The sequence below is a fragment of the Hemibagrus wyckioides genome, linkage group LG11 (genome assembly GCF_019097595.1).
Source record: "Hemibagrus wyckioides isolate EC202008001 linkage group LG11, SWU_Hwy_1.0, whole genome shotgun sequence".
In the NCBI taxonomy this organism is placed as follows: Eukaryota; Metazoa; Chordata; class Actinopteri; order Siluriformes; family Bagridae; genus Hemibagrus; species Hemibagrus wyckioides.
The window spans coordinates 1,240,745-1,301,692 of NC_080720.1; the positions used below are offsets into that span (position 1 = coordinate 1,240,745).

At 41.5% G+C, this 60,948-nt stretch overlaps 1 protein-coding gene and 2 pseudogenes across 1 annotated transcript; all 3 read left to right on the forward strand.

Annotated features, from left to right (window-relative positions):
• Nucleotides 1-529: 529 nt before the first annotated feature.
• Nucleotides 530-4,484, forward strand: LOC131361414 (serine protease 27-like; annotated as a pseudogene).
• A 7,311-nt stretch (nucleotides 4,485-11,795) lies between these two features.
• Nucleotides 11,796-30,197, forward strand: LOC131361387 (transmembrane protease serine 9-like). The gene is made up of 13 exons (XM_058402452.1): nucleotides 11,796-11,931; nucleotides 12,121-12,141; nucleotides 12,258-12,426; nucleotides 12,515-12,783; nucleotides 13,172-13,317; nucleotides 13,450-13,625; nucleotides 27,899-27,990; nucleotides 28,273-28,293; nucleotides 28,405-28,573; nucleotides 28,667-28,935; nucleotides 29,330-29,475; nucleotides 29,608-29,783; nucleotides 29,907-30,197. Exons 1-13 carry the CDS (start codon nucleotides 11,883-11,885, stop codon nucleotides 29,911-29,913), a joined length of 1,710 nt encoding a protein of 569 aa, XP_058258435.1. The 5' UTR covers nucleotides 11,796-11,882; the 3' UTR covers nucleotides 29,914-30,197.
• A 7,205-nt stretch (nucleotides 30,198-37,402) lies between these two features.
• On the forward strand, nucleotides 37,403-41,714 carry LOC131361388 (serine protease 27-like; annotated as a pseudogene).
• The last annotated feature ends 19,234 nt before the right edge of the window (nucleotides 41,715-60,948 follow it).

Here is a 60,948-nt window from a genome sequence, read left to right on the forward strand (position 1 = left end):
TGTAGACAACAAACATGCCAGGAAATTGCTGTACTTTCCCATGCATGATTTACACATGAGCATCACCAAGACTGAGCTCCTGGGCGCTTTAAGCAAGACCCTTAACTACTGTGTTCTGTATAAGATGTAAATCCTTCTGGATAAAACTGTCTACCAAATTATTCAAGTGTAAATGATACAACAGTCTAAGCAATTAATCTCTACAGGTGATACTCTCCTTCTAACCAAGGGAGAAGGCCCATAGAGAGCCTGGCAAAGTACCATGGTCAGCTGGTGAACTTTAGTCCAAATGGTGTCACTAAACTGACCCTGTTTTGACCCTTGGATTATTTATTTATCTGATTCCGAGTGTCACTCTGCATTTTCAGATTTATCGAATTCAAACTACTTTGACTGGATGCCTAGAAGGTTATGTAATTAGGGCATTCCAGTGATAGAACAGGTTAGACCAGTAACACTGTTAGCTGCAGCAGTACTGGGTAGATATAAAAGAGTGCTGAGAGAGGACAAGGACACTTGCTGACTTGCACAGAGATAGAGAGCTGAATACAAAGATGCTGAGAGTTCAGTGTGTGTTCGTGGCCCTGGTCTTGTATTTAAAAAGTAAGGTATTTGCAATGATCACCCTTAGCTCATGTAACTCATGGTATACAATTACTATGATGTCAACGAAACTGTTGACGAGACAAACAACTGAGCTGCTGCATTAATATTCTTAGTTGTTGTTTTTTTTAATCTCTGCAAATGTGACTGTCAGTGTTTTAGGCCAATTCTATACTGGATGCATAGCTCTGGTGTAAATTTATATTCTATAACAACATTCTTTCTCTCATTTTAGGTTCCCTTTCCCAGCTCAGTGGTAGGTACTTCTCTTAATCACTCTCACTGTTTTCTGGAGGCATTTCTATTCCTCAGTTTTACTCAGTCAGATCCTGATTGTTGACACTAGAATTGTAACTGATATTTTTATTTCAGAATGTGGCAGTGCACCTTTTAATACCCGTATTGTGGGTGGACAGATGGGGTGTGGCCATGGCAGGTTAGTATACAGAGCCCTGTATATAAAAGTCATTTCTGTGAAGGATCCCTCATCAACAAAGACTGGGTTCTGACAGCAGCCAACTGTTTCTCCAGGTACAATTTTATATTCAATTCAATTCAATTCAATTTTATTTGTATAGCGCTTTTAACAAAGAGCATTGTCTCAAGGCAGCTTTACATGAGAAACAACATAAGAAAACAACAAACACATAAACAGACAGACAGTCCTAAATGTTATGCCAAGTGAGCAAACCTGAGGTGACTGAGGCAACTGTGGCAAGGAAAAACTCCCTTAGATGGTATGAGGAAGAAACCTTGAGAGGAACCAGACTCAAAAGGGAACCCATCCTCATTTGGGTGACAATTGTGTGATGCAGATACAGCATGTGTATAGTGTTATGTAAATCAATAAGGAGGTTGTTGTCCACAGCGCTGCTTGAATATCCCAATCCTCACAAGCAGAACCCGGCTGGAGCTGGTCCATCTCCGGATGCCACTGGAGCACAGTCTCTGTATGCCTCGGGATGGGTAGAAGAAGGGAAACAATGGAACAGCATTAGCGTAGCTGCTGTTCATAATATTAGCAGTACTAGATGATAATGTGCTGTGTTAATGTGATGTGTTAAATGTATGCCAGGCTAAAGAGATTTGTCTTTAGTCAACGTTTAAACTGGGAGACTGTGTCTGAGCCCCGAACACTGTCAGGAAGACAGTTATTTTATACATAACACTGTACTAATATTTCTCAGAACTTTAACTGAACAAATGACTAAATACTTTTATTTCTTTTTTTATTTTGTTTTTTATTTTTAATTCCTTCAGCACTGGCAATTCTAGCCTGACTGTGTATTTGGGGAAACAGACTTTAAATGGCTCTAATCCCAATCAAATTTCAAGAGGTGTTAAACAGGTGATCCTTCACCCCAACTACAACAGTGCAACCCAAAACAATGACATTGCCCTTCTGCTTCTGAACTCCTCCGTCACCTTCACAAACTAAATCAGACCAGTGTGCCTCGCAGGTCAAGGCAGCAATTTTCCAATTCACTGGAACCAATTGTTGGATCACAGGTTAGGGTAGCATTGCATCTGGAGGTGAAATACATAGACATGCATGCACACACACACACACACACATGCAGGTCCCTATGCACAAGTAAACATACTCATATTGTACTTATTAGGCAAATCTCAACCACAGATGTGTTTCATTTGCATTATCATATAAGTGTCTCAGTAGTAGCAGAGCTGCATATGGCTTAAGGTTTTTCATCACTGCCCCAAAAGACAAACAATTGTGTAAGGATTCTGAAATGCCTGTAGAGGCTACAACTACTCTAGACCAGGCTTCCTGAGATTAAGGGTTGTGAATAGTTGGTGCTCATAAACCTGAAGCCAGATCTCAAGAAAGCAGAGAAAATGGGTGCATAGTTGGGTTCTAGCAGCCAATCTGGTGTATAATTTGTTACCCTTTTAAGATATGTTTGTATTTGTTTATGTGCAGTGCAACTTCCATATCCTGGTGTGCTGCAGGAGGCAATGGTGCCCACGGTCAATACATATCTTTGTGATTTTCTACTGGGATTTGGATCCATTACCACAAACATGATGTGTGCTGGTTATCTCACAGGAGGCACAGACACCTGCCAGGTACACACAGAGTCACAGATAATAAATAAACATAACATAAATAAATGTCTGAATAATACAATGTAGATCAACCTTATTTTGTGAAAATAATTCATTATGAATTCATTATGGTTCAATCAAAAACATCAAAACTTACGTTACTCTTTTAAAGGGAGATTCTGGAGGTCCATTGGTGACTAAACAGGGTGCGGTCTGGATTCAGGCTGGTATCACTAGCTGGGGTAGGGGCTGTGCTCAGATGAACTCACCTGGTGTGTACATTCGGGTATCTCCATACCAGAACTGGATATCCAGCATCATCAACCAAAATCTGCCTGGCTTTATCACATAAGACATTATTTGGTCATGAACATTAAATATATGTATATACAAAGCAATCTCAGGCCAGGAGTCATTAATTTACAGTAACTCACTAACTCATGTTCTTAATGTGTTCTTGTGTCTTACCAGGTACTAACACAGTGGGACAACATGAGACTCTAATGATGGATCAGGCAACAAGAAAGCATCTTATTTTATCAATGTATATATGTTAACTATACGGGTCTATATTTATATATTTTTTTCATACATGAATCCAAAAAAATTATCAAAACATTGTCATAGTATGTAAGCTTTGTTGTAATAAAGATGACTGTAGAAATAATAATTTTGTATGTACTACATGTACAGGATATTACATATTTTGCAATGTTTTTAATCATTTGATATCACTTGATGTAGCTTAAATATTGAAAACATTCTATAAATAAACATTTTTTCAGGTTAAGTTTAAAATATTTAGTCACATTTCCACAGTCTAAAGCTATCTCAGATCATTAGCTCATCTCATTTAACATGTAATTAGTCATAATATAAACAGCTTGCAAAGCTGTCACATAAAATGTACATTCATGTCATCTACTGCTCATAGTTTTAGCAATAATCTCCCAGAGATATCATCTTTGATTGGATCACCATCTGACCCCACAGATCAGGGTTGTGTCTCCTTGCTGGTGTTGCTTGAACTTTTTTTCATACTTTTCTTTGATCATACTGTTTTATTTGATAGGCTAGAAAAAGTTGTTGTAGTTAAGGGAACAGCCCTCTCCAGCCTCAGGTCTTGTGCTCTATGCATACTAAGGTTATGTTCAGTCTTCCACAAGGTTCAGTTTTAGGCCTGCTGCTAGAAAATGTATTCATAAACATGGTAGTAGATTCCCTTATGCTGATGACACACAGCTATATGTTTCGGCAAAGCCAGATGATAGACACCATCTTAAAATCCATCTTGAATGTCCAACTGTAATGTCTTGCTTTCTGAATATTCCAGGAGGAGCATAAACCAGCTCCAGTTAGTCCAGAATGCAGCAGCTAGAATCCTAACTAGACTTACTGTACAAATGTATGAGTCATGCTCTTAAACGCTGATTAAATCTTTCAATCTGTCTCTGGGCAGTGAACAATGATTAGAATCATTTTGTCCTCCAACAATTCCAAACGTTTGCAGAGTGTCCATGAAATGAACATAGTGCTTGGTCCAACAGAAATAATACAATGTAGTACATTATGTGGCCAGATGTCTGTGGGCATCTGAACACTGAACATCTGAACCAATAATCAAAAAATATCACAGATAGAGTGCATCTACTGTAGTACCCAGATCCATGGGTAATATATTTCATATTCACCATCCTAGTTAAGCTTTCTTGTAATAATGGTGAATGTGCATAATCTGTTTGAATGGTGCTACAAATAACCTGGCTTAGATATCTTTACTGTAATTATCTTCCCGTAATTAATTATAACTATGTACAATTACATAACTTTTACCTGCATAAACATCTTGTTTTCTGAGTCACCGATCTTGTCATTCTCTCTTGATGTTTCTCTCTGGCTTGTTTTGTTAATATTGTATGTATTGTATGTATTGCTTTTGCACATGCTTACAGTTGCAATGAATCATTATGTTGTGACAAACTGGCTTGGTTGTCACTTGAATCATAATGCTGGCAGTACTTCGCAGAGTGAATCTCAGGGAATCCTAAATTTAGGTTTAGAAAAGGAACATTTATGGAGAAAAAGCTTCTTACTAATTAGTAATGTATTTTGACAGGAGCAAGTGCAGAATTCTTCAATTACACTGCAGAATAAGGTACTTGGTGGAAACATAAACTGTGGCAATGGAAAGAAATCAGTCATTAGAAAATAGGAATACTATACTAATACTCGATCAAGGCTAAGTATAACAAACACATCAGATTCCAACACGTACCAGAAACTGGTGAATAAACTGACCGGATGGTGTGCTGAATGAAACACACAAACCAGCTGAATGAAACACACAACCCAGGAAGAATTCGACTAAAATTGCAGGGTTGCCCCATGGTCTGGCAGGGAAATGTCAAAGGTATCTGTGAAAACTATATTTATGTAGGATTAGTTGACTGATATCTTCCTGGAAACATCTTACACAATGAACTACACTATATTGCCAAAAGTATTCGCTCACCTGCCTTGACTCGCATATGAACTTAAGTGACATCCCATTCCTAATCCATAGGGTTCAATATGACGTCGGTCCACCCTTTGCAGCTATAACAGCTTCAACTCTTCTGGGAAGGCTGTCCACAAGGTTTAGGAGTGTGTTTATGGGAATTTTTGACCATTCTTCCAGAAGCGCATTTGTGAGGTCACACACTGATGTTGGACGAGAAGGCCTGGCTCTCAGTCTCCGCTCTAATTCATCCCAAAGGTGTTCTATCGGGTTGAGGTCAGGACTCTGTGCAGGCCAGTCAAGTTCATCCACACCATTCTCTGTCATCCATGTCTTTATGGACCTTGCTTTGGTCACTGGTGCACAGTCATGTTGGAAGAGGAAGGGGCCAGCTCCAAACTGTTCCCACAAAGTTGGGAGCATGGAATTGTCCAAAATGTCTTGGTATGCTGAAGCATTCAGAATTCCTTTCACTGGAACTAAGGGGCCAAGCCCAGCTCCTGAAAAACAACCCCACACCATAATCCCCCCTCCACCAAACTTTACACTTGGCACAATGCAGTCAGACAAGTACCGTTCTCCTGGCAACCGCCAAACCCAGACTCGTCCATCAGATTGCCAGATGGAGAAGCGCGATTCGTCACTCCAGAGAACACGTCTCCACTGCTCTAGAGTCCAGTGGTGGCGTGCTTTACACCATTGCATCTGACGCTTTGCATTGCACTTGGTGATGTATGGCTTGGATGCAGCTGCTCGGCCATGGAAACCCATTCCATGAAGCTCTCTGCGCACTGTTCTTGAGCTAATCTGAAGGCCACATGAAGTTTGGAGGTCTGTAGCGATTGACTCTGCAGAAAGTTGGCGACCTCTTCGCACTATGCGCCTCAGCATCCGCTGACCCTGCTCCGTCAGTTTACGTGGCCTACCACTTCGTGGCTGAGTTGCTGTCGTTCCCAAACACTTCCACGTTCTTATAATACAGCTGACAGTTGACTGTGGAATATTTAGGAGCGAGGAAATTTCACGACTGGATTTGTTGCACAGGTGGCATCCTATCACAGTTCCACGCTGGAATTCACTGAGCTCCTGAGAGCGACCCATTCTTTCACAAATGTTTGTAAAAACAGTCTGCATGCCTAGGTGCTTGATTTTATACACCTGTGGCCATGGAAGTGATTGGAACACCTGATTCTGATTATTTGGATGGGTGAGCGAATACTTTTGGCAATATAGTGTATTTCATCAAACAAAACTTCCTAGTAGTTAAATCTAAAAAAGTATAAATTTCGCTAAAATATATTAAGATCTGCAAGGTCATTCTTTTATGTCTACCCTTTTATATTCTTTAGCATAACAATGTTATTAGACTCATCTATTCCATCATTGGAATGACTTCCTGTTGAGTAAAAAAAAAAAACTAGCAGCATTTACAGTCTACATACATGACCTACAATTATTATCATAATGAGCAGGAAATCAGTGCTAAGATCCTGAACAATGACATAAACATTCCACACCTTATTTTACGTGTAGCACTGTGGTGTTTTTTTTTGTTGTTTGTTTGTTTGTTTGTTTTTTCTCTCTTTTTTTTTTAAAGAAAGTAGTACATTACATGGCCAGAGGTATGTGGGCATCTGAACAATGAACATCTCAACCATTGGGCTTAATCAAAAAATGTAATTCAAAGACTACATCTACTGTAGTATCCAGATTGTCACAGACACGCCAACCTCAGCCGCACCCCTGCGCTCCCAATCACCAGACTTTTAATTACACCACCTGTACTCAATCACAGTGGCTAAAGTTGAAGTTAAAGTGCTCACTTGCAGAGGACAGCGGCGAATATTGATACTGTTTAAGTAAAAGTTGTGAGTCAGTCTAAGTTATCCCAAGTTTCCCCCTCTCGTTTGAGTTCTTTGAGTTCTGCCTATCTGCCTGAGTTTCCTTTTTTTCCTGTATTCAGTCCTGCCATTTGCCTGTCTTTGTTTGAATAAAGAAGAGTGGATCTGCTTTCTGTCTGCGAGAGTGTGTTGTAACACAGATACAGTTTCACTAAAAAAAGCCATTATTTTGAGGGTTGAAAACAAAAGCACTTGATACAGCAACACTTGACATCAGTTGAGTTGTTCCCCTTTTGAGGTTATAAAAGCATGCAGGTTTATTTATACAGTTAGCAAAGTGGGAAGCAGAAGACATCTTTAGATGTCAGCAAGACAATTTCAGCAAAATAACTGAAGCAACAGGGCAAGCAGCAGAAGATCCAGCAGCTCAGGAGGCACAGCTGAGTTGAGACCCAGGAGGCTGTCGAGGTGCAGCAATGTCAGGTAGCGTCCTTGAATTCAGTGTCCCTCTGCCCTGCCGCAAACAAAAAGAGGGAGAACAAATGCATGTTTAGTGCTGTGGAATTGCTTCACCCCACACCACTCTCTGCTCACCTTAGTGAGGATAGATGCAATTCAAGTGTGCTGTTATTAGCTGCCCAAATTTTTCCCTAATGATGCTGCCCCTCCCTGCAAGCATGCACTTCCTTGATGTCCACAACAATAGGTGTGCTAAAACAGCTGTGTCTGTTCAGTACTCGCACGGCAGTAGCGGAGATGTGACATCAGTGCAATCCCTTGGAATTCCCAGGGTAAGCCTCTGCTCAATGTTGAGCCTGGAACAAAATGTCCTGCAGCGAGCAGAACAACAGAGTCACTCTGGCATTGGTATCTTTGGCTTTTGACATCCATTGGAGGGAGGCTTGGTCAGTCAAGGTAAAGGGCTGACCAGCCAAAAAATAAGTTCCTCGATGGCCCACTTAATTATGACAGCCTCCCACTCCACAAAAGTACATTGATAACACTATATCATCTGGGCTCAGGTGCAGTTGTCCCGTCCTGATGAGGTCTGAAAGGGGGGCAGCTATAGAGGAGAAGTTAGGCACACTTTGTGTCTGCACAAAATGTCCTCAGAAAGGCACATGCCTGTTTCTTGGTGGATGGGTGGGGATAGTTACACACAGCCAGGTCCACCAGGCCATCCGCCAGAAAGTAGGGGGTAACTGTCAAAAAAACCAAAAGCTGGTTAAGACTGCCAAAGTCATTGCATAGGTGTAGGCTCCCATCGGGCTTCAGCACAGCCATGATATGTCTGGACCAGGCCAACCATCTCAAGGACTGTGTATAGGCACTGCCATTTTGCCAAGAACTTGCAAGTAGCGTTGGGGAATAGGAGCAGCAGATGAAATTCTCTTGGTTGGGTGGGACCATTGTAGTCCCTTTTCTGGTCTCATTGGGTTGCTTCTATATGTTCCCATACAATAGGGGTAACTTTGAAAATATGTTCTTGCATTTGCTGCTCTTGGGCCACATCAAACAGTCCCTGAGGTCGCTGTTTGAAAAGAAGCTCAAATAGGGTAAAGCCAGTGAATGCTTGTGGAGCTTCTCAGTCTGCAAAGAGGAGGTCCTAGTTCCCCCCAACCTCATCTACCACTCTCTGGAGCATCCTCTTCACCATTTGGTTGAAGCGTTTGACCAGGCCATCTGTCTAAGGATGGTAGATGGATCTCCTCAGGTATTTCACCTGCAACAGACGATGCAGATCAACCATGAGATGGGAGTCAAAAGGCATACCTTGGGCAGTTAAGATATCCTTTGGTACTTCCACATCAGCTTCCAAAGTGGAACCACCTCTGGGTAACCAGTGGCATAGTCAAGGATGATGAAGGATGTACTTGTGATCCCAATCTGACTTCAGCAGAGGCCTGACAAGGTCCATGCCAATCCATTCAAAGTGAACACTTACGACAAGGAGTGGAATAAGGAATTATGATGAGGAGTGGAATAAGCAGCAGGGGAACACAGCCATGGTCTGCCGTTGTCTACGAAGTTGGGCCTGAGGGCCTGTCACACCCTAAGAGCATAGGAACAAGCAAAGGAGGGCCAGGCCAGATTTATCACACTACTGGAGTCCAAAAGGACTGATAAGGGCCGTCCATTGACCTCTAGGGTGAAAGTGGGGGCCATCTTCATCATGATAGAGTGTAGCATGCAGCCGGCTAACCATGTTTTATTGGCTCGGGGTGGTATTGGTAGTTCTGGCTTGGTTGGCATGGGCTTATCGAGTGTAGGGCCTATGGCAGGGCAGTTGTCTGGATGCCTTCCCCAGCATGCTTTCAAGGGCCTCAAACATCTCTTGGCTCCAGGGTCACTGCCTGCTGCTGTAGGCTAGTCTCCAGGCGGTGCTTCAGAATTTGTTCCATACTGGGTGGGTAGGATGTGGGTGTTGTGTTCATGCCCGCATTCTTCACCAGTTGTAGCCACTCAAGCTGTGAGGGCAGAACACACACACCAGTGACAGCACTTTGCAGGTTTATTTACAGTGAGCAAAGCAGGGAAAAAAGATATCAGCAGTCAGCTGGACAATTTTAGCAAAAGAAATTTATAACCATTGTATGGAAAGCAGATCAGACAGCTCAGGAGGTGGCGACAAGGTGATATCCATGAGTCAGGTGAGGCACAGTAGTGTAAGGTAGTGTTATCAACTTTGGTATCCTAGGCTGTTCAGAAAACAAAAAGAGGGAGTACAGACACACATTAGTTCCTTTGCAGCACACCATTTTAGCTCTGTGGAATCGCTATGCTGATGCTGCCCTCTGCTCTCTTTGGTGAGGGTAGATTTAGTTCTGGTGCACTGTGATTGGCTGGCGAAATTTTCCTCCTGTGATGCCGCCCTGCATTGCAAGCACCCTCTTTCTGGCTGTCCACAAAAAAAAAATGACGCTGTCTGTTGAGCACCCACACTGTAGTAGCAGGAGGAGTGGAGAATTGCTGCTGAATGGTGGTTGTGCAGGCCTCACCATCACAGGTGAAAGTGCATAATCAACTTGTTACTTGTAACTTGGTACTACAAGTTACCTGGTCTAGATATCATTCCTTATAATCATCTTCTCTAAATTAATTATGACTACTTACAGTTACATAAATATTAACTGCATGTACCTCTTGTTTCCTAAGTCAGAACTATATTTGACCTAGCATGTTTTTGACACAGTGACACATTTCTAGAACCTCGTCATTTTTGAACCTCGTCATTTGAGGGGTCCTCAAAAGATCAAAAAGTGTTTTTTGTCACATAGAGGTGGTTAAGACAGGAGAAGGTAAAGAAATGTTCATTTACGCTACAGGATAAGATACTTGGTGGAATTATAAAATGTTGTAATGCAAAGCAATCAGTCATTAGAAAACAGGAATATATAGGAATACATACATACATAGGAATACATAGGAATACTACCTCAAGGCTGGGTACGATAATAAGACAGATTTACAACTGGTATCAGAAGCTAGACAATTAAATGGAATGACAAAAGGGCTTAAAACTGGTAGCTAATTATATAAGTGACTAATCACATTAAACTGGTGAAACCGAATAGGGGTCTGAATGAAACACATGACCCAGCTGAATGAAACACACAACCCAGGAAGAGTTTGTCTAAAATTGCAGGGCTGTCCTCTAGTATGGCAGGGAAATGTCCAAGATATCTGTGACACCTGTATTTGTTTAGGATTAGCTGACAGATGTCTTCCTGGAAAAATCTTAGAATGATTTCTATTTTTATCAAACAAAACTTCCTAGTAGCTAAATGGTGACCTTGTCCTCTCTGCACATTCTTTTATGTCTACCCTTTCATATTCTCTAACATAATGTTATTACTCGCATGAAATTCCATCATTGGAATGACCTCTTAATTAAAAAAAAAAACCTTGCAGCATTTACAGTCTATATACATGAAATGCAATTATCATCATGATGAGCAGGAAATCAATGCTAAGATTCTAAACAATGACTGAAACACTTCCACACCTTATTTTAAGTTAAACAGGAGCTTAGCAATGTAGTACTTTTTAAAGGAAATAGAATTTAAATTAGACTTTAAGAATAATATAAAGAAAAAAATCTTTTTATCATGAAAGAGTAATGGATTTACAGTTCCAAAGTAAATGTAAGGCACAGCAACACAAATTAAAATAAATTTTTCTTTAAAACATTTTTTGAAAAATTATGTTCCTAAAATCATATTCGTCAGCATTACAATGGATCCTGTGACGATACCAAGAACTATTTCATAAGAACTAAGTGTAATAACTAGGCAACAAACATGCCAGGAAATTGCTGTACTTTCCTAGGCATGAGTCACATCCCAGCATCATCAAGCTTCAACTGTTTGGCCCTTAAGCACGTCCCTTAACTATTCACTTGTGTCCTGTATAAGATATAAAAACTGCAACCAAATGACTTAAATGTAAATGGGACAACAGTCTGAGCAATTAATCTCACCAGTTGATTCTCTCCACTCTCTCTCACTTTATCATGTGGTTATGCCTTCTATAAAATGGGAGAAGGCTGTCCATAGAGAGCCTGGCAAAGTACCATGATCAACTGGTGATTTGTAGTATGGATGGTACAGTATCACTAAACTGACCCTGTTCAGACCCTAGAATTATGTATTGTTCTGATTTTCAGGGTCACTCTGAATTTTCAGATTTATTAAATTCAGCAATGTAATTTGATTGGATGTCTAGAAGGTTATGTAATTAGGGCATTCCAGTGATAGAACAGGTTAGACCAGTAACACTGTTAGCTGCAGCAGTACTGGGTAGATATAAAAGAGTGCTGAGAGAGGACAAGGACACCTGCAGACTTGCACAGAGATAGAGAGCTGAATACAAAGATGCTGAGACTCCAGTGTGTGTTCGTGGCCCTGGTCTTGTATTTAAAAGGTAAGGTATTTGCAAGGATCACTCTTAGCTCATATAGCTCATGTTATGCAATTACTATTAGGTCAAAATAAACTGTTGAAGAGAAAAACAACTGAACTGCTGCTTGGATATTCGTTGTTTTTTTTTTGTTGTTTGTTTTTTCAAAGTCAACATCGCATTTTCTGACAAATATTCTTTCTCTCATTTTAGGTTCCCTTTGCCAGCTCAGTGGTAGGTACTTCTCTTAATCACTCTCACTGTTTTCTGGAGGCATTTTGATTCATCAGTTTTACTCAGTTAGAACTTGATTGTTGACACTGAAATTGTAACTCATGTTTTTATTTCAGAATGTGGCAGTGCACCTTTTAATACCCGTATTGTGGGTGGACAGAATGCTTCAGCTGGGGCGTGGCCATGGCAGGTTAGTATACAGAGCCCTGTATATAAAGGTCATTTCTGTGGAGGATCCCTCATCAACAAAGACTGGGTTCTGACAGCAGCCCACTGTTTCTCCAGGTACAATTTTATACATAACACTGTACAAATATTTCTCAGAAAATTAACAAATGACTAAATACTTATATTTTTTTCTTAATTCCTTCAGCACTAGCAATTCTGGCCTGACTGTGTATTTGGGGAAACAGACTTTAAATGGCCCTAATCCCAATCAAATTTCAAGAGGTGTTAAACAGGTGATCCTTCACCCCAACTACAACAGTGCAACCCAAAACAATGACATTGCCCTTCTGCTTCTGAACTCCTCCGTCACCTTCACAAACTACATCAGACCAGTGTGTCTTGCAGGTCAAGGCAGCAGTTTTCCAACTGGAACCAGCTGCTGGATCACAGGCTGGGGAAGCATCGCATCTGGAGGTAAAATACATAGACATGCATGCACACACACACATGCAGGTTCCTATGCACAAGTAAACATACTCATATTGTACTTATTAGGCAAATCTCAGCATGTTTCATTTGCATTATCATATAAGTGTCTCAGTAGTAGAAGAGGTGCATTTGGCATATGGTTTTTCATCAGTGCTCAAAAGACAAAAAAGTGTGTAAGGATTCTGAAATGCCTGTAGAGGCTACAACTACTCTAGACCAAGCTCCCTGAGATAAAGGGTTGTGAATAGTTGTTGTTCATGTACCTGAAGCCAGATCTCAAGAAAGAAAATGGGTGCATAGTTGGGTTCTAGCAGTCAATCTGGGGTATAATTTGTTACCTTTCTAAGATATGTTTGTATTTGTTTGTGTGTAGTGCAACTTCCATATCCTGGTGTGCTGCAGGAGGCAATGGTGCCCACTGTCAATACATATCTTTGTGATTTTCTACTGGGATTTGGATCCATTACTACAAACATGATGTGTGCTGGTTATCTCCAAGGAGGCACAGACACCTGCCAGGTACACACAGAGTCACAGATAATAACATGAACAAATATCTGAATAATGTGTAAATAAACCTTAAAGTGTGAACATAATGGAATTTATTATGGTCCAAACAAAAACAGCAGAACTTATGTTACTCTTTTAAAGGGGGATTCTGGAGGTCCATTGGTGACTAAACAGGGTGCGGTCTGGATTCAGGCTGGTATCACTAGCTGGGGTAGGGGCTGTGCTCAGATGAACTCACCTGGTGTGTACACTCGGGTATCTCAGTACCAGAACTGGATATCCAGCATCATCAACCAAAATCTGCCTGGCTTTATCACGTAAGACATTATTTGGTCATGAACATTAAATATATGTATATACAAAGCAATCTCAGGCCAGGAGTCATTGATTTACATAAACTCACTAACTCTTGTTCATAATGTGTTTTTGTGTCTTGCCAGGTACTAACACAATGGGACAACATGAGGCTGTACTGATGGATCAGGCAACAAGAAAGCATCTTATTTTACCAATGTGTATATGTTAACCATATGGGTCTATATTTATTTATTTTTTACAAACATGAATCCAAAAAATCAAAACATTGTCATTGTATATAAGCTTTGTTGTAATAAAGATGACTATAGTGAAAATCCACATTTTGTAATGTGTTTTAATCATTTTTAATGTTTTACTTAATATTTACACAATTAAAGAGTATTTACCAGCATAAACCTCTTGGTTGGTGAGCTATCACTTGATGTAGCTTAAATATTGAAAACATTCTATAAATAAACATTTTTTCAGTTTAAGTCTAAAATATATAGTCACATTTCCACAGTCTGAAGCTATCTCAGATCATTAGCTCACCTCATTTAACATGTATTTAGTCATAATATATGCAGCTTGCCAAACTGCCTCATAAAATGTACATTCACATCATCTACCACTCATAGTTTTAGCAATAATCTCCCAGAGATATCATCTTTGATTGGATCACCATCTGACCCCACAGATCAGGGTTGTGTCTCCTTGCTGGTGTTGTACTTTTCTTTGATCATACTGTTTTACTTGATAGGCTAGAAAATGTCGTTGGAGTTAAGGGAACAGCCCTCTGGAGCCTCAGTCTTATGCTTTACACATACTAAGGTTATGTTTGTTCTTCCACAAGGTTCAGTTTTAGGCCCACTCCTGGAAAATGTATTCATAAACATGGTAGTAGATTCTCTCATCCCTTATGCTGATGACACACAGCTATATGTTTCGGCCAGATGATAGACACCATCTTAAAATCCATCTTGAATTACTGTAATGTCTTGCTTTCTGGATGTTCCAGGAGGAGCAAGATTCAAGATTCAAGAAGCTTTATTGTCATTTTAACCACATATAGCTGACATAGTACATAGTGAATTGAAACAATGTTTCTCCAGGACCTGGTGCTACATAAACATACAATATACTGTAAAGATCAAACATAAGAACAACACAAAGCTACGACCGAAAGTTCGTCCAAGCCACATAAAGTGTAAAGTGTGCAGCTAGGTGCAAACAAAGCAATGACAAGACAATGCAAAAAATAATAAATACAAAAAAGACAACACAAAAACACAGGACACTTAGCACCGAAAAAAAAGAAAAAGAATGTGCAATGAAATGTAAATGAAATGTAATAAAATGAGTTGATGATGAACTTTGGGGCCTGACAACAAGTATTGTGCAAAAATACAATATAGCAGTTGAGGTAGAAATAAACATAAATATAAATATAGCAGCAGATGAAAAACACAGGGGGTGAGGTAGTGCAATAAGTATCGAACAATATAAGTTATGTGTGTGTGTGAGTGTGTTTGTGTCCACACAGGTGAGAGATAGAGAGTGTGGGTGTGTGTATGTGTGTGTGAGAGACAGAAAGTTATGTACAGTTCAGTCCTGAGTCTGTGTGTGTGTGTGTGTGTATGTGTGTATGAGAGAGAGAGTTTTGTACAGTTAAGTCCTGGGTGTTGAGGAGCCTGATGGCTTGAGGAAAGAAACTATTCAACAGTCTGGTTGTGAGGCCCGAATGGTCCGGTACCTCTTTCCAGATGGCAGGAGGGTGAAGAGTGTGTGTGAGGGGTGTGTGGGGTGTGTAAGAGTGTGTGTGAGGGGTGTGTGGGGTGTGTAAGAGTGTGTGTGAGGGGTGTGTGGGGTGTGTAAGAGTGTGTGTGAGGGGTGTGTGGGGTGTGTAAGAGTGTGTGTGAGGGGTGTGTGAGGTCATCCACAATGCTGTTGGCTTTGCAGATGCAGCATGTAGTGTAAATGTCCGTGACAGAGGGGAGAGAGACTCCAATGATCTTCTCAGCTGTCCTGACTATCCGCTGAAGGGTCTTGCGATCTGAGACGGTGCAATTCCCAAACCAGGCAGTGATGCAGCTGCTCAGGACGCTGGTCCCTCTGTAGAACACAGTCAGGATGGGGGGAGGGAGATGGGCTTTCCTCAGCCTCCTCAGGAAGTAAAGGTGCTGCTGGGCTTTCTTGGTGATGGAGCTGGTGTTGAGTGACCAGGTGAAGTTCTCTGCCAGATGAACACCAAGGAATTTGGTGCTCTTGACGATCTCCACAGAGGATCCGTCAATGGACAGCAGAGAATGGTCACCCTGTGCTCTCCTGAAGTCAACAAACATCTCTTTAGTCTTGTTGATGTTCAGAGACAGGTTGGTGGCTCTACACCATGCTGTTAGCTGCTGCACCTCCTCTCTGTAAGCTGACTCGTTGTTCTTGCTGATGAGACCCACCACAGTCATGTCATCGGCAAACTTGATGATGTGGTTGGAGCTGTGCATTGCTTCACAGTTGTGAGTCAGCAGAGTGAACAGCAGTGGACTGAGCACACACCCCTGAGGAGCTCCAGTGCGCAGTGTGGTGGTGCTGGAAATGCTGTTCCCGATCTGGACTGACTGAGGTCTCCCAGTCAGGAAATCCAGGATCCAGTTGCAGAGAGAGGTGTTCATGCCCAGCAGGTTCAGCTTCTCAATCAGCTGCTGAGGGATGATTGTGTTGAATGCTGAACTGAAGTCTATGAACAGCATTCGTACATATGTGTCCTTACAGTCCAGGTGTGTGAGAGCAAGGTGGAGGGTTGTGGTGATGGCATCATCCATGGAACGGTTAGGGCGATACGCAAACTGCAAGGGGTCCAGTGAGGCTGGTAGCTGTGTTTTGATGTGCCTCATGACGAGCCTCTCGAAGCATTTCATCACAACTGGTGTGAGTGCGATGGGACAATAGTCATTGAGGCAGGGAGACTTCTTTGGCACAGGGACGATGGTCGTTGTCTTGAGGCACGTTGGGATGATAGAGCTGCTCAGCAAGATGTTGAAGATGTCAGTGAAGATGTCTGCCAGCTGCTCTGCACACTCCCTGAGCACTCTGCCAGGAATGTTGTCTGGTCCAGCAGACTTCCATGGGTTAACTCTGCTAACCTTGCTGTTGTGTTGTTCTGTGCCTCAAACCGAGCGTAGAAGTCATTCAGTGCGTCTGGGAGGGAGGTGTCACTGTCACAGGCAGGTGAAGTTGTCCTGTAGTTGGTGATCGCCTGGATGCCCTGCCACATGCGCCGGGAGTCTCCGCTGTTCTGGAAGTGGCCGTGGATTCTCTGGGCGTGCGCGTGCTTCGCCTCTCTGATGGCTCAGGACAGTTTGTCCCAAGCTGTTTTTAAGGCCTCCCTGTCCCCTGCTCTGAAGGCAGAGTCTCTCGACTTCAGGAGAGCACGCACTTTTGCAGTCATCCACGGCTTCTGGTTGGAGCATGTGGTGATGGTCTTGGAGACGGTCACGGAATCGATGCACTTCCCGATGTAGCCGGTCACTGATGCCGTGTATTCCTCCAAGTCAATAGAGTCGCCGTTGGTTGCAGCCTCCCTAAACATGTCCCAGTCAGTGCACTCAAAACAGTCCTGAAGAGCTGAGATGGCTCCTGCTGGCCAGGTTTTAACCTGTTTCAGAACCGGTTTAGAGCGTGTGGGAGATAATTTTGTAAATGAGAATATATGTATAAGGTATGTGTGAAATAATCAGGAGGACAGCAGGAGTGAGTTCTCAGGTAAAGGTTTATTCGTTAGGTCGTTTGAGCTTAAGAACAATATAAGGTTTAACACGGCATGTTGGCCTGTCACGGGCCTTGCACACAGGCTGCAAGGGCTTTGAAGAACAAATAGTTGTATCAATGATGTCAGTCTGGCAGGCTTTCTCTGCGGTACCAGGCTTTCCAAACTTGGACCAATCAATGGCAGAGACGCACCCTAGATTGTTATGGTCAATCTTCGCTCCATTGGTACCTTGAGCGGTAGTGAGCTCATCATGAAGTAAACGCAGCGCGTGTTGGATGGCAATGGTGGTACCAGGCGAAATATCTAGAGAACGTACGTGGAAGACAGCGGATAAATCAGAAAATAGTTAATTTAATAGTTAATTTAATAGTTATTTTCTAATAAATAGAAAATAGTGTAAAAGTTAATAAAAGAAAGGGGTGTTGGTCCCTGAAGAACTGAGAACTTACCCATGCTGTCTCCTGAAGAAGAATGAGGTATTGGCGAGAGTGAGGCCAAAGACAATCCCACTGGTGGGGGCGGAAACGCCCAATTTTTAATATAATGATTCAGGAAAGTTTAATTATAATGGTATTCGAAAAGTTGTAAATCCAAAGATAATGGTGTAAAAAAAGAATCTAAAAGGTCAAAAAAGAAAGATGGGTGGGATTGTCTAGGCAAAGAACCAGTGACGTGTTGCATTGGGAAGATAAGGGAAATGTATATAAAGGCTGTAGTTGGAGTTCCCCGGGTAGAGGTTGTTGGGACGTTCATGCGTGAGCATCTCAATTCTTGTATCAGCGCTGATTACAAAATAAAATCTCTTATCTGTATTCATCTAGTCTGCTTGATTGGCTTATTTAGTTTTGAGGCCTTACTAACTATGAGTCTCACTCAGACTGAGCTGTCGGGTCAGTGTGGAGCTGGAGTCAGATTTCAGTAGTGAGTACAGTAGATTTTTATTCCACAAGCGTCTGATGAGTGGTCTGTATGCTGGAATAAACATCACAGAGATGTGGTCTGAGTAGCTGAGGTGGGAGCACGATACGTGCCGGGAATGTTTGTGTAAACAACATCCAGCATGTTCGCCCCCCTCGTAGCAAAGTCCACATGCTGATGGACTTTAGGGAGCACTGTTCTGAGATTTGCATGATTGAAATCTCCGGTGATGATAAACCAGCTCCAGTTAGTCTAGAATGCAGCAGCTAGAGTCCTAACTAGAATCAGAAGACATGAACACTTCACTCCAATCTTGTCCACACTGCACTGGCTCCCAGTCCAATTTCACATTGGGGTGGTGGAAGCTCAAGTTGTTAAGGCTCTGGGTTGTTGACTGGAAGATCAAGCTGATGGGGTTCAAGCTGCCATCATTGGGCCCTTGAGAAAGGTCCCTAACTCACCTTGCTCCAGGGGCACTGCATCATGGTTGACCCTGCACTCTGACCCAAACCCACAGGGATGGGATATGTGAAGAAAGAATTTTACTATGCAGTAATGCATATGTGACAAATAAAGATAATAACATTGTGCACAACACCTTCTGGTCGGTGCTCTATGAGGTGAAAACTTCTGAAAATTCTGGGTGTAATGTGGGACCAGTCAGTGGGATGTGGTCAGCTGGTATCAACAAGGGATCAGGAAGGCTACTTATGCAAGATTCCTAACTCACTAACTGTACAAAATTGTGAGTCATGTTCTTAAATGCTGATTAAATCTTTCAATCTGTCTCTGGGCAGTAAAAAATGATGAGAATCATTTTGTCCTCCAACAATTCCAAAAGTTTGCAGAGTGTCCATGAAATGAACATAGTGCTTGGTCCAACAGAAATAATACAATGTAGTACATTGTATGGCCATATGTCTGTGGGCATCTGAACACTGAATATCTCAACCAATAATCAAAAAAATGTCACAGATAGAGTGCATCTACTGTAGTATCCATGGTTAATATATTTCATATTTCACCAATTTATTTAAGCTTTGTTGTAATAATGGTGAATGTGCATAATCTGCTTGAATGGCACTACAGATAACCTAGATATTATTACTGTAATTGTCTTCCCTTAATTAATTATAACTGCTTACAATTACATAACTATTACCTGCATAAACATCTTGTTTTCTGAGTCATAACTATATATATGTGACCTAGCAGATGTTTGACACAGTGAAACATTTCTATATATTACAATATTTTAAACCAAATTTCTGATGGGTGTAATCATGACTATTATTTTTATAAGTGTTATAGGTAGGCAGAGTCTTTACTAAAATGCTGACAGATGCAACCAATCATGTCCAGGGAGTGGATATACAAACCCCTTGAGACCTGGAAGTGGAAATGGAGAACTGAGTTGAGTTTGAGAGTGTGGTTCGGTTTTTGGATACTGGCAATTGTTTAATTGATTTCTGTTTTTGAGCACTGTGCATGGCTGTTTGCTTTCTTTTGTTTGCTTTCTTCTTTTTCTTTCTTCAGTGTTACTTTTTTGTGATTTGCTGACGATGTTTTTGCTCATGATGTGTTTTTCATTTCTTTTCCTCATCCAGTCAATGCACTACCTGCAGCTGATGCTACACTGGACCAAAGAGTTTGTGAACAGGAAATTATGTCTTGTGACTGTCACGTTTCACCTTCCCCTGTCCTGTTGCCGCAAACACTTCCAGGTCAAAGGCGATCTTAGATCGAGCACTTCCCAGGTCGGCTGCTTACTTCTTAAATGCTTTCACTCTTTTTGCTTTTCATTTAAGGACACTCCCATCATTCTTTCGCCACCAGATGGTCTTAACAGCTTCCCTGTGTTTCTATAAGTCATCCCACCATATTTTTCTCTAGTGCTTTTCCAGTTTTTTTGATCCACGCCAGTTTTCTGGTTTTTGCTGCTCCGATTTCTCCTGTTTGGATATTTTTTCTCTCTCTGGATGTTCTGTGTATATTTGCCCAGTTTGTCATTGCACAAGCATGGATTATACTTCATAAACCATGCTACTTTATCTCCCCTGTATTGTATTGTACTGTACTGTATTGTAAACAACCCATTGCTATCAGGAACTGTGTTGTTTCCCCCTTTTTGCCCTTATTAAACTCCCTTACCTAACTCCTGTCTGCCGTCCTGCATTTGGGTCTGTTCCACTCACACTATTGACAGCGACATAATACACACATGTAGAGGTTTGGTTCTGTTTAGCTTATTAGGCAAGGAGCTGGTCTAATCTGGTCAGATTAGGATGGAGTGCCATGTGGAGCTAGTGTGCTTTGGTTTTATTGTTTTCACTGATTTAGCACTGCACTTGTCCCTCTCTCTGCATGTTCCTGGCTGGCTTGTTTTGTTACTTTTGTATGTATTGTATATATTGCTTTTGCACATGCTTACAGTTGTAAATAAATCATAATGTTATGGCAAGGTGTCTTGGTTGTCACTTGAATCAGAATGCTGGCAGTGTTTGCCACACAAGCCAGGAAGAGTTCGAATAAAATTACAGAGTTGCCCTCTGGTCTGGCAGGGAAATATCAAAGGTATCTATGAAACCTATATTAGTTTAGGATTAGTTGACTGATGTCTTCCTGGAAAATCTTACGCAATGAATTATTTCATCAAACAAAACCTCCTAGAAGCTAAATCAAAAAATAGTATAATTTTTGCTTAAATATATTAAGATCTCGGCATATTAGCATTAAGCAGGTGACCTTGTCCTCTCTGGACATTCTTTTATGTCTACCCTTTTATATTCTCTAGCATTACAATGTTATTAGTCTCATCTATACCATCAATGGAATGACTTCCTGTTGAGTAAAGAAAAAACTAGCAGCATTTACAGTCTACATACATGACCTGCAATTATTATAATGATGAGCAGGAAATCAGTGCTAAGATCCTGAACTATGCCAGAAACATTCCACACCTTATTTTAAATTCAGTAGAAATGTAGCACTGTAGAGGTGTTTTTGTTTGTTTTCTCTCTTTTCTTTAAAGAAAGTAGCATTTTATAGCATTTAACAATTCTAGAAAGAAAAAATTGTGAATGAAATGACATTCCAAAAGGCTTATTCATCAAAATTACAGTGGATCCTACACCAAGAACTATTGACAAACAAACATGCCAGGAACCTGCTGTACTTTCCCAAGCAAGATGGGAATCTGAAAACACATGGACTCTGAAAACATGAAACAATTCTTGTTGTAATGTGGGACCAGTTAGTGGGATGTGGTCAGCTGATATCAACAAGGGATCAGGAAGGCTACTTATGCAAGTTTCTAACATAACTTACTGTACAAACTTATGAATCATGTTCTAATAAGTTTATAAATCTTTCAATCAGACAATCTGTCTCTGAAAACACTGAGAAAACAGTGTTTTCTGAAAAACTCAGAAAACACTGGTGAGAATCACTTTGTGCCCCAACAATTCGAAACATTTTCAAAGTGTCCATGATATGAACATAGTGCCTGCTCCACCCGAACACTGTACATTATATGACCAGAGGTATGTGGGCGGGAAAACACTGAACATCTCAACTATTGGGGTTCATCAGAAAAAGTCATACAAAGGTTGCATCTACTGTAGTGTCCAGCTTTGTTGTCAGAGCAAATATTTGAAAACGAGACACTTATGTTGACAGTTTTTCCAATTAAAAAGCCATTATTTTGAGAGTTGAAAACAAAAGAACTTGATCAGTTGAGTTGTTCCCCTTTTGCTGTTATTAAAGCCCCCACTATCCAGAGAAGCTGTTATTTAGATATTGCACTCTGGATACTTTTGTACAAGAGCTCATTCACTGATGTCCAGCAAGAAGGCCTGGATTAAAATCATTGTTCCAATTCATCCCAGAAGTGTTCAGTGGATTTATATATTTCATATATCACCATTCTATTTAGATTCTATAGATTACATTCTATATAGGACCTCATGCAAGTGGTGGAGATGGTCAGACCAGGTGAAGGTGTCAGAGAAAAAAATAATATAGCCAGCTTTGAATTATATACCTAGCTTTAAAAGTAGCTTAGAAAATAATGTACTCAATGCTCTAAGCTCTGACTTAGCAATATTCTGCCTAAAAGCAGTGTGTATCTATCAAGAATTATTTAGCCATTGATTAAGTAGTTGGCTTTGATTAATACTAGTCTATAATAATCAGGTATAACCTTTATGATAATCATAGTCTCTATAATAATCATGCAGAATTATCAATAGTAGCGTGCTAGCGTAATAACCACACTGAGACTGGAAATAGAAAAGAGAAATTTATTGGAACATTAGGAGTTACAACTCAGTCAGTCAGCCTATCCAGTGGGATCAGTGGGACCGAAGAGTCAGTTGTAGAAGATGGGATCTCAGGTTCCTGAGGAGAAGTTGGAGAGTAATCAGTGGGAGAAATTGGAGGTGAATAGATAGGAGAAGATTGGGGAATATCGTGAATACTGTAAGGCAAAGGCGCAAATCCAGGAGAACGTTGGGGGACATCAGGGGAACAAGGAGGTGAAGAAGAGTCAGAGGAAGAATCATCAGAGGAGATCTCAACAGGGAAGTCCTCAGGTGGTGCGTGTCCAATGCCAGTAGAAGGTCTGAGTAGACTGATCACAGGTTGTGGGGTGAAATTGGGTGTTCTGATCAAGACAGACGGCATCTCTCACGATGTGGTGAGTGAGGTGAGGAGACTCAGGAATAGAGGATTCAGATAGGTGTTCCAGGAAACCAGTAAGTTCAATGGCCAGGCAGTACAGCTGATACTGGCGATAGCATCGCAGAGCACTCCTGGGACCTCTCCGGAAGATAGCGCGGTGGGCTGACTGAGCTAGAAGGAAGAATGGGAAATGGGAAGAGATGAGTGAAGTGCATATTGCGTGACTATGTAATCAACAAGAGAGAGCATGCACTAAGGCAAGAGGAACACAGTGTGGGGAGTAGGCTAGGTTACTGTGACATGACAGTGGTAGGTGGCTAGGGGAGACAATAGCATTGGAATACCAGTAACCCACAGCGATGAAAAGAGGGACGGATATGAGGCAGCATAATGGCAAGGCTTATTTTAAAAAATTAAAAAATAAAACTTAGATCAAGCAGGTAGAGAAAAGTCAGAATGACATATAGGAAGAGATCAGGATACTTACACATTGTTGTGGAGGGCGACGTGCAAGGTCAGGATGATCTGAGGAAGCAACTTGGGAGGTGCCGGTCAAATGAAGTCGATGAGGAAGTGGCGCTTATAAGTAAGCGCTATTTTTTTCTAAAAATTGTTGACTTGGCCTAAAAGGGGAACTGGAGAGGAGGAAAACTGACATCATCGAGGGGAGGATGATATTAATTTAGGGGCGGTAGGGGGACAAATACGAAAATAATGGGAAATGGTAAAACGTATGTAAATTAAGGAAGAAGGGATTAAAGTAGCCATACACTGAATATAATGGGAAATTGCTGGAAATATTTAAATTAGAGAAAAGGAGGCGTCATGGGGCACCTGAGGTATAAGTAGAGGGGAACTTTTCGGGGTTTTCAGACCAGCTGCTCTCTTCAGAAATGCATGTTGTTGACTGCATGGCTGAATAAAGAAACCTGCTTCTTCTCATCTGCTGACTGAGATCTCCTTTATGTTGGCTAAGTTTTTATAGTTTGTTGAGTTCATTGGGTAAGATTATGGAAAGCTAAGAGAAATAGACACAATCTAAAATTCCACCCTGTGATATGTCCACTCGGAGGGAGTTCTGAGTTCCAACAGAGGAGTGTATGACAATGTCCAAACAGGCTGCAGCATATGGATGATGGGGCATTGCACAGTGTCCATGAGACTCTGGAAAATTGCGGGCACCCTGTGCAGCCTGAACAGGAAAATATGGTCTAGGGTGGAGATGAACCGGGCTGTACTGAGCCTCTCCACCAGGTCCCCCAGTGGAAAGCAAGGGGTAACTGTCAAACACCCAAAACTGGTTAAGCCTGCCGAAGTCATTGCATAGGTGTAGGCTCCAATCAGGCTTTGGCACAATCACAATGGGGCTGGACCAGGCAGTTACAGCCAGTAGTTGACTTGGCCAACCCTCTCAAGGACTGTGTATGGGCCCTGCGATTTTTCCAAGAACTTGCAAGTGGAGTTGGGGAATAGGATCAGCACTTTATTGCCTGGATGAAATTCTCTTGATTGGGTGGGACCATTGTAGTCCCTTTGCTGGTCTCATTGGGCTGCTTCCATATGTTTCCATACAATGGGGCTAATTTTGAAAATATGTTTTTGCATTTCCTGCTCTTGGGCCACGTCAAACAGTCCCTGAGGTCGCTGTAGGAAAAGCAGCTTGAATGGGGTGAAGCCAGTGGATGAGCTTTTCAGTCAGTGAAGAGGAGGTCCCAGTACCTCACAGCCTCACCTACCACCCTCTGGAACATCCTCTTCAGCATTTGGTTGAAGCATTTAAACACTCTATCTATCTGAGGATAGTAGAAGGATATCCTCAGGTATTTCACCTGCAACAGACAACGCAGATCATCTATGAGACAGGAGTCGAAAGGCATACCTTGGTTGGTTAAGACGTCTTTTGGTATTTCCACTCAGCTGAAAAAGAGCATCAGCTTCTGAAGAGGGGCTGCCACAGGGTAACAATTGGCATAGTCGAGGATGACAATGATGTCCTCATGATCCCAGTCTGACTTTCGGCAGAAGCCCGAGAATGTCCATGCCAATCCATTCAAAGGGGACACTTTCGATGAGGAATGGAATAAGCAGCACGGAAGCATGGTCGGGGTCTGCCATTGTCTTCTTGGTTGGGCCTGAGGGCTCCTTGTGGGGAAGTCACACTCTAAGAGCAGAGGAACAGGCAAATCTGGGATTGCACCCACTAGGAGTGGCCACTCCCACTCTCAGTTCCAGATGTTTACCTGTGCCGGACCTCACAGATATTGCCATGAACACACAGCACTGGGTCCCTCCTGGCATTTCTGTGTAGTCCATGACAGAGGGCCTGCACTACTGGAGTCTAAAAGGGCTCATATGGGCCATCCATTCCTCTATGGTGACAGTGGGAACCTTCATCGTCATGATAGATTGGAGCACGCTGCTGGCTAACCATGTTTCATTGGCTCAGGGTGGTGTTGGCAGTTCTTGCTCGCTTGGCATGGGCTTGTTGAGTATAGGGCCCATGGCAGGACAGTTGTCTGGATGCCTTCCCCAGCATGCTTTCAAGGGCCTCCAACATCACATGGCTCCTGAGTCACTGCCTGCTGCTGTAGGCTAGTCTCCAGGAGGTGCTTCAGAATTTGTTCCATACTGGGTGGGGAGGATGTGGCTGTTGTGTTCATGCATGCATTCTCCACCAGATACTGCGACTCAAGCTGTGAGGGCAGAACAAAGACACCAGAGCCAGCACTTTTTGAACAGGAAACGTGCAGGATTTTTTTTACAGTGAGCAAAGTGGGAAACAAAAGATGTCTTTAGCAGTCAGCTGGACAATTTCAGCAAAATAAATTTGTAACCATGGTATGGCAAACAGATCAGACAGCTCAGGAGGCAGCAACAAGGTGATATCCATGAGCCTGGTGAGGCACAGCAATGTAAGGTAGTGTCATCGAACTTTGGTATCCTCAGCCTGTTCAGCAAACAAAAAGAGAGATTACAAATGCATGTTAGTTCTTTTGCAGCATACCATTTTAGCACTGTGGAATCGCTATGCTGATGCTGCCCTCTCCTCTCCTCAGTGAAGGTGGATGCAGTTCTGGTGCGCTGTGATTAGCTGGAGAAATTTACCTCCAGTGATGCCACCCTGCATTGCAAGCACCCGCTTTCTGGATGTCCACAACAATGGGGTACTAAAATGACGCTGTCTGTTCAGCTCCCAAACTGTAGTAGCAGGAGGAGTGGAGAATTGCTGCTGAATGGTGGTTGTGCAGGCCTCGCCATCACAAGTGAAAGTCCATAATCAACTTTTATGGTACTACAAGCTACCTGGTCTAGATAACATTCCTATAATCATCATCCCTAATTAATTATAACTACTACAGTATACATAACAAATATTACCTGCATTTACTTCTTGTTTCCTAAGTCAGAACTATATTTGACTTAGCAGATTTTTGACACAGTGACACATTTCTAGAATCTAGTCATTGTTGATCAGGGGTCCTCAACAGAAAAGATCAATATAATAAGTCCACAATTTACTCTACATGAATAGGGTTTTAAAATAAGAGAAGTAGGTACCATCAGGTTTGGAAAAGGAACATGTAAGGAGAAAAAGCTTCATACTAATGAGTGCTGCTTTTTGTCACATAGAGGTGGTGAGGACAGGAGCAGGTGCAAAATTGTTCATTTACACTACAGGATAAGATACCTGGTGGAAACATAAAATGTTGTAATGCAAAGCAAAGCAGTCAATAGAAAACAGGAATACATAGAAACTAGATCACAACTAGTATCAGAAGCTAGACAATTAGATTGTATGACAAAATGGCTTAAAACAGGTAGCTAATTATGTGAGTGACTAATCATATTAAACAGGTGAAGGTATCTGTGAAACCCATATTTATTCAGGATTAGTTGACTGATGTCTTCCTGGAAAAATCTTACACAATGATTTCTATTTTTATCACCCTATATACCCTTTTATATTCTCTAACATAATGTTATTACTCTCATCAAATTCCATCATTGACTTCCTCTTAATTTAAAAAAAATTACAGTCTATATATATGTGAAATGCAATTATCATCATGATGAGCAGGAAATCAGTGCTAAGATCCTAAACACTTCCACACCTTATTTTAAATTCAGTAGAAGCTTGGCACTGTAGTGCTTTTTTAAAGGAAATAGAATTTAAATTAGACTTGAAGAAAATGCTATAAAGAAAAAAATCTTCTTAACATGAAATGGATTTACAGTTCCAGAATAAATGTAAGGCACAGCAACACAACTTAAACTATCATTATCTTTAAGACATTTTTTGAAAAATGACATTCCTAAAGTCATATTCGTTGTGACATTACAATGGATCCTGTGATGATTCCAAGAACAATTGTTTATGATCTAAGTGCAGTACTAGACAGCAAACATGCCAGGAAATTGCTGTACTTTGCTAGGCATGATTCACATCCCAGCATCACCAAGCTTCAACTGTTGGTCCCTTAAGCAAGTCCCTTAACTGCTCAGTTGTGTTCTGTATAAGATATAAAAACTGTCAACCAAATGACTGAAATGTAAATGGGACAACAGTCTGAGCAGTTAATCTCAGCAGTTGATTCTCTCCATTCTCAATGGCTTTATCCTTTGGTTATGTCTTCTAAACCAGGGGAGAAGGCTCTCCATAGAGACCCTGGCAAAGTACCATGATCAGCTGGGGATCTGTAGTACAGATGGTATCACTACACTGACCCTGTCCAGACCCTTCAGGCATTGATCTGATTCAAAGTGTCAATCTACATTTTTTTAATTTATCAAATTCAAACTATGTAATCTGACTGGATGCCTAGAAGGTTATGTAATTAGGGCATTCCAGTGATAGAACAGGTTAGACCAGTAACACTGTTAGCTGCAGCAGTACTGGGTAGATATAAAAGAGTGCTGAGAGAGGACAAGGACACTTGCTGACTTGCACAGAGATAGAGAGCTGAATACAAACATGCTGAGAGTTCAGTGTGTGTTCGTGGCCCTGGTCTTGTATTTAAAAGGTAAGGTATTTGCAAGGATCACTCTTAGCTCATATAGCTCATGTTATGCAATTACTATTAGGTCAAAATAAACTGTTGAAGAGAAAAACAACTGAACTGCTGCTTGGATATTCGTATTCGTATGGATATTGTTTTTATATCAAATTGATCGCTACAAATGTGACTGTCAGTGTTTTAGGCCGATTCTATCCTGGACGCATAGCTCAGGTGTAACTTCTAAATATACTATAACAAAAGAGTCATCACTGTATTTTGTGACACATATTCTTTCTCTCCTTTCAGGTTCCCTTTCCCAGCTCAGTGGTAGGTACTTCTCTTAATCATTCTCACTGTTTGCTGGAGGCATTTCCTCTGTTTTGCTCAGTCAGATCCTGATTGTTGACACTGAAATTGTAACTCATGTTTTTATTTCAGAATGTGGCAGTGCACCTTTTAATACCCGTATTGTGGGTGGACAGAATGCTTCAGCTGGGGCGTGGCCATGGCAGGTTAGTATACAGAGCCCTGTATATAAAGGTCATTTCTGTGGAGGATCCCTCATCAACAAAGACTGGGTTCTGACAGCAGCCCACTGTTTCTCCAGGTACAATTTTATACATAACACCGTACTAATATTTCTCAGAACTTTAACTGAACAAATGAATAAATACTTTTATTTCTTTCTTAATTCCTTCAGCACTGGCAATTCTAGCCTGACTGTGTATTTGGGGAAACAAACTTTAAATGGCCCTAATCCCAATCAAATTGCAAGAGGTGTTCAACAGGTGATCCTTCACCCCAACTACAACAGTGCAACCCAAAACAATGACATTGCCCTTCTGCTTCTGAACTCCTCCCTCACCTTCACAAACTACATCAGACCAGTGTGCCTTGCAGGTCAAGGCAGCAGTTTTCCAACTGGAACCAGTTGCTGGATAACAGGCTGGGGAAGCATCGCATCTGGAGGTAAAATACATAGACATGCATGCACACACACATGCAGGTCCCTATGCACAAGTAAACATACTCATATTGTACTTATTAGGCAAATCTCAACCACAGATGTGTTTCATTTGCATTATCATATAAGTGTCTCAGTAGTAGCAGAGGTGCATATGGCATATGGTTTTTCATCACTGCCCCAAAAGACAAACAATTGTGTAAGGATTCTGAAATGCCTGTAGAGGCTACAACTACTCTAGACCAAGCTCCCTGAGATAAAGGGTTGTGAATAGTTGTTGTTCATGTACCTGAAGCCAGATCTCAAGAAAGAAAATGGGTGCATAGTTGGATTCTAGCAGTCAATCTGGTGTATAATTTGTTACCCTTTTAAGATATGTTTGTATTTGTTTGTGTGTAGTGCAACTTCCATATCCTGGTGTGCTGCAGGAGGCAATGGTGCCCACGGTCAATACATATCTTTGTGATTTTCTACTGGGATTTGGATCCATTACTACAAACATGATGTGTGCTGGTTATCTCCAAGGAGGCACAGACACCTGCCAGGTACACACAGAGTCACAGATAATAACATGAACAAATATCTGAATAATGTGTAAATAAACCTTACAGTGTGAACATAATAGAATTTATTATGGTCAAAAGAAAAACATCAAAACTTATGTTACTCTTTTAAAGGGGGATTCTGGAGGTCCATTGGTGACTAAACAGGGTGCGGTCTGGATTCAGGCTGGTATCACTAGCTGGGGTAGGGGCTGTGCTCAGATGAACTCACCTGGTGTATACACTCGGGTATCTCAGTACCAGAACTGGATATCCAGCATCATCAACCAAAATCTGCCTGGCTTTATCACGTAAGACATTATTTGGTCATGAACATTAAATATATGTATATACAAAGCAATCTCAGGCCAGGAGTCATTGATTTACAGTAACTCACTAACTCTTGTTCATAATGTGTTTTTGTGTCTTGCCAGGTACTAACACAGAGGGACAACATGAGGATGTACTGATGGATCAGGCAACAAGAACACATCTTATTTTACCAGTGTATATATGTTAACTATACAGCTCTGTATTTATTTATTTTTTACAAACATGAATCCAAATTATCAAAACATAGTCATTGTATGTAAGCTTTACTGTAATAAAAATGACTGTAGTGATAATCATTTGTATGTACTACATGTACAAGATATTACATATTTTGTAATGTTTGTAACCATTTTTAATGTTTTATTTAATATTCACACAATTAAAGAGTATTTACCAGCATAAACAGCATGGTTGGTGAGTTATCATTTCATGTATCTTAAATATTGAAAACATTCTATAAATAAACATTTTTTTCAGTTTAAGTCTAAAATATTTAGTCACATTTCCACAGTCTGAAGCTATCTCAGATCATTAGCTCACCTCATTTAACATGTATTTAGTCATAATATATGCAGCTTGCCAAGCTTTCATATAAAATGTACATTCATGTCATCTACTGCTCATAGTTTTAGTTTTAGTTAGAACTCTTGTGGTGCGTTCTGGACTAACTGGAGCTGGTTTATGCTCCTCCTGGAACATCCAGAAAGCAAGATATTACAAAACTTTTGAAAAAACAACTTTTTCTAGCCTGTCAAGTAGAACAGTATGATCAAAGAAAAGTATGTCAGAAGCTGCACTAAGTTCAAGCAACACCAGCAAGGAGACACAACCCTGATCTGTGGGGTCAGATGGTGATCCACTCAAAGATGATATCTCTGAGAGATTAATGCTAAAACTATAAACAGGAGACATGAACGCATCACCCCAGTCTTACCATTGGCTATTGGTAAATCTCCCTGCAGTAGCAGATGTAATTGTATGTTTAACACGGTGAAATGGCAAATTGCGTATCTCATGTCCAAAGTACATTTTAACAGGATAATGGTTTGTCCAACTCCATCTGTTGAAATGTGACTATATTTTCCTCATCTAATCCAAATGTTAGAATAAGTTCCAGGGTGTGACCTCCATTATGAGTGGGTCATATTATGTTCTAATTAACACGTACTGAATCTAAGATGGACACAATTGCTGTTCTGAATCTTGAAATCTGCAAATTCACTAAGGTATTTAAAATATGGCCCTGGAGGTCTGTACATAAGAATTTTTTGGAATTGACCCAGTGAACTTATTTTTTGTGGCTACAAAAGTTAAGTTAGTATAAAGAACTTTAAATGTGTTAAGTTTATGCCTGGATTTTTGTGTGCCGCCTAGCTTATTGTCATGAATAGCTGCAAAACCTCCTCCCCTGCTCGTTAGGTGTGGCTGATGTACAGTATGTAACTATAACCGGGCGGACAAGCTTCATTTAACGCTATATATTCATTTGGTTTAACCAAGATGGGGCTGGACCAGACAAATCACGCCATCCTAGAGCATCCGGCCTACTTCTGCCTCAATAGGTTTTATAGGGATTCCCTACATCTAGCTCATCTGTGCCCAAAGGGGACAATAACATATCTCCTTCTGGATCAGGAGAATTTACTGAGTGAGCTCCTGCATGTAAAATAGGGATATCATAGTCACGGAAGAGAGCAAGAGAAAGGGAAAGACCCGTCTCTTGTTCCGCTTCAGCCAACTCAACCTGTGAACCCCATGATCGAAGCTGTTGCGCTGCCTCAGCGGACAAAACAATCGTCACAAACATTCACAGAGTGCTTCCTGAAGACAAAGGAGCTGGAGTAATGTGACATAGATGCCCTTATATGAACTTGTTGACGTGAACCCTAACCCTTCGTCATGTGTCCTATCTGAGCCATTAAAAGGCATGTGTGCACACAGAGCTTCAGATACAACTTCCTCAATGAAGCATTCCCATAGTGTCAGCCATGACCAGTGGTGGGTAAAGTACACATCTCCTGTATATAAGTGAAAGTTAATGTTACTCCAGTAAAAGTATAAGTCCTCAATTTGAATTTCTACTTGAGCTAAAGGACAAAAGCACTTGTGTCCAAATGTACTTAGGTAAAAAAAGTACTACATTTATCCTAGGTCAAATGTTGTCATTTTTTGTAATTAATTATTCATTTTATTTGAGAAGAGTCTGTCACTCTACTCACACATGTTTGTTAATACAAGTTCTGAGAAAGTATTCTGATACAGATGTCAGTTAACATTATTCTAAATCAAGGAGCCCAAGGGGAACATGGGGCTGTAAAATAACACAACTTGAGATCCATTAGGTTTTCTTGTTAAGATTTATGGTATACTTAAGATAGTAACAAATTATAACCTGATAAAACACATTACCATGTAGCTGTTAAAATGATTCATTTGTGTGTGTGTGTGTGTCAGTGGACACTACACAAGAAAAAGGAGCCTTATATAAAGACAGGGTCTGTAGCTTGTAAATTGTTTCCTACAGAAAGTACTTCAAAATGAAAATATAAACATCACGGCAGAAGAAAATATGAAGTACTACAGCCGGACCGTCGGACTTGGTAACTCATACATAATAGCTAATGTGTGCTGGACACTCCTGTGTCCTGGGAATCAGTTTTAAACAAATGACAAGCGAGGATTTGAGCAGAAGCTCTATAACAGAAACTTGCTGCTCTACAGATTCAGAGGAAAAAGGTTCAAATTCAGCACAGTCAATATTTCAGTATTTAGTAACTAATACTTTGGTGTGTGATGGACAATTACAGTATTTGTGCAATAATCTTATTCTGCTTTACATTAAAAAAAAAACTACGAAAAAGAAATGTTACTTGATGACTGGTCAAATATCAACAATAAAAGTTGACCTATTGGGTTAATGGGTATGTTTTTTAGAAATATGATGTTGAGTTCTTGTAAGATGAAATCATATGTTACTGAGGCAGGCTGAGCAGGTATCTGAGTATGAAAGAGTGTTTCTTGCAGAATCCTGCAGGTAAGGCCACAGGCCATGGGTGTGCAGGTGGCGGGATGGGGTCAGAGTTTGCTTTCATCGTTAACTACAGTATTTCAGGCTGTGACACTGACACTTTTATTGCTCTGCTGAAATGGTTGTGCTCGCTGCATTTATTGAAACCAAAAAGATACGATGGTTCAAAAATAATGCATGTTTTGGTTAGCTTGGTTTGCTTGCTGTTCTGTAATTGGACAACTGCTTTTTTTTATTTTTTTCCCTTTTTGGTTTAATACAGGTAAGGAGAGATGAAGGATAATGTATTGGAGTAGAAAGTATGAAATGTAGTGGAGGGAAAGTAAAAACTAAAATGCAGATACTGGAAAAAGATACTTAAGTACAGTAACAATATACATTTACTTTGGTACTTCCCCCCACTGGCCATGATGCAGCGTCAAGTTCCCTTGAAAGCAAATAGGAATACTCAGTATATCAAGGCTGGGTATGATAAATACATGGGTTTACAACTGGTATCAGAAGCTAGACAACAAAATGGTATGACAAAAGGGCTTACAACAGCTTGCTGATTACGTGAGTGACTTATGCCTAACATAAAACCAGTGAAACCGAATAGGGGGTTGAATGAAATACACAACACAGCTGAATGAAACACACAAACCAGGAAGAGTTTGACTAAAATTGCAGGGTTGCCCTGTGGTCTGGCGGGGAAATGTCTAAGGTATCTGTGACACCTATATTTGGTTAGGATTAGTTGTTAGATTAGACTGATGTCTTCCTGGAAAAATCTTACCCAATGATTTTTAATTTTTAACAAAACTTCCTAGTAGCTAAATGGTCATATTGCCCACCCTGGACATTCTTTATGTCTACCCTTTTATATTCTCTAACATAACAATGTTCTTATCTCATCTATTCCATCATTGGAATGTCTTCCTGTGAAATAAAAAAAAAAACCCTTGCAGCATTTACAGTCTACATACGTGACCTGCAATTATCATCTTGATGAGCAGGAAATCAGTGCTAAGATCCTGAACTATGACAGAAACACATCCACACCTTACCTTTAAATTTAGTAGAAGTGTAGCATTCATTAGCAGAACTACTGTGTAAGAACTAAACAACTAACATGCTGGGAATTTGCTGTAATTTCCCAGTCATGATGCACGTCCCAGCATCACCAAGATCGGATTCTTGGGCCCTTGAGCAAGATCCTTAACTACTCAGTTGTGTCCTGCATAAGATGTAAATTCTTTTAGATAAAATTGTCTACCAAATGACGTAAATGAAAATGGGACAACAGTCTGAGCAGTTAATCTCACCAGTTGATTCCCTCCATTCTCAACTGCTTTATCATGTGGTTATATCTTCTAAACCATGGGAGAAGGCTCTCTACAGAGTACCATTATCAGTTCAAAATCTATAGTAAGAATGCTATCACCAAACTGACCCTGTTTAGACCCTAGGATTATGTATTGATCTGATTCCAAGTGTCACTCTGCCTTCTCAGATTTATCAAATTCAATCTATGTTATTTGATTGGATGTCTAGAAGGTTATGTAATTAGGGCATTCCAGCAATAGAAAAGGTTAGACCAGTAACACTGTTAGTTGTAGCAGTACTGGGTAGATATAAAAGAGTGCTGAGAGAGGACAAGGACACTTGCTGACTTGCACAGAGACAGAGAGCTGAATACAAAGATGCTGATTAAAGATTCAAGAAGCTTTATTGTCATTTCAACCACATATATCTGACGCAGTACATAGTGAAATGAAACACCTTTTCTCCAGGACCTAGTGCTACAGAAACATACAACATAAAGATCAAATACAAAAAACAACACAGAGCTAGGACCGGAGTTTGTCCAAGCCACATGAAGTGCAAAGTGTGCAGCTAGGTGCAAACAGAGCAATGACAAGACAATGAAAAAACAATAAGCAAAAAAAAAAGAGAACACAAAAACACAGGACACTTAGCGCCGAAAAAAGAAAAAGCACATGTGCAATGAAATGTAAATGAAATGTAATAAAATGAGATGATGTACAACTTTGAGACCTGACAACATGTATTGTGCAAAAATACAATAGCAGCAGCTGAGGTAGTGCAAAATAGAAATAAACATAAATATAAATATAGCAGCAGATGTCATAAACACAAGGATTGAGGTAGTGCAATAAGTATTGAACAATATAAGTTATGTGTGTGTGTCCACACAGGTGAGAGAGAGAGTGTGTGTGTGTGTGTGTGTGTCAGAGAGAGACAGAGAGTTTTGTACAGTTCAGTCCTGAGTGTGTGTGTGTGTGTGAGAGAGAGAGAGAGTTTTGTACAGTTCAGTCCTGGGTGTTGAGGAGCCCGATGGCCTGAGGAAAGAAACTGTTACACAGTCTGTTTGTGAGGCCCGAATGCTCCAGTACCTCTTTCCAGATGGCAGAAGGGTGAAGAGTGTGTGAGAGGGGTGTGTGGGGTGTGTAAGAGTGTGTGTGTGGGGTGTGTGTGAGGGGTGTGTGGGGTGTGTAAGAGTGTGTGTGTGGGGTGTGTAAGAGTGTGTGTGAGGGGTGTGTGGGGTGTGTAAGAGTGTGTGTGAGGGGTGTGTGGTGTGTGTAAGAGTGTGTGTGAGGGGTGTGTGGGGTGTGTAAGAGTGTGTGTGAGGGGTGTGTGGGGTCATCCACAATGCTGTTGGCTTTGCGGATGCAGCGTGCGGTGTAAATATCCGTGATAGAGGGGAGAGAGACTCCGATGATCTCAGCTGTCTTTGCTATCCCCTGAAGGGTCTTGTGATCCGAGACGGTGCAGTTCCCAAACAGACAGTGATGCAGCTGCTCAGGATGCTCTCGATGGTCTCTCTGTAGAACACAGTCAGGATGGGGGGAGGGAGATGGGCTTTCCTCAGCCTCCTCAGGAAGTAGAGACACTGCTGGGCTTTCTTGGTGATGAAGCTAGTTTTGAGTGACCAGGTGAAGTTCTCTGCCAGATGAACACCAAGGAATTTGGTGCTCGTGACGATCTCCACAGAGGATCCATCGATGAACATCGGAGAATGGTCACTCTGTGCTCTCCTGAAGTCAACAACCATCTCTTTAGTCTTGTCGACATTCAGAGATCGGTTGTTGGTTCTACACCATGCTGTTAGCCGATGCACGTCCTCTCTGTAAGCTGACTCGTCGTTCTTGCTGATGAGACCCACCCCACGCATGTGCGTGCTTCACTTCTCTGATGGCTCAGGACAGTTTGGCCCTCGTTGTTTATAAGGCTGCCGTGACCATGCTCTGAAGGCAGAGTCTCTCGACCTCTGGACAGCACACACTTTTTCAGTCATCCACAGCTTCTGGTTGGAGCGTATGGTGATGGTCTTGGAGACGGTCACGTCATCAATGTACTTCCCAATGTAGCCGGTCACTGATGCCGTGTACTCCTCCAAGTCAATAGAGTCGCCATTGGTTGCAGCCTCCTAAACATGTCCCAGTCAGTGCACTCAAAACAGTCCTGAAGAGCAGAGATGGCTCCTGCTGGCCAGGTCTTAACCTGTTTCAGAACCGGTTTAGAGCATCTGATGAGTGGTCTGTATGCTGGAATCAACATCACAGAGATGTGGTCTGATTAGCCGAGGTGGGGGCGGGGCTCCGCACGATACGCGCCGGGAATGTTTGTGTAAACAAGATCCAGCGTGTTCGCCCCTCTCGTAGCAAAGTCCACATGCTGATGGAATTTAGGGAGCACTGTTTTGAGATTTGCATGATTGAAATCTCCGGCGATGATAAACAGTTCGTCAGGGTGAGCATTCTGCAGCTCGCTAATATCTCCGTACAGCTCACACAGAGCCTCCTTAGCATTAGCGCTGGGTGGAATGTACACTCCAATAATGAATACGGTGGTGAATTCCCGGGGTAAATAAAAAGGTCTTCATCTAACAGTCATGAACTCCACTAGCGATGAGCAATAATCAGACACAAGCACAGAGTCCTTACACCATTCTGTGTTGATGTAAACAAACACGCCACCACCACGAGCCTTACCGCACAGAGCTGCATTCCTGTCGGCACAAAACACAGTTAGCCTGGCTAGCTGAATGGCGGCGTCCGGAACTCTGTCGCTGAGCCATGTCTCTGTGAAAACAAAGACGCAGCAGTCTCTGTACTCACGCAGTGTAGTTTGCTGGAGTCGGATGTAGTCCAATGTAGTCTAGTGAGCAGACATTTGATAGCAGTATGGAGGGGAGTGCCACTGTCTTTGGTGTCCATGCACTTTGAAATTCAGGCTAAAACAAAGATATAGCACCATTTTGGTTCTGGAGTGGCCGCTGCGTGCTACTGCGGCGCCACCATCTTGGATACATCCTTGTCTTGTATTTAAAAGGGAAGGTATTTGCAATGATCACTCTTAGCTCATATAGCTCATGTTATGCAATTACTAAAACTGTTGAAGAGAAAAACAACTGAACTGCTGCTTGAATATTCGTAGCTGTTTTTTTTTTACCAAATTAATGACTGCAAACATGACTGTCAGTGTTTTAGGCCAATTCTATCCTGAATGCATAGCTCTGGTGTAACTTCTGAATATTCTACAACAACAGAGTCAACATCGCATTTTATGACAAATATTCTTTCTCTCCTTTCAGGTTCCCTTTCCCAGCTCAGTGGTAGGTACTTCTCTTAATCACTCTCACTGTTTGCTGGAGGCATTTCTGTTCCTCAGTTTTACTCAGTCAGATCCTGATTGTTGACACTAGAATTGTAACTGATGTTTTTATTTCAGAATGTGGCAGTGCACCTTTTAATACCCGTATTGTGGGTGGACAGAATGCTTCAGCTGGGGCGTGGCCATGGCAGGTTAGTATACAGAGCCCTGTATATAAAGGTCATTTCTGTGGAGGATCCCTCATTAATAAAGACTGGGTTCTGACAGCAGCCCACTGTTTCTCCAGGTACAATTTTATACATAACACTGTACTAATATTTCTCAGAACTTTAACTGAACAAATGACTAAATATTTTTATTTCTTTCTTAATTCCTTCAGCACTATCACTTCTAGCCTGACTGTGTATTTGGGGAAACAGACTTTAAATGGCTCTAATCCCACTCAAATTGCAAGAGGTGTTAAACAGGTGATCCTTCACCCCAACTACAACAGTGCAAACCAAAACAATGACATTGCCCTTCTGCTTCTGAACTCCTCCGTCACCTTCACAAACTACATCAGACCAGTGTGTCTTGCAGCTCAAAACAGCAATTTTCCAGCTGGAACCAATTGCTGGATCACAGGCTGGGGAAGCATCAAATCTGGAGGTAAAGTACACACACACACACACACACACACACACAGTTACTTGTGCACAAGTAAATATACTCATATTGTCCATATTAGGCAATTCTCAACCACAGAGGTGTTTCATTTGTTTCAGTAGTAGTTGAGGTGCTTAGGACTTTGTTGATGATCAGTGCCCTAAAAGGCAGGAAATTATGTAAGGATTCTGAATTATACCCAATCTGGGGTATAATTTGTTACCATTTTTTTTTTTTTGTGTGTGTGTGTAGTGCAACTGCCATATCCTGGTGTGCTGCAGGAGGCAATGGTGCCCACTAGGGATGCAACCATACAGTTAACCCATGGTTCTATACGTACCGTGGTTTTTAACCACGGTTTTCGGTTCGGTTCGGTTCGGTTCAGATGGCTTGGCAAATTAAAGTTTTTTTTTCCATTATTCTTTGCTTAGCTGACAGGAACAATAAGTATGTTAAGAAAAAAAAAACTGGTTTTAGTTGCAATTCTCTTTATTTTACTTAAATGCAAAAATCAACTTGTACACATTCATAGTGTACAGAAAATAGTGAGATATAAAAATTATATGACTTTATGACTTTATTACAGGAGATGGGTTTGGAGTACGGTGCTCTTTTTTCCCAGTCTGACGTGTAATGAACAGTAAGGATGAGATAACTCTCTGTTACCCGCATGGTCCAACTATCTTATTAGAGCAAGGCTTTGTGCTTTAGCCGATTTTTTTTTTTTTTGCGAATTTTCTCATAGAATTCGGGAAAAGGGCATGTCAATAGTGTGTAACGCGGTTCCAGCACTTTTATAAGTTGCCGAAAACCCACATCACTGATGTGGGTTTTCAGAAAACGGCTGCAAATCTTTACCAATTATTATATTATAATAATATTTTGTGTCTCTCTGAACCATTTGTGTATGAATGCTGGAAGGAATCAGCTAGGGGACTGTTGCTTTTTGGATGCCTGTGTTACCTGCTTTGCCATCCTGCTTCCACACAGTGATATTTCTAGGTGATGAAGCTGCAGATGTGTGGTCATGTTGGAAGTATTTCCATGTCAGTAGCTAACTCGTGTGTGACAGTGCTTGCACACAGTCATTTTTTTGTTTCGCATTTTTGTTTCATTGGCATCATAGTCAACAACAAATCTGAAATGTTCCCACACCACAGATCTGAAAGATGGCACTGCTTCCTCGTATTTCTGTCTCGCGTCACCGCTTGTCTGAACCCAGAGCCTCCCTCCAGGTGGACACCACAGGGTGGTCCTAGAGCCTTCTCCATTTACCAATATAATCCAATAGTTGTGTAGTTCCACTTAGAAATTTGCAGAAAAACAAAGAAATAAAGTACTCCTCCAGGCTTGGATGAGAAAAAGCAACCGGTTTTATTTAGAAAAATATCACAGAAACTGGCACTCAAATACACGGATTCATGAATCGATGCAGTCAAGTACACCCCCTTCACAAATCCCCCAGTATATATACCCTTTAGCCCAGCTGCCTAACCTTGCTGGATTCTATGTTTCTATGGATTGTTTTGACGTTCACCCATTATTCCCCCTGAAAAACAGCCCCACCTTTCTGTGACCTTCATACACTCTATGGGTCACAAGTTTTAATATTGACACATATTGTTCATCTATCTAACTTCTATTAAACCTTATTTAGCCCAAAAGACACATTTATGTCATTATACCCCTTACACTTTTAATTCAACATTCACCCACATGTTCCATGTATTCGTTGTGGTTGTTCCTGTGTAGTTCAAGGTGACTGGCTGACATTTATTAGAAATCTGAGGACCTTACCACTATTTTTATTATCACATTTACATTTACACCATTCTATGTATTCCCACTATTTAGGCCGCGAGCACTATCCTTAATTTACATCAGGTTACCCAAGTAATACTGCTAATAAGGTAAAAATAAAATGGCAAAATAGCTCTGCGTGCAGTTTAGGTTGGGTTACGTTGAGTTTGTTTATTATTGATTTATTTAGGCTAGGAGTAGTCTAAGTAGGAGTAGCAGTCAGTTTACTTTACTTTACTTTAATTTACTTTAATTTACTTTAATTTACTTTAATTTAATTTAATTTAATTTAAATTCCTAAATCCTCTCTATTAAAGTCTGTGCTTTTCCATTACATTTACTCGGTGTGTTGTGTCCCTATGTTTACATTAACATCCGCCACTGCAATAATATTTTGCCGGCACTTCAATAACATCTTCTCCAAATCCTCTCCAGTCTCAGTGCCTATTGTTTAGTTCTTAATTATGTCACAAGGAGTTTTACCAACTTTCCACTTGCTACGGTAAGCTACTTTTTATTTACATAAGATAATAAGAAGCGATATAACACCTGTACATTATATAAGGGTAGTTTTAACTTTAATTTTTCTAAAATAAACACTCTAGTCAGAATTGGGTCAAATAAGACTGTTATGGTGTTCTCGCCCTTAAGCCCAAGGATTCTGAACTTCGTCAACATGTTTTTTCGGTCTCAGTGGAGCCAACACCGTGATATGGTACGATGTGCTAGCCTATGTCCTTGTGATGTTTACGCCAAAGCCAGAAAGTTCGAGAATAATAACCCACTAACGATGATTCAGCCAGTTTTGCTCATCTCTATTTTTATGATTATGATATATATTTTTTTGTCCTATAACTTCTACGTTTAAGTTTATGCTAATTTTATCTATTTATCATAAGCTTACCCACTGACTAATGATTATGGCAGGTGCTTAATAGTGAAAGAATTATTAGATAACCAAATAATCACATAACTATGATTATTATCAAATAATCAATAAATTAGAGACGCTAATTAGACAGGCAACATATCGGTGATTAACAATGAAAGTAAGTACTGATTACCAAATTGAAAATCATCATATGATTAAACATAACTGAATGAATCTAATGATTAACCAATTTATCCCTAATCATTATCAATGATTAAACAATTTATCTAGTCTCTTTGTTCATGTCTTAATGATTAAACCTGACTCGGATCTATCTTAAGGATTAAAAGAAAGTATTCAAAATTATTAAAATTAGAATTAAAAATAGCATTAACCTTTCCTTACTGATTAAAATCAAACGTACTTAATGATTAGGTATAAGACAAGTATAAGTTTCAGAAATTTTCCACACGCTCAATAGGGTTAGATTGAAATCTGACACCAGCATCACAAGCATGGTTACCACCCCTAACTTTAGCGCTCACTGATTGGATACATATCTTTGTGATTTTCTACTGGGATTTGGATCCATTACTACAAACATGATGTGTGCTGGTTATCTCCAGACACCTGCCAGGTACACACAGAGTCACAGATACAACATGAACAAATATCTGAATAATGTGTGAATAAACCTTAAAGTGTGAACATAATAGAATTTATTATGGTCCAAACAAAAACATCAAAACTTATTTTACTCTTTTAAAGGGGGATTCTGGAGGTCCATTGGTGGCTAAACAGGGTGCGGTCTGGATTCAGGCTGGTATCACTAGCTGGGGTAGGGGCTGTGCTCAGATGAACTCACCTGGTGTATACACTCGGGTATCTCCGTACCAGAACTGGATATCCAGCATCATCAACCAAAATCTACCTGGCTTTATCACGTAAGACATTATTTGGTCATGAACATTAAATATATGTATATACAAAGCAATCAAAGAGTATTTACCAGCATAAACCTCTTGGTTGGCAAGTTATCACTTCATGTAGGTTAAATACTATAATATAGTTTTAGCAATAATCTCTCAGAGTTATCATCTTTGATTGGATCACCATCTGACCCCATGAATCAGGGTTGTGTTTTCTTGCTGGTGTTGGTTTAGTTAGTGCAGCTTTTGATACTGTTGATTATACAGGGTGGGGCACAGAAACTTCCTTTTCCTGAAGGCGCATTGTGAAGGATGGTTAGGTTGTAGAAAAGTGGGGATGGGATTTTTTTATGGGGATACCTCAAGGCAGAGGTTTTTAAACATCGCCCCACAAACCTGCTTCAGCGGAAGAATGTTATTCGGCAGGAAATAGCCCGAATTCCAGTGGTCATGTTGGAATGTGTAGAGGGAAACCTCAGAAATCAGTTGCATCAGTGAACGGTGGCCACCACCTTCAAGATATTTTGTTTAAAACAGCATGATTTGAAATTTGAAATTATGTTCTTTCATTATCAAAAAATAAATTTGGTTTATCAGCAACAATTTTTCTTTCATTCGCCTTCAAAAAAAGGAAGTTTTTGCGCCCCACCCTGCGTACTATTCTACTTAAGCTAAAAAATATTCTTAGAGTCCTGTTTATTTTCCCTGTGCATGCTTATGTTTTTGGTGTTCCACAAGGTTCTGTTTTAGGCCCACTGCTTTTCTCCATATATATGCTATCTCTGCCAAAAAATAATATCTAACCATGGTATTAGCTGATTCCACTTATGTACTGATGACACACAGGTATATGTTTCAGCTAAGTTAGATGAGAGGCACCAGCTTATTTAGACTGAAGATTGTGTAAAGGACATTTGACAGTGGATGCTTACTAACTTTTTCCATCCAGTTAGTTGTTAGAAACTTGCATAAGTAGCCTTCCTGGTCCCCTGTTGATACCAGCTGACCACATCCCACTGACTGGTCCCACACTACAACTAGAATTTTCTGATGTTTTCTCTTCCTTAATGACCTCATAGAGCACTCCATACCAACCATGTGTGGTTGTGTACAATGTGGAATTTGACTGGGAGCCAATGCAGTGTGGACAAGATCTTACAGACATTGAAAGATCCGAGCTAAATAGAGACTGCTCATTCCAATTGTTTTATACAGCATCAGTGTGGGTCCTCTAGTCCAGTCTATCGTTTAAGTGTAAACAAAATACTTGTAGTTGTCAACTATTCCAACCTCCTCGCCCATGATGGTTCTGGGCTCAATCAAAGTTTTAGTCCTCCTGAAGTCCACCACCATCTTCTTGGTCTTCATCACATTTAGGAGCAGGTAATTCCTAGTGCACCAGTCCACAAAGTTATCCAGAAGTCCCCTGTACTTGGTACTGGGTGCCTCCACAGAGCAGATCAGACCCAAATGTAGGGATAGCAGACAGTCAGGATAAACAAAGACATACACTGGAAACACTGGGGAGAAAACTCAGCAACAGCAATACAAAACAAAATCCTGAGAAGAGGCACACAATCACGACAAGGACTCAGCAAAAAATAAACCCAACATTACAAGTATAACTAGAATGTTGCATTAACAGAAGAAAATGTGAGTGTGACTGCAAAAAGCACAGCGATATATTGCTTAAACTATTGCAAAGCATCCTCAAATAATATATACAAGCTAAAGTGAAAATGAACTAGTGTGCTTAAATGTCCGGATGGAAACCAGGAAGTGAACCGTGTGAAAAATGCATTTAAAAATTTGGATAAAATAAACTATAATCCTTATCGGCATGAAAAGTAATAGCACATTTAAGCACAACATGAGCAATTATCGCTATTATCATTTAGGACTAGTAGTGCGCCCAGAAAACGGAATAATAACAAATCACCACACTGCATCACACTGCCATCAGCATCACTCTCAAGTTAACCTATTAAGATGAGGTTTACATGCACAGCACCTAGCACTAGCCTCCATTACAAATATACAAGCTATACATGCTTAAACGATTGCAAGACATTCACAAATAATATATACAAGCTATACAAGCTATACAATAATATATACAATATATACAAGTCACAGTTAAAATATGAAGTCAAAACGAAGTAGTGTGTGCACTCTGCTTTAATGTCTGTACGAAAACCAGGAAGTGAACCATAGCTGAAGTTTAATGTAGTATGTAGGTAGTTTAAGGTAGTATGTGTAGTAGTATTTACCAACACCTACCGCTGGCCTCTGTTAAATATGTACACACTATACATGTTTAAACTATTACAATACATTCTCAGATAATAAATACAAGCTAAAGTCACAGTTAAAATATGAAGTCTAAACGAATTAGTGTGTGCGCTCTGCTTAAATGTCTGTACGAAAACCAGGAACTGAACCCTAGCTAAGATTTAAGGTGGTACAGTATGTGGCTGTAAGAGTTAGAATTCAAGCTGTAGGAACAGTTTAAAGACAATACATCCTTAAAAAACAAACCTCTTCACTCACTCTAGCTGACGTCACAGCTAGCCCGTATGGAAACCAGGAAGTAAAGTTTGTGAAAAATGCATTTAAAAATTAATATAAAATAAACTATAATACTTATAGTAAATAAAAGTAATTATAATAAAAGTAATAGCACACTTAAGGACATGAGCAACATTTTAGCGTTGGAACCATGTTTTTAGCTATTACCATTTAGGACTAGTAGCGCACCCAGGAAACCAGAATAATAATAATAACTAGAATGTTGCATTTCCAGAAGAAAATGCGTGTGATTGCGAACAGCAAAGCACTATGTTGCTTAAAGTATTGCAAGACATTGTCAAATAATATATAAATACAAGCTAAACTAATAATATGTGTATATATATATATATATATATATATATATATATATATATATATATATATATATATATATATATATACAACTTTTTATAACATCTTCACTAACTGATAGTGCCACACAACATTCTCATCCCAAACGCTTTTTATATCACTAGTTTTATTTGTTTTTCTGAACACCTGCTTACATCTGGTTAGCCCACTAGCACGCTAACCCACTAGCCCGGCTATCTCGTGTCTGTTTAGATTTTACATTTTCACCAATTATCTTTGTTATTCTACTTCATTTTAACACTATGTCGGTTGTGGGTTTGCCTTTGAGTGTAGGTGAGGATTCCTTCGAGCTGCACTCAGTGGATGCGGAGCTGGAGGCCGTGGAGAAGCAGATCCGCGACCTTCAGGTGAAGCTAGCCCAGCTGCGACAACGGAGAGACGCTCACCTGTCCCAGGTAAATCCGCGGCGTGATACAGTCACTCCCACAACCTCAACACCACTTGTTTCTCTGCCCAGGCCCAGCACAGCTAGGAGGCAGCCCACCCAGGTTTCGTTCACTCCGGCGCTGGGGTACCACTGAGCCTGGATGCAGCAGCAGCGGAAGACACGCGCCTTGCCCCGGCCGAGGACCTCTCCCCCTCCGCCGCCACCTGTCTTCGAGATCTCGACCCGCAACCGCTTCGCTCCTCTCTACGAGGCAGCACACGACGCGGTGATCATCGGAGACTACATCGTCCGGCACGTCCGTGCTACCGCGGCTAAAGGTAAGGTGCACACTCATTGTTTTCCTGGTGCTCGTGTTGTTGATGTCGCTGCACAGGTACCGGCGATCCTCACCAAGAACATCGGAGCCGTGGTCCTCCATGCTGGCATGAACGACATCAGGCTGAGGCACACGGAGATCCTGAAGAAGGACTTCAGGAACCTGGTGGAGAAGGTTCGCACCACATCGCCCCCGACGAGGATTATCGTGTCAGGACCACTTCCCACGTTCCAGCGAGGAATCGAAAGGTTCAGTAGACTTTTCGCATTTAATGAATGGTTACAGTCTTGGTGTCAAGAACAGAATATACCATTTGTTGATAATTGGAATGTTTTCTGGGAGCGTCCTAGGTTCTACCGTTACGATGGCCTTCACCCAAGCAGAGCTGGAGCAGCAGTCCTCTCGGACAACATCTCCAGGACACTGCGCACCATCTGACTGGTAAGTCATTCCTCAGATCACATCTATAATAGCTACTGTTCAAATCACCAGACTAATACAAGCTCACACATAGCTCGTCCTATAGACACTGTGTCTGTTCCCCAATTAGTGAGATTAAAAGATAAATTCGTTAATAACTCTCGAAATTTGTTTGTTTTCAAGATGGCGGCGCGGCAGTAGAACGCAGCAGCCACTCCGGAACCAAGATGGTGCTTTCTTTTTGTTTTAGCGCGAAATTTAAAGTGCATGGACGCCAAAGACAGTGGTGTTCATGTATACGACCGCCAGACGATATTACAGTACAGAAATCATGCACTTACTAACTTGCATGATGAAGTACTCCGCGAACTCGGCTTGCTGCGAAGTCCAGGCCTTCAGTCCTCGGGGTCGCCTGTTGCCGGTGGCCGGGAGAGAGGACGTCGCAAACGGTGTTCGAGAAAGCGGAAGCGCGGTAAACGGGTGGGTGTACATGCTAGGCTAACAACCAACCCTAGCCGGCCGGCACTCCCTTCCATCATCTTGTCCGAATGTCTGCTCACTGGATAATAAACTGGACTACATCCGACTCCAACGAACTACACGGCGTGAGTTCAGAGACTGCTGTGTCCTTGTTTTCATGGAGACGTGGCTCAGCGACAGAGTTCTGGACGCCGCCATTCAGCTAGCCGGGCTAACCGTGTTTTGTGCCGACAGGAATGCAGCTCTGTGCGGTAAGACTCGCGGTGGTGGCGTGTGTGTTTACATCAACACGGAATGGTGTAAGGACTCTGTGCTTGTGTCTAACTACTGCTCATCGGTAGTGGACTTTGTGACTGTTAGATGCAGACCTTTTTATTTAACCCGGGAATTCACCACTACTCTCATTATCGGAGTGTACATTCCCCCCAGCGCTAATGCTAAGGAGGCTCTGTGTGAGCTGTACGGAGATATTAGCGAGCTGCAGAATGCTCATCCCGACGGACTGTTCATCATCGCCGGAGATTTCAATCATGCAAATCTCAGAACAGTGCTCCCTAAATTCCATCAGTATGTGGACTTTCCTACGAGAGGGGCGAACACGCTGGATGTTGTTTATTCAAACATTCCCGGCGCGTATCGTGCGGATCCCCCCCCCACCTCGGCTACTCAGACCACATCTCTGTTATATTGATTCCAGCATACAGACCACTCGTCAGATGCTCTAAACCGGTTCTGAAACAGGTTAAGACCTGGCCAGCAGGAGCCATCTCTGCTCTTCAGGACTGTTTTGAGTGCACTGACTGGGACATGTTTAGGGAGGCTGCAACCAATGGCGACTCTATTGACTTGGAGGGGTACACGGCATCAGTGACCAGCTACATCGGGAAGTGCATCGATGATGTGACTCCAAGACCATCACAACACGCTCCAACCAGAAGCCGTGGATGACTGCGAAAGTGCATGCTCTCCTGAAGTCGAGAGACTCTGCCTTCAGAGCAGGGGACAGGGCAGCCTTAAAAATAGCAATGGCCAAACTGTCCCGAGCCATTAGAGAGGCAAAGCGCGCACACACCCAGAGAATCCACGGCCACTTCCAGAACAGCAGAGACTCCCGGCGCATGTGGCAGGGCATCCAGGCGATCACCAACTACAGGACAGCTTCACCCGGCTGTGACAGTGATGCCTCCCTTCCAGATGCTCTGAACAACTTCTACGCTCAGTTTGAGGCACAGAACAACACAACAGCGAGGAAGACTATTCCTCCTCCTAATGACCCAGTGCTCTGTCTCACCATGGCTGACGTGAGAAGAATTCTATGCAGAGTTAACCCATGGAAGTCTGCTGGACCAGACAACATTCCTGGCAAAGTTCTCAGGGAGTGTTCAGAGCAGCTAGCAGATGTCTTCACTGACATCTTCAACATCTCGCTGAGCAGCTCCATCATCCCTACGTGCCTCAAGACAACGACCATCGTCCCTGTGCCAAAGAAGTCTACGGTTTCCTGCCTCAATGACTACCGTCCCGTCGCACTCACACCAATCGTGATGAAATGCTTCGAGAGGCTCGTCATGAGGCACATCAAGTTACAGCTACCACCCTCACTGGACCCCTTGCAGTTTGCGTATCGTCCTAACCACTCCATGGACGATGCCATCACCACAACCCTCCATCTGGCCCTCACACACCTGGACTGTAAAGACTCCTATGTTCGAATGCTGTTCATAGATTTCAGTTCAGCATTCAACACAATCATCCCTCAGCAGCTGATTGAGAAGCTGAGTCTCCTGGGCCTGAACACCTCTCTCTGCAACTGGATCCTGGATTTCCTGACTGGGAGACCTCAGTCAATCCAGATCGGGAGCAGTGGAGCACTGAGCACTGAGCACTGGAGCTCCTCAGGGCTGTGTGCTCAGTCCATTGCTGTTCACTCTGCTGACTCACGACTGTGCAGCAATGCACAGCTCCAACCACATCGTCAAGTTCGCTGATGACACGACCGTGGTGGGTCTCATCAGCAAGAACAACGAGTCAGCATACAGAGAGGAGGTGCAACATCTAACAGCCTGGTGCAGAGCCAACAACCTCTCCCTGAACGTTGACAAGACCAAAGAGATGGTTGTTGACTTCAGGAGAGCACAGAGTGACCACTCTCCGCTGTCCATCGATGGCTCCTCAGTGGAGATCATCAAGAGCACCAAATTTTTTGGTGTCCATCTGGCGGACAACTTCACCTGGTCACTCAACACCAGCTCCATCACCAAGAAAGCCCAGCAGCACCTCTACTTCCTGAGGAGGCTGAGGAAAGCCCATCTCCCTTCCCCCATCCTGACTGTGTTCTACAGAGGGACCATCGAGAGCATCCTGAGCAGCTGCATCACTGCCTGGTTTGGGAACTGCACCGTCTCGGATCGCAAGACCCTTCAGCGGATAGTGACAACAGCTGAAAAGATCATCGGAGTCTCTCTCCCCTCTATCACGGACATTTACACCGCATGCTGCATCCGCAAAGCCAACAGCATTGTGGCTGACCCCACACACCCCTCACACACACTCTTCACCCTCCTGCCTTCTGGAAAGAGGTACCAGAGCATTCGGGCCCTCACAAACAGACTGTGTAACAGTTTCTTTCCTCAAGCCATCAGGTTCCTCAACACCCGGGACTGAACTGTTCTACATTCTAAACACACACTCTCACTCTGGACTGAACTGTTCTACACTCTCTCACACACACACACACTCTCACTCAGGACTGAACTGTTCTACACTCTCTCACACACACACGCACACACACACTCTCACTCAGGTCTGAACTGTATATCAACTCTCTGTCTCTCTCACACACAGATACACACATACTCTCTCTTGACTGTGTGAACACACACACACACAATTTATATTGTTCATACTTATTGCACTACCTCTACCTGTCATCCGCTGCTATAGTTATATTTGTTTATTCTGTTTGCACTACCTCAACCGCTGCTGTGTATTTTTGCACAATTTTTTTTTTGCACAATACTTTTTTTTTTTTATATATATCATTTCACTTTATCTTATCTTATTTCACTTACATTCCAGTACACATGTTCTTTTCTTTCTTTTCGGCGCTAAGTGTCAAGATTCAAGATTCAAGATTCAAGAGGATTCAAGAAGCTTTTATTGTCATTTCAACCACATACAGCTGGCGCAGTACATAGTGAAATGAAACAACGTTTCTCCAGGACCTGGTGCTACATAAACATACAACAACAAGTTCAATACAAAACAACAAACAACACCACAGAGCTAGGACAGAAGTTTGTCTTAGCCACGTAAAGGGCACAGTGTGCAGCTAGGTGCAAACAGAGCATAGACAAGACAGTGCAAAAAAGACAATAAATACAATGAAGACAACACAAAAGAACACAGGACACTTAGCGCTGAAAGGAAATAAAAGAACGTGTACTGGAATGTAAGTGAAATAAAAATAGATAAAGTGAAATGATGTAGAAAAATGTATTGTACAAAAATATTGTGCAAAAATACACAGCAGCGGTTGAGGTAGTGCAAATAGAATAAACATAAATATAACTATAGCAGCGGATGACAGGTAGAGGTAGTGCAGTAAGTAATGAACAGTACAAATTATGTGTGTGTGTGTGTGTGTGTCCACACAGTCAAGAGAGAGTGTGTGTATCTGTGTGTGAGAGACAGAGAGTTAGTATACAGTTCAGTCCTGAGTGAGAGTGTGTGTGTGTGTGAGAGAGTGTAGAACAGTTCAGTCCTGAGTGAGAGTGTGTGTGTGTGTGAGAGAGTGTAGAACAGTTCAGTCCTGAGTGAGAGTGTGTGTGTGTGTGTGTGTGAGAGAGTGTAGAACAGTTCAGTCCTGAGTGAGAGTGTGTGTGTGTGAGAGAGTGTAGAACAGTTCAGTCCTGAGTGAGAGTGTGTGTGTGTGTGTGTGTGTGAGAGAGTGTAGAACAGTTCAGTCCTGAGTGAGAGTGTGTGTGAGAGTGTAGAACAGTTCAGTCCCGGGTGTTGAGGAGCCTAATGGCTTGAGGAAAGAAACTGTTACACAGTCTGGTTGTGAGGGCCCGAATGCTCCGGTACCTCTTTCCAGATGGCAGGAGGGTGAAGAGTGTGTGTGAGGGGTGTGTGGGGTGTGTAAGAGTGTGTGTGAGGGGTGTGTGGGGTGTGTAAGAGTGTGTGTGAGGGGTGTGTGGGGTGTGTAAGAGTGTGTGTGAGGGGTGTGTGGGGTCAGCCACAATGCTGATGGCTTTGCGGATGCAGCGTGCGGTGTAAATGTCTGTGATAGAGGGGAGAGAGACTCCGATGATCTTCTCAGCTGTCCTCACTATCCGCTGAAGGGTCTTGCAATCTGAGACGGTGCAGTTTCCAAACCAGGCAGTGATGCTGCTGCTCAGGACGCTCTCGATGGTCCCTCTGTAGAACACAGACAGGATGGGGGGAGGGAGATGGGCTTTACTCAGCCTCCTCAGGAAGTAGAGGCGCTGCTGGGCTTTCTTGGTGATGGAGCTGGTGTTGAGTGACCAGGTGAAGTTCTCCGCCAGATGGACACCAAGGAATTTGATGCTCTTGACGATCTCCACAGAGGAGCCATCGATGGACAGCGGAGAATGGTCACACTGTGCTCTCCTGAAGTCAACTACCATCTCTTTGGTCTTGTCGACGTTCAGGGAGAGGTTGTTGGCTCTGCACCAGGCTGTTAGATGTTGCACCTCCTCTCTGTATGCTGACTCGTCGTTCTTGCTGATGAGACCCACCACGGTCGTGTCATCAGCGAACTTGACGATGTGGTTGGAGCTGTGCATTGCTGCACAGTCGTGAGTCAGCAGAGTGAACAGCAATGGACTGAGCACACAGCCCTGAGGTGCTCCAGTGCTCAGTGTGGTGGTGCTGGAGATACTGTTCCCGATCCGGACTGATAAAGGTCTCCCAGTCAGGAAATCCAGGATCCAGTTGCAGAGAGAGGTGTTCAGGCCCAGGAGACTCAGCTTCTTAATCAGCTGCTGAGGGATGATTGTGTTGAATGCTGAACTGAAATCTATGAACAGCATTCGAACATAGGAGTCTTTGAAGTCCAGGTGTGTGAGGGCCAGATGGAGGGTTGTGGTGATGGCGTCTTCCATGGAACGGTTAGGACGATACGCAAACTGCAAGGGGTCCAGCAAGAGTGGTAGCTGTGACTTGATGTGCCTCATGACGAGCCTCTCGAAGCATTTCATCACGATTGGTGTGAGTGCAACGGGACGGTAGTCATTGAGGCAGGAAACCGTGGACTTCTTTGGCACAGGGACGATGGTCGTTGTCTTGAGGCACGTAGGGATGATGGAGCTGCTCAGCGAGATATTGAAGATGTCAGTGAAGACATCTGCTAGCTGCTCCGCACACTCCCTGAGAACTCTGCCAGGAATGTCCTGTGTTATTTTGTGTTGTCTTTCTTGTATGTATTGTCTTTTGCACTGTCTTGTCTATGTTCTGTTTACACCTAGCTGCACACTGTGCACTTTACGTGGCTAATGACAATCTTCTGTCCTAGCTCTGTGGTGTTGTTTTTATGTTGAACTTTGTTGTTGTATGTTTATGTAGCACCAGGTCCTGGAGAAACGTTGTTTCATTTCACTATGTACTGCATCAGCTATATGTGGTTGAAATGACAATAAAGCTTCTTGAATCTTGAATCTTGAATCTTGAATAAGCTAATCACAATTAATCCTGAAAAAGACCAAATAGGTAAAGAAAAACAATTTCTTAAGTTTAAGTCTTAAGTTAAGAACATTAGATCCCTTGCACCGAAAGCACTTATTATTAATGAAATGATCTCAGATTATAGTTTCGACGCACCCTGTCTTACTGAAACCTGGCTTAGACCAAATGAATATATTGGCCTAAATGAGTCTACTCCGTCAGGATATTCATATAAACATGAGCCCCGTCAGACAGGTCGTGGTGGTGGTGTTGCAACGATCTATAATAATTCTCTTACCATTACTCAGAAAACAGGACCCAGGTTTAACTCATTTGAAGTGGTTGTCCTTAATGTTGCACTCTCAGACAGGAATAAAAAATCCCTACTATCTCTTGCCCTGGCCACCGTGTACAGACCCCCAGGGCCCTACAGTGTTTTTCTTAATGAGTTTTCACATTTACTCTCATATCTTCTGACTTGTAGGAGACTTTAACATTCATGTAGATGATGCTAATGATGCGTTAGGACTCGCATTTATAGATTTACTAAATTCCTTTGGGGTTAAACAAAACATTAATAGACCAACCCATCGTTTTAATCATACACTAGACTTAGTTATATCACATGGGACTGATGTTTCTGATATAACCGTTCTACCTCAAAGCGATGACATCACAGACCATCACCTCTTAATGTACACTCTACCTGTAGAATATATTAGACACGTCTTTCCATGTCATAAACTTGGTAGAATTATAACCTCGACCACTAAAGACAGATTTACAAACAATCTGCCAGATCTGTCTCAACTTCTTACTAGACCCCGAAATGCAGATGCACTAGATGAAGTAACCAACAGCATAGGCAATATTTTTACCAGCACACTAGACACTGTTGCCCCCATCAGACTAAAAAAGGTCAGAGATAAAACACCTGCACCATGGTACAATAGTCATACTCACACCCTCAAGAGACCCCGTAACCTCAAGCGAAAGTAGAGAAAAACCAAATTAGAAGTTTTTAGAATTGCGTATAAAGATAGTCTGGCCAATTATAGACAGGCTCTAAAAGCTGCTAGGGCTGACCATCTGAGCAATCTGATTGAAATAAACCAGAACAATCCCAGATTCTTATTTAGTACAGTAGCTAAACTAACAAAGCATCATATTTCTGGAGAGAGTATTTCAGCACAGTTTAGTAGTGAGGACTTTATGAATTTCTTCACTAAAAAAATTGATAGTATCAGGAACAAAATATTGGATGTTCAACCTTTGACAGCATCTGGTGATCCAGACCAGCCTATAGCTCCACATTTAAAGCTACAATGCTTTACCAGCATAGGGCAGGAAGAGCTAGTTAAACTTATCACCATAGCTAAGCCAACAACGTGTTTGTTGGATCCAATTCCAACTAGATTGCTGAAAGAAGTGATACATGCAGCTGGAGAGCCTCTTCTTAATATTATTAACTCTTCGTTATTTCTAGGTCATGTCCCAAAATCTCTTAAGTTAGCAGTTATTAAGCCTCTTCTTAAGAAACCGAAACTGGACCCTGATGAAATATCAAATTACAGACCGATTTCAAACCTTCCGTTTATATCTAAAATATTAGAAAAGGTGTCAGCTCAATTATGCTCCTTCCTACAGGAAAACGATATCCTTGAAGAATTTCAGTCAGGTTTTAGGCCCCATCATAGTACAGAAACTGCACTAGTTAAAATCACTAATGACTTGCTTTTAGCTTCGGACCAAGGCTGCATCTCCATTTTAGTCCTGCTTGATCTTAGTGCTGCATTCCACACTATAGATCATAATATCCTCATAGATCACTTACAAAATCGCACAGGTATGCAGGGACAGGCATTAAAATGGTTTAGATCCTACCTGTCTGAGCCATACCACTTTGTAGATTTCAATGGAGAACTGTCCAGTGTAGTGCCAGTGAAATACGGGGTCCCACAAGGGTCAGTTTTAGGACCTCTGCTTTTCTCAGTATACATGCTTCCATTGGGTAACATCATTAGAAGGCATGGGATTAGTTTCCATTTTTATGCCGATGATACCCAGATATATATCTCATCAAAACCAGATAAATATCTAATTTGTCTAGATTAACTGAGTGTGTTAAAGATATTAGAGATTTGATGACTGATAATTTCCTATTATTAAATTCTGACAAGACGGAGATATTACTTATTGCCCCAAAAACTAGTACATAGAAGTTCTCACAATTCAGCTTGCACCTAGAAGGATGCACTGTTACCACTAGCTCAACAGTGAAAGACCTGGGTTTAATATTAGACAGCAACTTATCCTTTGAAAATCAAATTTCTAATATTATGAAAACAGCCTTCTTCCATCTTAGAAATGCCAAGCTTAGGAACATTTTATCTGTATCTGATGCAGAAAAACTAGTTCATGCACTCCTGACCTCCAAGCTACAGTTAGTCCAGAATGCAGCCACCAGAGTTCTTACCAGGTCAAGAAAATATGATCATATAACCACAATATTATCATCCCTGCACTGGCTACCTGTTAAACTTAGAATTGACTATAAATTAGCACTACTTACGTTCAAGGCTCTAAATGGTTTAGCTCCCACGTATCTAGCCAGTCTTCTAACACGTTACAAACTCTTTAAGATCATAAAATTCCGGACTTCTAGTAGTTTCCAGAATATCAAAGTCCACAAAAGGGGGTAGAGTGTTTTTGTATTTAGCTCCTAAACTTTGGAATAGTCTTCCTGACAGTGTTTGGGGCTCAGACACAGTCTCCCAGTTTAAACATAGACTAAAAACTTATCTCTTTAGCCTGGCATACATTTAACATAACCTTGTGCTCCAGTACATCTGATTAAATGCACATTATCATTTAGTACTGCTAATATTATGAACAGCAGCTACGCTAATGCTGTTCCATTGTTTCCCTTCTTCTACCCATCCCGAGGCATACAGAGACTGTGCCGGCTCTAGGGGCATCCGGAGATGGACCAGCTCCAGCTGGGTTATGCTTTGTGAGGATTGGGGTATTCAAAGCAGCACTGTGGACAACAACCTCCTTATTGATTTACATAACATTCTACACATGCTGTATCGGCATCACACAATTGTCGCCCAAATGAGGATGGGTTCCCTTTTTAGTCTGGTTCCTCTCAAGGTTTCTTCTTCATACCATCTAAGGGAGTTTTTCCTTGCCACAGTCGCCTCAGTCACCTCAGGCTTGCTCACTTGGGATAACATCTAGGACTGTCTGTCTGTTTATATGTTTGTTGTTTTCTTATGTTGTTTCTCATGTAAAGCTGCTTTGAGACAATGCTCTTTGTTAAAAGCGCTATACAAATAAAATTGAATTGAATTGAATTGAATTGAATTGAATTGAATTGAATTGAATTGAATTGAAGTGTTCACTGAACGGAATGGCATGGACCTTGTCAGGCCTCTGCTGAAGTCAGACTGGGATCACGAGTACATCCTCATCATCCTTGACTATGCTGGTAGTTACCCTGAGGCAGTCCCACTTTGGAAGCTGATGTGGAAGTACCAAAGGATATCATAACTGACCAAGGTATGCCTTTCGACTCCTATCTCATGGTTGATCTGCTTTGTCTGTTGCAGATGAAATACCTGAGGAGATCCGTCGACCATCCCTAGATAAATGGCCTGGTCAAATGCTTCAACCAAATAGTGAAGAGGATGCTCCAGAGAGTGGTAGATGAGGCTGGGGGGAACTAGGACCTCCTCTTCACCAACTGAGAAGCTCCACAAGCATCCACTGGCTTCACCTCATTTGAGCTTCTTTTCAAACAGCGACCTCAGGGACTGTTTGACGTGGCCCATGAGCAGGAAATGCAGGAACATATTTGCAAAGTTACCCCTATTGTAAGGGAACATATAGAAGCAGCCCAATAAGACCAGCAAAGGGACAACAATGGTCCCACCCAACCAAGAGAATTTCATCTACTGCTCCTATTCCCCAACCCTACTTGCAAGTTCTTGGCAAAATTGCAGGGCCTATACACAGTCATTGAGAGGATTGGCCTGGTCCAGCCACCTCGTGGTTGTGCCAAAGGCCAATGGGAGCCTACACCTATCCAATGGCTTTGGCAGCCTTAACCAGCTTCTGTTTGACAGTTACCCCCCTACAGGAATGTGCCTTTCTGAGAACACTTTGTGCAGACACAAAGTGTGCCTAACTTCTCCTCTATAGCTGCCACCATTTCTTGGAGCTTTCTTGGGACTTGGAGCTAAGCGGGCACTGTGACAGCGAGGCCTGCATAACCACCATTCAGAGGCAAATCTCTGCTCCTCCTGCTACTGCTGTGCAAGTACTGAACAGACATTGCTGTTTTAGCACACCCATTGTTGTGGACATCAAGGAAGTGCGTCCTGCTGCTGCTTGCCCTGTTGCTTCAGTTATTTTGCTGAAATTGTCTTGCTGACATCTTCTTTTGCTTCCCATTTTGCTAACTGTATAAATAAATCTGCATACTTTTATAACTTCAAAGGGGGAACACCTCAACTGATAAGTGTTGCTGTATCAAGTGCTTTTGTTTACATCCCTCAAAATAATGGCTTTTTTTTTGGAAAAACTGTCCACGTCAGTGCCTGGTTTTGAAATCTTTGCTTTGACAACAGAGCGATAAACCAATTTTGCACCATTGCACTTCTGGTGTTGTATATGGATACTATTTAAATGACACTTTTTGATTAAGCCCAATGGTTGAGATGTTCAGTGTTCAGATATCCACATACCTCTGGCCATATAATGTACTACATTGTTTTAGTTCTGGTGGACCGAGCACATGTTCATGTCATGTACATGGTCAAGTGATTGTTTTCTGCCCAGAGGCAGATTGTCTGATTGAAAGATTTAATAGACATTTTAGAACATGACTCAGAAGGTTGTACAGTAAGTTATGTTAGAAACTTGCATAAGCAGCATTCCTGATCCCTTGTTGATACCAGTTGACCACATCCCATCAATTGGTCCCACATTAGAATTATCTTATGTTTTCAGAGTCCATATGTTTTCAAAGTCCCATCTTGCTTGGGAAAGTACAGCAGGTTCCTGGCATGTTTGTTTTCTAGAGCTACACATAGTTATAATAGTTATACTATTATAGCTATACTATAACTATTAATAGTTATATAATAGTTCATTTTCATTTCATTCAATTTATTTTTTCTTTATAGAATTTTTAAATGCTACAAAATGCTACTTTCTTAAAAAGAAAAGAGAGAAAACAAACAAAAAAAACACTACAGTGCTACACTTAAAATAAGGTGTGGAATGTTTTTGTCATATTTAAGGATCTTAGCACTGATTTCCTGCTCATCATGATAATAATTGCAGGTCACGTATGTAGACTGTAAATGCTGCTAGTTTTTGTTTTTGTTTTTTTTTTTACTCAACAGGAAGTCATTCCAATGACGGAATAGATGAGACTAATAACATTGTTATTATATAGAATATAAAAGGGTAGACATAAAAGAATGTCCAGAGAGGACAAGGTCACCTGCTGACCTTGCAGATCTTAATATATCTAAGCAAAAATTATACTTTTTTTTTTTTTTAGATTTAGCTACTAGGACATTTTGTTTAATGAAATAATTCATTGTGTAAGATTTTTCCAGGAAGATATCAATCAACTAATCCTAAATAAATATAGGTTTTATTTGGACATTTCCCATTAGTCGAACTCTTCCTGGGTTGTGTTTCATTCAGCTGGTTTGTGTGTTTCATTCAGCCCACCATCCATTCAATTTATTCACTAGTTTCTGGTACCTGTTGGAATCTCATGTGTTTGTTATACTTAGCCTTGATCTAGTTCCCAAATATTCATGTTTTCTAATGACTGATTTCTTTCCATTGCCACAATTTATGTTTCCACCAAGTATCTTATTCTGCAGTGTAATTGAAGAATTCTGCACTTGCTCCTGTCAAAATACACTACTTATTAATAAGGAGCTTTTTCTCCATAAATGTTCCTTTTCCAAACCTGATGGTACCTAATTTCACTTTTAATTCCTATTTAATTTGATTTAACTGTGGACTTATTATCATTTCTGTGGAGGACCCCTTGTAAACAAAGACTAGGTTCTGACAGCAGCCCACTGTTTCTCTAGAGCAAATTCACACACATTTCTTCACATAAACCACACTACTCAGAGATATAATGAATGACTAAACATTTTCTTTATCCCTCAGCACTAGCACTTTTGGCCTAACTGTGAATTTGAGGAAACAGACTCCATTTACCTCTGTTTATGTTTCTACAAAGGTACAGGTACATCCCTAAATATTGGCCTAAAGGTATTTTGACAAAAACAAATCCCTAATATGTGCAATAATACTAAATCTACAGAAGTGGCTGAGTTTACACACAGTATTCCATACATGGGGCAAAACTCCAAAGTACATAAATAAATATCCTCACAATATTGAATTCAGAAGATTTCAGAAAGATCCACAATACACAACAAAACCAAGTAGCAAAATTGGAGCAGCAAAAAAATGGAAAACAGGCGTGGATAAAAAAAACAAAACAGAAAAGCACTAGAGCGAAATACAGTGGGATGACTCACAGAGACACGGGGAAGCTGTTGAGACCATTTGGCGGCAAACGAGTGACAGGGGCATCCTTAAATAGTGTAATAGAGTTTAAGAAGAAAGCGGACAACCCAGGAAGTGCTTGATCTAAGATGGCCACTGACCCGGAAGTGCTTGCCGCAACAGGATGGAGGAGTGTGAAATGTAACAGTCACAAGACATAATTCCCTGTCCATAGACTCTCTGGTCCAATGTAGCATCAGCTGCAGGTAGTGCATTGACTGGAGGAGGAAAAGAAATGAAAAACAGAAAAACAAAATGCACCATAAGCGAAAACATCAGCAGAACAGCAAAGCACAAAAAAAGTAAAAAAAAAAAAAAAACAACCTAAAAGCAAGTAGCCGCACACAGTGGTCAAAACCTGAAATCAGTGACATAATTGCCAGTATCCAAAAACCCAACCACGCTCTCCAACTCTTCCAGGTCTCAAGGGGGACTTTATATACACTCTCTGGAAGTGATTGGTTGCATCTGTCAGCATCACAAGGTTTGACGGCTTGATCAACCACTTGTGAAACCTACATGGGGGTGTGTGGTTTTGTGTAGCAAGAGAAAATAAGAACAAACCACTAGACAGTAGGGGAACAGAAAAACCGAAAAATTTCCCCCACCATTTCACAGCAATATTCAGGCACGTAACAGCCACCAAAGGCAAAACCGATCCACATACACATACACAAATGCATGGCTCCATGCATAATAAACACACCCATAGTGTACTTGTAAGGCCAGATTCACCCCATCTCTTAGTAAAGACTCTGCCTACCTATAACACTTTCTTAAAAATAATAGTCATGATTACACCTATCAGCAATTCAGTTTAAAAAATATATAAAAATATGTCACTGTGTCAAAAATCTGCTAGGTCACATGTATAGTTATGACTCAGAAAACAGACGTTTATGCAGGTAATAATTGTGTAATTGTAAGTAGTTATAATTAATTAAGGGAAGATAATTACAGTAATGATATCTAGGCAAGGTTGTTGTGTAGCACCTTTCAAGCAGATTATGCACATTCACCATTATTACAACACAGCTTAAATAGAATGGTGAAATATAAAATATATATATATTAACCCTTGATCTGGATAATACAGTAGATGCACTCTCTATATGACATTTTTTTGATTATAGCCAATGTTTGAGATATTCAGTGTTCAGATGCCCACATACAGTACATCTGGCCATATAATGTACTACATTGTATTATTTCTAGTGGACCAAACACTGTGTTCATTTCAAGGACGCTCTGCAAACTTTTTGAATTGTTGGAGGACAAAATGATTCTCACCAATGATTCTCACCATAAGTAGCCTTCCTGATCCCTTGTTGATACCAGGTGACAACATCCCACTTGTTACATGCCACGATATGTATTTTGGTTATTGTTATGATGGCTTTGTTTTTACAGTGTGACCGATTGGTGGAACGTGAAGCAATTGGCCGCTTGTCCAGTTCCTGCCGCTGACAGGAGGAGCCAAGTTGCATGGACGCCGCCCCAGAAGAGCATCCGGAAGAAGTTTGAGACAATAAAAAAGATAGACTGACACCACATCAGGGCGCGCTTTCTATTGTCATGTATAATCGCTTGCCTTTTGTATTCTGGTGTATTGTGTATTGATGTCATGATCCCTGCTCCGCTGCCTCACCCGGATTCTGCTACTCCAGTTCTTGGTCTTCCCTTGTACCCATACCCCCCCACCCTGCTGTCTCAAGTCAAGTCAAGTCAAGAAGCTTTTATTGTCATTTCAACCACATATAGCCGACACAGTACATAGTGACATGAAACAAAGTTTCTCCAGGACCCTGGTGCTACATAAACATACAACATATAATTACAAACACAGAAACAACAACACAGAGCTAGGACAGAAGTTTGTCCTAGCCACATGAAGTGCAAAGTGTGCAACTAGGCAAGTACAAAAACAAATACACTGCCAAAACAGTGACAGGACACATAGCACCAAAAAGAACATGTGCAATGAAATGAAATAAAATGATGTGCAACCTTGAGAAACTGTTAAAAAAAAAAAAAAATAAACAGGTATCTAATAACATATCTGATTGTAACATAGCAACCTGACTATTCGTGCAAAAATGCAATAGCAGCAGTTGAGGTGCAAACAGAGATAAACATAGCAGTGGATGAAATATTATAATGGCAGTTGAGGTAGTGCAATAAGTAGTGAGCAATATATTGTGAGTCTGTTCACACAGGTGAGTGTGTGTGTGTGTGTGTGTGAGAGAGAGAGAGAGAGAGAGAGAGTTTTATACAGTTCAGTTCTAGGTGTTGAGGAGCCTGACAGCTTGAGGGAAGAAACTGTTACACAGTCTAGTTGTGAGGGTCTGAATGGTCCGGTACCTCTTTCTAGATGGCAGGAGGGTGAACAGTGTGTGTGAGGGGTGTGTG

Bases quoted from the DNA above. Each gene is read 5' to 3' on its own strand.
- LOC131361387 (XM_058402452.1), top strand. From the start codon at position 11,883: ATGCTGAGACTCCAGTGTGTGTTCGTGGCCCTGGTCTTGTATTTAAAA. The intron at 13,318-13,449 runs GTACACACAGAG...ACTCTTTTAAAG, and splicing joins GAGGCACAGACACCTGCCAG to GGGGATTCTGGAGGTCCATT. The intron at 28,294-28,404 runs GTAGGTACTTCT...TTTTTATTTCAG, and splicing joins TTCCCTTTCCCAGCTCAGTG to AATGTGGCAGTGCACCTTTT.